The sequence below is a fragment of the Musca autumnalis genome, unplaced genomic scaffold, assembly GCF_047663935.1.
Source record: "Musca autumnalis isolate F117 unplaced genomic scaffold, ASM4766393v1 scaffold_4, whole genome shotgun sequence".
In the NCBI taxonomy this organism is placed as follows: domain Eukaryota; kingdom Metazoa; phylum Arthropoda; class Insecta; order Diptera; family Muscidae; genus Musca; species Musca autumnalis.
The window spans coordinates 222,459,173-222,523,416 of NW_027411977.1; the positions used below are offsets into that span (position 1 = coordinate 222,459,173).

A 64,244-nucleotide genomic window follows, 5' to 3' on the forward strand; every position below is an offset into this window, starting at 1 on the left:
ACATACATATTTAAAAAAAAGAATTTTTTCTATACGAAAAAAATTGTTGCGATTTTTTTTCTATACGTTGTTCCGAATTTTTTTCTATACCACAAAAAAAATTTTTCGAATTTTATTCTATACGAAAAAAATTGTACCGAAAAAAATTGTTCCGAATTTTTTTCTATACGAAAAAAATTGTTCCGAATTTTTTTCTATACGAAAAAAATTGTTCCGAATTTTTTTCTATACGAAAAAAATTGTTCCGAATTTTTTTCTATACGAAAAAAATTGTTCCGAATTTTTTTCTATACGAAAAAAATTGTTCCGAATTTTTTTCTATACGAAAAAAATTGTTCCGAATTTTTTTCTATACGAAAAAAATTGTTCCGAATTTTTTTCTATACGAAAAAAATTGTTCCGAATTTTTTTCTATACGAAAAAAATTGTTCAGAATTTTTTTCTATAAGAAAAAAATTGTTCCGAATTTTTTTTCTATACGAAAAAAATTGTTCAGAATTTTTTTCTATAAGAAAAAAATTGTTCCGAATTTTTTTCTATAAGAAAAAAATTGTTCCGAATTTTTTTCTATACGAAAAAAATTGTTCCGAATTTTTTTCTATACGAAAAAAAATTGTTCCGATTTTTTTTGTATACGAAAAATTTTGTCAGAAATTCGGAAATTCGGAACAAATTTTTTTCGTATAGAAAAAAATTCTCAACAATATTTTTCTTATAGAAAAAAATTCGCAACAATTTTTTTCGTATAGAAAAAAATTCGCAACAATTTTTTTCGTATAGAAAAAAATTCGCAACAATTTTTTTCGTATAGAAAAAAATTCGCAACAATTTTTTTCGTATAGAAAAAAATTCGCAACAATTTTTTCCGTTTAGAAAAACATTCGCAACAATTTTTTTCGTATAGAAAAACATTCGCAACAATTTTTTTCGTATAGAAAAACATTCGCAACCATTTTTTTGCGTATAGTAAAAAAATTCGCAAAAATTTTTTTGCGTATAGAAAAAAATTCGCAAAAATTGTTTTTGCGTATAGAAAAAAAATTCGCGACAATTTTTTTGCGTATAGAAAAAAAATTCGCTACAATTTTTTTGCGTATAGAAAAAAAATTTCGCGACAATTTTTTTGCGTATAGAAAATCAATTCGCGACAATTTTTTTGCGTATAGAAAAACAATTCGCGACCATTTTTTTGCGTATAGAAAAACAATTCGCGACCATTTTTTTGCGTATAGAAAAAAAATTCGCGACAATTTTTTTTGCGTATAGAAAAAAAAATCGCGACAATTTTTTTGCGTATAGAAAAAAAATTCGCGACAATTTTTTTGCGTATAGAAAAAAAATTCGCGACAATTTTTTTGCGTATAGAAAAAAAAAATTCGCGACAATTTTTTTGCGTATAGAAAAAAAATTCGCGACAATTTTTTTTGCGTATAGAAAAAAAAATTCGCGACAATTTTTTTGCGTATAGAAAAAAAATTCGCGACAATTTTTTTTGCGTATAGAAAAAAAATTCGCGACAATTTTTTTGCGTATAGAAAAAAAATTCGCGACAATTTTTTTGCGTATAGAAAAAAAATTCGCGACAATTTTTTTGCGTATAGAAAAAAAAATTCGCGACAATTTTTTTGCGTATAGAAAAAAATTCGCGACAATTTTTTTTGCGTATAGAAAAAAAAAATTCGCGACAATTTTTTTGCGTATAGAAAAAAAATTCGCGACAATTTTTTTGCGTATAGAAAAAAAATTCGCGACAATTTTTTTTGCGTATAGAAAGAAAATTCGAGACAATTTTTTTGCGTATAGAAAAAAAATTCGCGACAATTTTTTTGCGTATAGAAAGAAAATTCGCCAAGAAAAAAATTCGGTACACAATTTTTTTCGTATAGAAAAAAATTCGGTACACAATTTTTTTCGTATAGAAAAAAATTCGGTACTCAAATTTTTTCGTATAGAAAAAAATTCGGAACAATTTTTTTCGTATAGAAAAAATTTCGCAACAATTTTTTTGCGTATAGAAAAAAATTCGCAACAATTTTTTTGTATAGAAAAAAAATTCGCAACAATTTTTTTCGTATAGAAAAAAAATGGCAACAATTTTTTACGTATAGAAAAAAATTCGGAACAATTTATTTTCGTATAGAAAAAAATTTCGGAACAATTTATTTTCGTATAGAAAAAAATTTCGGAACAATTTATTTTCGTATAGAAAAAAATTTCGGAACAATTTATTTTCGTATAGAAAAAAATTCGCAACAATTTTTTTGCGTATAGAAAAAAGTTCGGAACAATTTTTTTCGTCTAGAAAAAAGTTAGGAACAATTTTTTTCGTCTAGAAAAAAGTTCGGAACAATTTTTTTCGTATAGAAAAAAATTCGGAACAATTTTCGAAACATTTTTTTTCCCAACCAAAAATTCTATACGAAAAAAATTGTTCCGAATTTTTTTCTATACGAAAAAATTTTTTTCCTATAAAAAAATATATATGTTTCTTTTGGAAAAAAGTACGTTTCTTCGATTTCTTTCCTCACATGCGTGAGGGAGAATGCCTGTCTACAGGGCTATGACCGGAGTGCTTTTGTCGGTAGCAGCCAATCATGTAGTGACTACATCCAGAACTTTTGATTGTTCCTGTGAAGATCTTACACACCTCATCATGGTAGAACAATATACGGTAACAGCAATACCCAGCTGACTGAACTGGGCTGTAACGTTAATGTCAAATTACATACGACATTTAATAGCTGTGTCTTTTTACGTGATAATTAGTAATAATTATTACTAATGTTGCAGATTTTGACAGTTGTATAAAGAAAAAGTTGCTGTAAAAAATTGTTTCAGCAACATTTAGTAAGTACGAGGACAAACCTATTTCTACTATGACACCTCATTAAGATTGTCCACACCACGACGAAGTCAGAGATACATCTCTACTCAATTACCTGGAGGCTCAATGGACAAAATTCAAACTTTATCAGTAGAAAGTCTACAGAATCATTATCATCATGACTAGCGCCGTTGGCGTTGACGGCCCGGACCCCTTCCGAAATGGTAATTTTTTAGACATTTTTGTCTACTTTACGGCCAAAAGTTCAAATTTTGCTCATTAGACCCCCACGTGCTGTGGACAACTGTTGCGGAAATGCGAAATAATTCCATATGACATTTTGGCTGTAGACATAGCAGCCGATATTTGGAATGGATAACTGTGCAAGAACAGCTATATAGTTGTATAACATTCCCATATATTGTTCACAATGAGGTTTTATGTGATGGGCTGGTCTCGTCTGTAATGAAAATGTTCAGAAAAATTTTATACAGAAATGACAATTTTTTACATTTTTTATATTTTACCGTCAAAAGTTCAAATTTTGTAATATGCATATATTACAACAAATTATAAATAAATCTTGTCAGCATTATGTTCACTTATTTCTTGGGTTCTCCCCTTTTAATATCTGCAAAGTAATCTAAAATATTTCATAGAAAAGGGTAGCAAAGGACCGGAAGGTCTGCGTACATAAGCTGCCTCCCCTGCTTACCTTGCTTGCTTCTGATAAAAGAATAAAAAAGGAAAGGGCAACCCAGTCCGAAATTTGTTCGGCCTTCTTTATTCTTTTATTTTTATTATGTCAGGAACGAAGTAGGAAAGCAAGGCAACCAGGCGAGGCAGCTTATGTACGCAGGCCAGGACTCACCCTTTACTTGTTATTAAAATGTGTAACAATTCGTCGGTGTTATGCTTAAGTGTTCCATACGCCATTTTTGACATTTTGAGATAAAGGTACCTTACAAGGTTTTGAACCGTGCTCTTTCAGATTGTTTGGTCAGTTTTTCTCTATCTCTTATAGTTTCTGAGATATTCAGATGCCAGTATGTTCCAAATCCGCTTTGTGACCCAAAAAATCTTGTCGTTTTGTTCCATATCCATAAAGCCTGGCGTATGGAACAAAACAACCTTGAACTTATTAGTTCCATATCCATGTCGTTTGGCGTATGGAACAAAAAGAGACAAAAACGAATTGTTCCGCACCAAAAATGATGGCGTTTGGAACAAAAAATTGCCCATTTTTTGCCAAGTTACGAAAAATGTGGCGTATGGAACAAATTGTTTTAAAGGACTTGGTTTAAAAACTGAAGGATAATAGTTTATAAATCCAAATATTTTTGAATATTGTATTCTTATATGAAAAAGAAAATTTATCAATCGTTTAAACAAAAAAATCCCTAGTTTAAAGACAAAATTTTGATGTAAGTCCACAAAAATATACGCAAAAACGTTCATTCGACTTGAAGCTAGTGTGGACACCGATTAAAAAAATGGTATTATAAGAAAAACGCGTTAAATATTTTATGTTACCTTTGAAATGCAAAATATCAATCCGTTTTGTCCGATTTTACCACAAAAAATAGTGATAAGTGGAGGCAATCCCTTAAATAAATGTTAAGGAAACCTATAATAATGGTCCTTATTGTATTTATATGAGAAAAATAAATGTTCCATTTAAAGTCCTGATTTTTTAACTCAACAGTAGCACTTCATATAAGGGAGGTGGAACACGATTGATAAAAAGTGTTTTGGTTGAAATGTGACAAAATGTGTTCCATGTGACACAAACTGCCAAAAACATGAAAAAAAGATTCCATGGAACAATTCAGCAATTTTTTGCAATTATAAAAATTGGTCATATCTTCTAGACTATCACAGATATCTGACTAAAATAAACTACTGTTATATTCTATGAGTTTATTTAAGTAGAACTGAACTTTTAAAGTATTGGATTATTGCAGCATTTTTGTCCTGTATGACCTTAAACATTAACTTGAGTTTTTCTCGAATCAGGCAAATGGCGTATGGAACACTTAAGCATGACACCGACGAATTGTTAACAACTGTTGCTCAATGTTGGTCTGTTAACCCAAGTTTTTCAAAATTCTTCATTAGGGGTTTCTTACATTTTTCCTCCTCAAACTTCATCTAAAAAACCTGCAAGTAAAAAGGACACAGCCATAAGTAAATTTCTTGAAAACTATTTAAAAACCCGTTTGGCAGTTGTCTTCAATAAAACTCGGAAAATTCACTAAAAAGAAAGTCCCAATTTACATTAGACAAGTTTACTTGCGGCAAGTCCCTGTTTGTAGAAGAGACATGTAAGGGGAAATTGCTCGTACCGGCAATTTTCAGTCATTTCCTTTTATATTTTTCTTATTTTCATTGTTTTGAAAACAAAACTTGTCGGAACAGGGGCTGGATTCTTATTCTATGAAAATTTTAAATGAAAAATATTTCCTTTATAACTTTTTTCATTTGACAGATTTTTTCTTTATAAAAGTTTTCATTTCACATTTTCATAGAAACAGAATTGAGCCCCTGAATTCATGGTATAAGTAAAGAGGTAGATTTAAATGAAAAAAATCTATAGAACCCTTGTTTTTCTTGAATACCTAAAACTTCAAAATAAAAGCAACAAGTGGGTTTGTTTACAATGCATTTTTTGAGCATTTTATAAAAAACGCGAAAAATGAATGAAGAGTTAAGTTTTCTCCACATAGTCGAGTTGTGAATATGATAAACTGATTGTTTCAATGCAAATCTCACCAATTTCTTCCATACAAATGGTCTAAAAACAATTTTAAAAATCATTGAATTCGATTGTTTTTAAAATTGTTTGGCATATTATATTGTTTGTTTATATTGTTTTGAAGTTTTAGGCATACTCGAATGAAAAAAATTTAAATTGACTTAAAGCTTTGGCTAACCTTTCTTATTAAACCATGCCTGAATTGCTTTTTATAATCGCAAGAGGCAAGTTTAAAAAGGAACAAGAAAAATTTTTCCAAGTAAACTAGCCTAATGTAAATCGGGACTAATTTATCGGTCTTTTAAAAGACAATATCTATAATTAAGCGTTAACAGCCTTTATTCCACACAATTTTCTAACAATTCATTGAGAAATATCTAAATTTGCACTTATTTCTTTTATTGTTTTAATTTTTCTGTTATTTTTTTAATTTTCTTTAGTCTAAATTGTGCTCACGTTACGACGTACGTACGTCATTGACTAACTGTTCTCATTTAGTGCTTACTGAACACAGCCGCTCTTGTCAAGACAAGTTTTCCACTAGAATTTCTACATTATTTCCTTGTTTCCTTTCACAAATACCAATTTCTATTGAAATATCCACAAAAATGATTCTACAAATCCTGGTAATTGCTATGGCTTTTATATTTCTTCACGCCTTTTTCATTGTTTGCCGCAAATATCATTAAAAACACCACAAAATACAACCCTGGCAATATCTCTTGGTAATTTCATTGTCCTCCTATTCCTCCATTCGTAATTTCATTGTTCCTCCTTTTCTCTTTCTTATTCTTCCATTATCAAGTAACCAATAACCATATTGGGGCGCAAAATTCAAAAATACAAGCACAGACAGCGATCACCACCATCCTCAATCAAATACAAGACGGCAAAGAGAGAACAACACATCCCAGTGTGAAGGAAAAGCTGAGAGCCTAAGCAAATTTCAAACAAAAAAAGAAAATGTTGCAATTTGTTTAAAGAAAAAGTTTATAAACATAAAAAAATAATAAACGTCAATTTGTTTAGGCTTTTTGGTGTGTCTGAATTAGTTTTTGGCAATCAACTAAGCTAACAAATTTCGTGAAATTTCTGTTAAGTGTTGTTTTAAATGTTTTATTGTTGAGCAAAAATACCCTAGCTAAAAAGGCGTAATAGTGTGTGTGCTGTGTACAAAACCAACAACAACAAACGACGAAAGTAAGCATTGCAAATTAAAACGACGAGGATAAGACACGAATTTTAACGAAAAAAAAGAAATAAACCATTTTAGAGCAAATAAAGGAAGTTGTTTGTGCAGAAGAAAAAAACGAACGGGAATTTTGGATATTAAAAAACAAAGTGATTTTTACAAAGAAATACAATAAAACACAAATTTCCAAAGTAGTTTTTGATTTTCCTTTTAAATTCCTCTTTTTTGAAGAACAACAAGTCCAAAAAATATTAATTATTAATTCTCTTAATTTTTATAGCAAAAAAATATTACCATCTAAACTTCCCCCTCTACCCTGTGTTTCGTGTGATTTGTGCCAATTTTTTGTGTTATTGTATTGTGCATTTTTTGTTGTACTGCTGTGCAATTGTGTGCGTGAGAGAATTAAAAAATATAACACAAAACTTACTTTTTGACAAAAAGAAAGAAGTAAAACAACCATGGCCGCTACAACAACCACAGCTGGTTTCCAAATTCTCCAGGATGCTGGCAAGGAAAATCCTCGCAATCTGATCAAAGAGAAGTCCATGGCTGGTGGCAAGTCCGTTTTACAGCCTCTGGGTGCCAGTACAATGGGTGTTGGTGGTGGCGTCTCTTTGAAACAAGGACGCGCCAATTTTGCCGTACTCAACTCAAATGCCAATGTACGTACGGCGGCTGCCGTCCACAATAACAACAACATACATGGTGTACATACAGGAGCCGGCACCAAAGTGGTAAGTTTTTGCAAAATGCTGCAACTGCGCAGTACTGGCTGGCAGGCAGCAGTCACCATAGATCAGATCTTGAAACATTTTGTTGGTTTTCTTTTGTTGTTGTTTTTTTTTTTTTTTTTTTTTTTTTTTTTTTTTTGAAAAAGGGATCATATAAACAATTTTATGCATATTGTGTGTGTAAATGTCACTACCCAGCAAACCAAATGTCTGATGTCCGACAAGTCTGAAGAATTTCGAAAGCAACATCGATCCGATGTCGCTCCGACATTTCGTTCCGAAATTATGTCAAGGCTTAAATGTCGTTTAGGGGCACCTCTCTGATCGGTCTGAAATATTTACAGTAGATAGCCCTTGGCATCATAAATACAACGATATATAACCATATCTCGGGAAGTATGAACTTCCCCCCGGAGAGCTATATATGGTTGTATTCAAGTACGAAATTTCCGAAATATCAACACCCATATCTCGGGAAATATGGACTTCCCCCCATTAAATTATATATCGTTGGGATCAGGGTCCCAAGGGCTACCTATGGTAAACATTTCGGACCGATCCATGAGTTGTCAGTAAACGACACTTGTTTCTTATGTCAACCACTTCATACAACTTTCCTTAAGATATCGTTAATATTTCTGATTCAACATCGGACGTAGCATCCGAATTTTGTTCCGATTTCGTTACGATTGGTTTGCTGGGTAGCTCGACGTTTCACTGCTGGTGGTGGTTTTTGAATTTTGCAGTGTGAGCCCCTTGCTCACAATATAAAGAAATTCCATATTTTTGTTGTTGTTTTGTGTTTGTATTTTTTCCGCCAACTGACGTCATTTTTTGTCATTCTTCGGCTGGGACACTTTTTTGTTGTCCTCTTCTTTGTTATTCGTGTTGTTTTTGAAAGGGAAATCATCAAGAAATCAAATCGCTGTGCACTTTTGCAAGGAGCAATTCGGCGATTGCTGTTAATAAATGCTTTTTGCCATTAAAATACCTATAATAGCAAGTAAATTTCTTATTATAATCATATTTTTCCAAGATATAATTTCACTTCTTACCAAAATCAATCTTCCATATGATCTTTTGCCCCAATTGCCTACAATGCTCTCTTTTTTCCTCTCTCTCATTTAACAAATACAGATGATTTGCAAATTTGATTAATGGAGGAAAGTCGGTTAAATAAAGTTTGTTTCCATTTAAATTGTTGTGTTTCCTTTCTCTATGGACTTTTGTAGCATGTTTTCGCTTTATTTTTCTTAATAAAATCCTTTGCGAAAGGAAAAATAGGAAATTCCGATTTGCCAAGTAATTTCCTCTCTCATTTGTCAACGACAGCTGTGAGTAGAGAAGATAAAAATAATAAATATTTATTAAATTAAAATACGTACGTGCAACAATTAAAAATTCCTGTTCCACATTCATTTTAACACGTTTGTTTGCTTTTGTTTACATTTTGTCGGTTTTTTGAAGGAAACACTGTTTAAATTTTATCATTTTATCTCCCTCTCTGTCTGTAACAATGTGCTGATTTGCAAATTTAAATTACCAAATTTTTGGCTACAAAATGTGAAATTGTTATAAAATTAACATGCTTCTTCTTCTAGACACAGGTTTTATATAATTTTCGACATTTATGCGTGTCCTTATTCATTTTGTCCAATAAAAAAGTAAAAAACCATATGATTGTCAAACACTTGCCTCATCTCCTCTCTCTACTTTTGTGTTATACAAAGAAAAACGATTTTCTCTGTTAAAAAAATAATATATTGATTAAAATATTATTTTAATGCAAAAAATATTAAATATTTTTCATTGTGTTTACTTTCTTTATATTTTTTCTTTCCTCCTATAATTTGTGTGTTGTTTTTGACGTTGATTGTCTACCTCTCACTCTCACTTTGCAATGGATGATTTGCCAAATTTAAAGTAACTAATTCAGGTTAAAAAGAAGTAATTCTGGGATTACTTTATTTGCTTTTTCTATTAAAAAGATATTTTGTTTTATTATGATCTTAATTTTGCATAAAAAGTATAAAAAAAAAACTATTAATAAATTGTCAAGTACTTCACCCTCTCCCTCTCTCTAATTGTGTTTAACAAGTGAGAATGTTTTTGTTGAATAATAAAAATAATTTTAATGTAGTAAATTATTCTTTAATACATTTTATTTATCTTTTGTTGCTTTAATCCCCTTTTGCTTCCTTTATTTTGCCTTTATCACATGTTTTCTTTGAACTGTTTACATTTTTTACGTGTCATTGAGAGAGCGCCAATTTGAAAGTGCCATATTTGCACAGATGTCTTTTTGGCATATTCCTTGTGTGAGAAAGGGTTGCCATGTTGATAAGATTTATATTTAATATAAGGAAATTGCCGAATGGGTAATTTTAACAAACAATTAAAAGAAAAACAATAAAAATGGTATGTAAAGTTAAGAATAAAGTAGATAACAATTATCCAAAATAATTTAGATACATTTTAATGGAAAATTGTTGAAAGTTTTCCGTGAAATGTGGGAAAATAGAAATGCATTTCTTTTGTTTTATGATAAAAGTGGGAAAATTAATGGTCTGTTCCTTTACATTAGAAAATGGTAAAACTGGCAAAAGTAGCAAAAGTTGTAATCTACTTCCATATGAATTGTATGGTGTCTGAAGTAAAGGAACGCTTTTCGAGTAAAAAGTTGCAAAACTTGAAGATTCTTGCACGTAAAGGAACAGAGCTTAATTTATTACGGTTTATTTAATGGAATTAAGTTAAATTAAAATGTATTAAAGCATTATATCATCTTTTTACTCTCATTCATTAAATTTTGATCGTATTATTTTCCTTCTTGGATAATCCCATGAGGTTTAGTCAGCATAAGTAGGTTTCCATTTACTAATGAAAACATCCAAATACCACAATAATAATTTAGATCTCTGGTTAATTAAAAACCAAACGTTATTTAAGAAAATAGTTTTTAAATGAACTTAAACTCTCTTTCCATTGCCAACATTTAAAATAAATTTTCCAAAAACAAAAAATAATTATCCAAATTACTTCTTTATTCCACATTCGGTACATTCGGTGTCTCAAATATTCCAAAGTATGTGATCTGCTCTTTTGTGTTGTTCCCAAGACACATATGGAAATTCCTAATCAAATTTTGTGTTTGCGTTTTGTTTTCTGTTTATCGAATAACATTGAGCTCTGCAACAAGTCAAGTTCCCCAAACCCTGCTCTCGTATTCTATCTCCCCCTGCAACTTAAAGCTCGCTCGACCCTTGGGTAATTGTTTATAATATTCTTATTCATATATTTATTATTTACAATTGGTTGCAAGACGTCTCTTTTTAGTTGTTTATTGCTTCTACTCTACCCCTCTATTCCTCGCTTCGCTTCACCACTTAATTTCTTTAGAGGAAGCACGCGACTTTTTTGTGTTTGTTGTTGTTGAAAATATTCTATCACATATAGAAACCCCAAACCCGCATGTGGTTGATCGTGTTTCTACTATGGTCATTTGGTTATGGTTTTTATGACAAAATATTGAAGGCAAATATATAGTAGGTATATGACTTGAAAATATGTTTTATGTTTGTAATTTCTTCTTATCAGAAGCCGCAACCAAATAGGCGACCTTTTTTTTTTTTTTGTTCTTTACATTCACACATTTATATTATCTTGGTGAAGGAGGAGAAGATGTGCTACATCGTGGTGGTTAGGCTTTTCTAGGTAACAATCAATTCCAATTGCTTTTTAAATATTCCATGATTTGTTTATATTTATTGTGACATCATGCTTTGTGTTGTGATCGTCCCGTCCCTATAAATGAACATTTAATTAACTTAAATTATTTATCATAACTTTCATTTAAATTAGTTTGGACACTTTTATGACAGCATAATTTTCTCTATAGCAATGAAAAAAGTGACATTTTGCTTTGATCACTTTTTTTGGAAATCAATGATGGGATATGATCATTATTTAATGTACCTAGATGGAGAACGGAAGTAGAGTTGCAATTTTCTAGTAAGAATAAAAATGGTCTCTTAATGTCAACGACCTTAAATTCAGACTTTCAACCTATCCGTGTGTTTTTATAACATATTCACCATTTGCCGTTGCTTTTAGCTGGGCAAAAGTTATGGCACTAAAGGTCTTCCTTTAGAAGATGAGCAAGTATTCCAATTTGAAAAGCAGAAGGTTTTTCTACAGAGAGCAGAAAATCTTTCTATTAAAAAGCAGAAAGTCTTCCTATTGAAAAGCAGAATGGCTTCCAATTGAAAAAGGCCTTACTATAAAAGATCAGAAAGTCTTCCAATTAAAGGCCTTACTATAGAAGAGCAGAAATTGTTCATATAGAACAGCGGAAGGTCATCCTATAAGCACTTGTATAGTACCTATAGTTAATGCATTTTTGTGGAGCATTTGATTTACTCGAGGCGTGGATTTTTTAATGAATTTTTGTGGAGCATTTGATTTACTCCAGGCGTTGATTTTTTAAAAAATGTTTGTAGAGCATTTAATGGCCTCCAGGCGTGGATTTTTAAAGAATTTTTGTAGAGCGTTTGACGACCTCTAGGAGTGAATTTGTAAAGAATTTTTCTCGAGCATTTGATGCCTCCAGGCGTGGATTTTTTTTTTTTTTGTGGAGCATTTGATGGCCGTCCGTCGTGGATTTTTTAAAGAATTTTTGTAGAGCATTTGATGGCCTCTAGGCGTGGTTTTTTCAAAGCATTTTTGTATGGCATTTGATGGCCTCTAGGCGTGGATTTTTTAAACTATAGGCACTACACAAGTGCTCCGTATTAGGACTTCCCTTATGGTGTTGTTGTTTTTTTTTTTATAACAAATTTTCTTCCAAATTCTTGTTACAGTGACCACCTGTAAAGTTACATTGTTATTTTCCATTAAATTAAAAATTCGATTTATAAATTTCACCTTTAACGTTACAATTTTTTCATTTTGTCCCTCTCGCGTTAATGTCACTGAGGTTATTTTGGCTATAAAATGTTCTTGTTTCCACACATTTGGTTATGATTTGGTTTGTTTATTCTATCTAAGGTAAGACTGGTGTTCGGTGACATTGACCTGTGGAAACGTAAATATTGTTACAACACAACTTTAAAGATTTAATTTCTTTAAAAGAGGTTTTTCTAAAATATAATGCCAAATAAACCTTCTCTATTATCATCTAATCAAACCTACTTTACTTACACCCTTCCCTTAAGATGTTTTTTTTTTTTTTTTTTTTGTCAATTATATAGATACTTTAGTTTGTTACATTTCCATTCCAGTTCCGGTTACAAAACGACATCCTGCAAATTCATTATTGTTATTTTCTCATTACTTTTTATAAATTTTGTCATTTTATTTACCAATTTCAACATTAAAACGAAAATTGCTTTCTCTTCTACTCGCAATAATTTCATTGTGGTTATGTTTGCAATTTTTTCCACCTCAAATTGTTTTATTTGCCACTCTATTCGCCTTTTTAATATCCCCTACTGTGTTCTTAATATTATTTTTGCATTTGTTCATCATTTCTTGCTCCTTTTAATCCATTTTCATTGAATTTTCCCTCTTCATTCACGACCACTCGTAATGATGCCATTGTGGTTATTTTCGTCATCTTTCCACTCAAATTCATTTATTTGCCGCTTTTTTTTTTCTTTTTAATAACCCCTATATATATAATTGTTCCACAAACATCCCAGGCGGGACAGGGGAGACTTCTCTCATATCAATGAGTGCACCCCGATTCATATTAGCTCAATGATATGGGACCTACTGTTTATCGCCGAGTCCGAACGGCGTGTCTAAGACACCACTTGTAGAGAAGTTGTACAAGGCTGAAATACTCAGAAAATGTCGCCAACATTACTGAGGGGTATTTTGCCACCGTTGAAAAGTGTTTGATGTTGACTGGCCGGGGAATCGAACCCACGACCTTTAGCGTGCAAGGCGGGTGTGCATACCATTGCACCCCTAGTGTGTTATTATTATCATCTTTACATTTTTCATCATTGTAATCCATTTTCATTTAATTTTCCCTCAAAAACTGCAAGATTCTTTGCTTTGATGCCTTATTTATTTATTTGCCGCTCTATTTTCCTTTTTATATCTCCTAGTGTGTTTCTTAATTATTATCTTTCATTTTGTCATCATTTTTATTCATTTTAATCCTTTAAATTTTTGCAAATTTCCTTGCTTTGATGCCTTACAACGGCTTGTTGTTTACATTCCTTGGCATTTTCCCGCCATTTTTCCGTTACAATTCAAAACAAAGCAATGTCATCTCTCACCTCTACTCTCAGCATAGAGAATAGACCAATACATTGGCATCTAATGAAATCAAAACAAAAACCACTGCAATGCAAGTTTTTCTTATTGCACTGAACAACAAAAACAACCACAGTATCAACTATGACAACTACAATGTTATTTAACAGCTTTACTAGACATTGCGCCACAAACATTTTACCCTAGAAAAGATGTAAACAACTTCCTTTCTCCCCTTTGTTATTTATAATTTACCCTCATTACATTTCAATAGCAAAGCAACTTTACTCTCCTTGCCTGGTAAGCAGAATACCCCAACCAACAACAACACCATTGTATTATCATTTTTATTTTCTATGAGAATATCGGTAGAGATAATGACGTTTGCTCTCACATGTAGAGTAATTGATGTGTAACAGGATTTTTCCCATTAAAACATGAGTGACTGGCCCAATAAAGAAACTTGCATACATTTCAAGGGTTATAAACAAATTTAATGGGGTTTGTTGCTGAAAATTTCATACTTTCCCACCCTTTACTCATATTACTGGCTGTAATACACTGATGGGCAAATTGCGAGAGACTCATGTATTTTTTACACTTTTGTGTGTGAGGCAGAGCATTTCTGCCCATCAGTGCTGTAATACTAGCCAAAATGATGTCTAACGTATTAAAATGAAGCTAATATTACACAAACCCTCATTTGACGACTTCTTGGGCCATTTCGACACTACAGAGAGAACATTAGGTTATGTCAAACGTTTGGAAATTGTGGTTTGTAGGAACTAAGGAGTTGCAAGTAATTCTTAATTGCTTATTTTTTTATAATAATAATCATTATCATTTTAGTTTAAAGTTCATAATGAAGTTGTACCACCTTTAAAAGAAAAACCAAATGCCACTGTAAAATACAACAGAAATCCAGAAATCCTCTTAGGAGTTGTAGTGTGACAAAAAACATGTTGAGGTAGAATTAAACCAGCGAAGCATTAAAAATATGTCACATGAAACATAAAGGAATTCGTTTAGAGATAGCAAAAACAACAAGTTACTTGTCAGGTGAATTCTTGACAGAAGCAGCAAAATAAGTGCCTGGTTTTGTGATATTTGGTACAATGGAAGAGTAATAAACTCTCGAGAAACAAAAACTAGCGAATATTGGGAAAGGTTATGATGAAGAAAGTAGTGTTGATTCACTTAAGGAAGTTATATTATTAACATGAGACCATAACAGGAGTCCTAGAACAGCTGAGCTTGGAAGTGGTTAGTAACTCTCATATGACCAATGAAGGACTGGAACTGACGAAGAATTTTTTGTATGCACCAGGTTCAAGCCAATCACTCTTCCCATTATTACATCATTTAAATATTAGGGTATAATATGGTCAAGAAAACAACAAAACCATAGAATTAAGTTCAAAATGTTTTCCAACTTTTATTTAAAAAACAAATGTTTTAAACAAGAATCTGATTTATGGTCTCTTTAATTCCCTTTTTCTCTTTCATTTTAAACAAATTTTAAATGTTTTCCTTTCTCTTTCTTCCTTTTTTTGTTATTCCCCACCTACAGGCCTTCCGTGATGTTGGCAATGTTAAGAATAGCAATAAAGACGACCAAACATTGGGTGGTAAAAAATCTACTGTGGTGCCGGTGGAACAATTTAAAACATTTTCCGTCTATGAGGATCATAATGAGAATTTTGAACAACAACAGTTGGTGGCCGGTAAACAAAATGATGCAACAACAGCAGCAGCAGCTAGTCAGGATGTTGTTGACAAAGAAAATCTGTTTCATGAAAAGCAACAACGTTTGCAACAGCAACAACATCATCATATTTTAAGCGAAAGAAGGTAAGAACCACAGAAACTTTAATTTTTTTATTTTATGCTAATTTATTTTTATTTTATTTTTTCACAGTGACCTTCATCACAAATTTGTCGATGATAATCATGATGAATATATCTTGGATACAACACCAATGTCTGTTTCGGATGTTTTGTCACCCATGTCAGTGGATCGCAGTGCATCAGCTGCGAAATTTTTCGACGATAGCAATGCCAAAGATATTGCTAAATCAACTGATCTGGATGACGAGGATGATAAATTAGCAGTGCCACGTAATGATCGTCAGCGTTTCTTTGAAGTTGTCGAATATCAACGCAATATTTTGGAATATTTCCGTGAAAGTGAGGTAGGTAGATGAGCAAACACAAAGAAAAAGAAAACATGGAACTTAGTTCACAAAAAAAGAAAACAAAAGTAGTGTTTTATTGATAATCCAACAAGAAAGAAGTGCAGACGAAGAAGTGACAAAAAGTAATTTACATGTTGTTGTTTTATTGCATAAAACGGCTCAATAGATGAAGATTATCCTCAAAAAGGTGGAGATGAAGAAGTGACAAGACGTTGCTTTGTTATAATATTGCATCGAACGGCTCAATAGATTGATGATTAACCCTAAATTACCAACTAACGTCACTTTTTCATATTGTCAAAATCCACTAAAAATAGCTCTGAAATAAACTCTAGGCTACAGTTCCAACCATTATTGAATTTCTAACCTTTAATATGTTTTTCATACATATCTTTAATGTCCCAAAAATTTTACCTAACCTCACTTTTTTCCATCAAAAACTTGAAAACATGAATTCGATAATTATCTCTTATGTTAATTACATTTATAACAAACTAATTGTTGTAATCATCTAATAACTTTCATTCGTTTCGATGAGTGTTATTTATAACTCGACATTCCAAGAAAGTCCATTAAGCCGAACATCTTTTTTACTTCCCCGGAAGTTATGGCAAATTAACACACGTACCAAAAAAACACCTTATAACAAAGAAATGTGTGTGCGGCAGGTGATGGCGGTGGTTGGTGTTGATAATGGTGATCCCAAACGCCTTCTCTTAAGAACCTACGGGAAAATAGAAAGACACAACACTTAAGAAAAATGTTTCCTTCAATTAACTTGGCAAATAATTCATTAACAAATAATACATTATGGCGCGTATGTGGCACATAAATACATGCACACATACACACACTCACTCGCACTTCCTTTGATAACTAACACATTTTTGTTACAAATAATTAGATGGTGGCGGTAAAAGAGGCTCAAATGGAAGTGGTTAGGTAGCAGCTAGGAAAAACATCTTTCTTTTTGTAAGGATGATGTAGAAGTAGAAGAAAAAGACAAACACCACCTCTCAAAATAATTGTATTAATGAAAAACCCTAAGATGAATTTGTTAGGCAACAGCGCGCACACACAACACCTGGAGCCAAATGAAGGAACCTTTCTTTGAATCAAGGTTTCTTCCCAATGGTGGCATTAAAGATATGTGCGTTGGGCCGCCATTGTTTGTATTATATTTCTGGGAAATCTAGGATACAAATGAAAATGTTTTCTTTTGTAGTTTATTTTCCTGCGTCTCCTTTTTCATGTGAAATTTGTTTAAATAAATCTACTTAAATAACGGCAGGTGTAGGCTGCTGTACCCTGGAATAACGTATTATGATATGGGTCAATGACATGATGTAGAATGGCATAATTAATTATAAAAATTTAAATAATTTCTTTAGGATTAGGAGAGAATTAAGAAAAAGAAGAATCAAGAAACAATAACTGGATCAAATGTTTTCTGGTGAGATACTGGAGGAAGAAATCCTTTATTAAAGGTAAAACAGATATTGGGAGAAATTAAAAAATATAAATAATTTTAGGAATAGAACTTGAAAATCAAGAAGAATTGTTGGTAATACTCAAACCAAATATTTTCAGTTGAGATACCACAGAGAAACTGGAAACAAAGACCATGATGTAGTCTTTGGTACCATCATACAAAAAGTATATGTAACTGTCACTGTCACCTTATAGGAAAGGAAATTAAAATAGACAGAAGGACAGAATAACCACTGCTGCCACCTTGTCTATTGTCTAGTAATAATTTGTCAAGTATTAAATATGACCATTAAATGTTATCCTTTACCCTTGACCCAACTGCAAATATTTTTACATTGTTGGAATTTTCTCAACCCCTTACTGTGTTTGTTCTGTGTTTTCCTTATAACAACATTGAACGCCAAAATAATCTCTTCCTAAATATACTCCAAAAGTAAACACTTGTTTGGTTCATCTTCATTAGATTTCCCACAATAACAACAAGACAAAACACAACAACAACAAAAACCCTTTCGGTTATTTTATTACTATTGTTTTGTTGTTGTTTCGTTTTGTTTTTATTTATTTAGTACTTTTAGAGTCTATCTATGAGTTTTGTTTAATTTACGTTTCTCTTTTTTACCTCTTCAAGTGAGCAGTGGATAACTTTGGCTTTCATTTGATTCCTTAGAAAGAAGCATCACTACATTGCCATTGTTGTTAAGATAAGGTTGTTGTATGATAAATAAATATAAACAGTAACAAAAACAACAATGTAGTAAATAGTAACCCCAGGAGGTAAAAAAAGAAACGAAACCAACCTTGCAACAGATAAACAAAAATTCCCAAAATAATAACAGGCACAATAACTTAAGGAGAGGTATCACCATTAAAATAATCAAAATCAAAAACCTTGATTATCCTAGCTTAAGAGCAGCAGAATCATTACAGTGTCTCAAGGAGACATCATTATTACTGTCTTGTCTATCTGTCTTCGTTGCATTGCATTGTGGGAGGTAAATGTTTATAGAATATTTTTGTAATTTATTGTGGGAAAGGTAACAAAAGGAATAGATTTTTAAATTGTATGCGTGATTAAGCAGAGTGGAAATTGAAGCATTTTCACAAATGTTTTAAAGTGCTTTAAATTATTTTTCCCAAGGAATATGGTTTATAAGGTTAGGTTAGTAAAGGTGTAACTTCTCCTTCTACTTTATGGATGATCACAATGGACCGAAAGGTCACCGAGTGGCGTAGTCAATGTATATATTGGCTACACATCCCCAAACCTAACCTAAAGGTGTAAACAAATTATTGGTGTTATTAAAATATAGAAGATTTTTATTCAAAAATAATCAATACTCGACCACCATGTCTTATACTTCCTAATTCCTATTTAACCTCACTTTTTCATTTATATTTGTATAAAATTCTTTTAAAAGGGACTCAAGATCAGCATCAAATTTAGAGAATAATATGTGAATTCCAAAGCAATTTAGGTTTTCAATCAATCTCAAACTAACCTCACTTTTTATTTTTTTTTTTTTTTTTAATTTTTTATTACCTAATTTCGAACCTGTTCTGTACCAGAATAAGAGAATAATATGCGAAGTCCCTCCGAATCTAATTAGGGTTTTTAAAAATCAAAAAGGTTTAATACATAACCTCAAACTTTAAATTAGCAACTAACCTCAATTTTTAAATGTATAAAATTCAAATTAGCACCGGAATAAGAGAATAGTATGCGAGCTCCCTTCAAATCTAGTAAGGTTTTCTAACTAACCTCACTTATATTTTCAATTTTTTAATAATTTTTTATTACCTAATTTCTAACCTATTCAGTATCAGAATAATATGCAAACTCCAATTCTTTTTAGGTTTTCTAAAAATCAAATAGTTTTAATGCATAACCTCAAAATTTAAATTCGCAACTAACCTCAATTTTTAATTTCATAAAATTCATTTAAAAAAGAACTCAAAATCGACACCAGAATAAGAGAATAATATGGCGATCTCCATTCAAATATAATTAGGTTTTCCAAAAATCAAATTGGTTTAATACACAAGCTCAAATTAACCTCACTTTTAGTTTCAATTTTTTAATAATTTTTTATTACCTAATTTCGAACCTATTCAATATCAGAACAATATGCGAACTCCAATTCTATTTATTTGATTTCCAAAAATCAAATAGGTTTTAAACATAACCTCAAACTTTAAATTCGCAAATAACCTCAATTTTTAATTTCATAAAATTCATTTAAAAAAGAACTCAAAATCGACACCAAAATAAGAGTATAATATGGCGATCTCCATTCAAATCTAATTAGGTTTTCCAGAAATCAAATTGGTTTAATATTAATACATAACCTCAAATTAACCTCACTTTTATTTTAAATTTTTTTAATAATTTTTTTTACCAAATTTCGAAGCTATTTAGTACCGGAATAAGATGATAATATGCGAACTTCATTTAAATCTAATTAAGTTTTCTAAGAATCGAGTGGGTTTTTAATGAATAACCTCAAACTTTAAATTAGCAACTAACCTAACCTCACTTTTTGTTTTAATTATTTTACCTATTTTTACTCTGTGTATGAGTTGTTAATTCCATTGCAATAGATAAAGATACAAAACATATCCCTTATGTCCTTATTATCACTTGTAAGTTTTACATAACCTCAAATTTTTCTTACATAACCTCACTTTTTTTAAAAAATTCGAAATGCAAACATTTGCATAACAAAGAATAATATACGAATTTTAACATTAAACACGTTTTTAGCAAATATGCCCAATATCCTATCCTCTATATAACCTCAAACAGAACTTTCTTTTAAACTCACTTTTATTCCCTGTTTTTATACCCTCAGCATTAATGCTAACGAGGGTATATACACTTTCATACGGGCAAAATGTGCCTCATCGAAATAATGGTTTTAGACCCCAAGTATGTTTGGACGAAATGTGTATCAGACAATTTGGAGTTGATTTAGCAATGTCCATCCGTCTGTCTGTCTGGCTGGCTGGTGCGCACGATAACTCTCGAACGGATGAACCGATTCGGTTCAAATTTTGGCTTTCGTAATATTTTATCCAAACTTAGTTTAAGTTCGAAGATGAGCTATATCGGTCCACTCCTTCCGGTACCTCCCCCACAAAAGTTCCAAAATGTTCGGAAAATTTGTGGGCACGATAACTCTTGAAGGGACTAACCGATTTGGTCCATAATGTGCAACTGGTGAAATGTCTACCAGACTTAGATGAGGTTCTAATATGGGCTCAATAGGTCCACTCCTTCGGGTACCTCCCACACAAAATTTCGGATAAGTTCAGTTTAGGATCTTCTCTCAAATCGCTTTGATTTTTGTTTTAGCAAATTGTATTCACTGCTCCCCATACGATGGTCCAAGTTTCATCAGGGGCAAGTCCATACTTCCTGAGAAAATATCCCGAAAGTTGCACAAATCCTCTATGACACTGTGTGAGGTGGTTGGAGCGCAAGATAAGTTTCGAACGGATCTGCCGATTGGGTCCAAAATTTGATCTTAGTAATATTTTGTCCAAACATAGTTTAAGTTCGAAGATAAGCCATATCGGACCACCCCTTCAGGTACCTCCCCCACAAAATTTCAAAAATGTTCCGAAAAATTGTTCGTACCGTAACTCTTGAAGGGAATGGCCGAATTGGTCTATACTTTATACATCCTAATATATCTACCAGATATAGACCAGGTTCATATATGGACTATATATGTCCACTCCATCCGGTACCTCCCACACAAAATTTCGGATAAGTTCACTTTAAGGCCTGATATCGAATCACTTTGATTTTTGTTGAAGCAACTTGCATTCGCTGCCCCAATTACGATACTGCAATTTTTTTCAGGGGCAAGTCCATACTTCTTGAGCAAACAGCCCGAAGGGTGTAAAAACCGCATATGCACCATATGTAGTGGCTGGAGATCCACTTCCATAATGGTCAATGTCGATCCATTTTTTTTAGTATCTCCTCCGCAAAACTTTTGATCTTTAATCATAATCAACATTTTTGTCGGTTCAAACACCCAACATTTTTAAAACCCCCTAATACATACGTTTTTTGGGAAATAATTGTTTCAATATACACAGGCTGAGGGTATAACTCTGTCGGCAAAGCCGACTGATAGGTACTTTTTTACTTATTTATTTTTTCTTTATTCATTTGCATCTAATTTTTTCTCTACAAATGTCTTCTATTTTTTTGGGGTTCAACTGTATCGGAATTGTAAAACATATTCCTCTTTCATTCATTTGCATCTAATTTTTTTCTCTACAACAAAGGACAAAACCAAACATGCCTTCTATTTTTGGGGGTTCAACGGTATTGAAATTGTAAAACACCTTGCTTTTTTATTGTTATCCTGAGGCTAACACTTTACAACCATGGCAGCTGACGCCAAAACTATCGTCGCATGTGTGTGTGTGTGCATGGATACGATCGTGACACATGACCTTTCCACTTTCCAACTGTTTAGAGCGGTTCTTTTTCTATGTTCGTGCAACACATTACATTGCCCTCTCTTGGACAAACAACCCCTAAAAACAACATTTCAACTGTACCCATCTTGAATGGCCATTTTAGAAAATTTCCAAAAAATTATTTATCAAGGGATGGATGATTTGGGATGGTATGGCTTGGCTAGTCAGCAAGCCACACCTTTATACCTTTAGAATAGTTAATGTTTTTTATTTCATAGATAAAAGAAGTAAAATCCAAATGTCGTCTTATCTCTGTTGCATTCCTTTTTTCCTGTTTACAGGACATACAAAGAAATCATATTTTCGATAATGCAAGAAAGAAAACCTGAGTTTAACCTTTAAACTCCTGCTGTGTCACCACAACCAAGACGGGTCCCTTTTACATAATTCTAGATAATTTATGTTTATTTACTTTAGAAGAAAACAGGCAGATAGACAGCAGGATCATAAAAAAAGCAAAACCGATCCTTCTCCTTATCAACCTTCACATAATATACAACAAAAACAAACAAATGCTGCCCTAAGTTGCATGATGCCGCTTGGTTTATATTATGTATGGGATTGTATAGAAATGTGTCTGTCTCGTTTATTTCCATTTTATATTTTCTTTTGTAAATAAAAGAAAAACTATACACACGCACACAACCAACAAACCCATTGCAATGCTTGCTTGTTGCTGTTGATTGCTTGCATGTCACATCAAAGTAAGAATACCAGTAAAAGGACCTTTTTTCTCTCACTATATCCCATTTAGTTTTAGTTTTTTCTTTCTTTTACATTTCTTCTATTGTCTGTTTTCTATCATTATTTTTCTTGTGTAGAAAATTGAAATAAACATCTGCCTGTGTTTAAGATGAAAAACCCCTTACAACTGCCTTTTTTCTAATAACAACAACAACAACGGCGAGGTCTTGGAAATGGAAACAAACCCAGCCAGTCAGCCATATGTTATACATCCTGATGAGGAGGAGCTCCATTTTTTCATAGAAATAAATTAAAATTAAAGAATGTGCCTGGGGGATCTTTTTTCTAGAAGGATGTGGAAAATGAAAGGAGATTTAAATAGTTTTAGAAAAAAATGGACATAATCGCCTTAACTGCTCACTTTCGGCACCCATGAATTGAAAACGTTTAATATTTAAAGGCCATTCTTGTAGAACTATTCGCTATTTATCACGCAATGGGGCTTGGAATTGTTAAGATTCTCTCTACCTTTTAAAATTTACCTGACGCTTAGGTTTCACTGATGTAGGCAGCCAAGAGAAGGCACGAAATGAAAGCCAATAGAGATTACTACTTTGTTGAGAACTGCTCTTGGCCCTATGGGCTATCTCATTTATAAATAAATTGAAATTGAATTGAAAATTGAAATGTTCAATGTTAAACTATCGACTAATTGTTATAATTTTTATACCTGCTTTCTAATTGTTTATTCCCATAGACCCTTCTTAAAAGAAAGATGCTTTTATAGAGGCTTTCTAAAAGAAACGGTGCTTCTATCGGCTCTTTCTGAATGAAAGGGTGCTTCTAATGACACTTTCTGAAAGAAAGCGTGCTTTTATATATCTTTTCTGAAAGAAATGGCGCTTCTACATATCCTTTCTGAAAGTATTGGTGCCTCTACAGACCCTTTCTGAAAGAATTAGTGCTTCTATTGACCTTTCTAAAAGAATTTGTGCTTCTATTGTCACTTTCTGAAAAAAACTGTGCTTCTATTGACCCTTTCTGAAAGAAATTTTGCTTCTATTGACCCTTTCTCAAACAAAGTGTGCTTCTGTAAACCCCTTCTGAACGATTTTTGTTATCTTGAAAAAGATATAGTTAATATTTCTATAGAAAATATTTGTTAAAATCAAATCTCAAATAAACTTACCGCAGAACCTATAATTTTTCAAAAATGTTCAAAGTTAAAACAACGTTTTCTTGAGTTAAGTATTTTTTGCTGCAATTCTTTTGTTCAAGTTGAAGAATCACCACAATTTGTCAATTAATTGTTATTCTATTCAATCTTTACGCCTTCGGTAATTTTTTCCCTCCAAAAATTACAACATAACCTCAAATTTCTCTCAAAGGTCTTTCAAGAGGAAATAATATTTGTATTTCTTTTATTATGAATCAATCTATAGACCCTTTCTGAAAGATTTTTGTTAGCTTGATAAAAAGATTTCGCTAACAATTCCATAGAAAATATTTTTTAAAATCAAATCTCAAATAAGCTTACCACAGAACCTAAAATTTTTCAAAATTTTCAGAGTTATAACAACGTCGTTAAGTACCATTTGCTGTTATTCCTTTGTCCGAGTTGAAGAATTACCACAATTTATTGTCAATTAATTGTTATTCTACTACTTCTTACCACCCTTTCTGAAAGATTTTGTAGTCTTGGAAAAGAATTAAAGAATATTTCTACAGAAAATATTTTTTTAAATCAAATCTTAAATAAACTTACCACAGAACTTAACATTTGTCAAAATATTCAGTGTTAAAATAGCGTCTTTCTTTGTTCAAGTTGAAGAATTACCACAATTTATTGTAAATTATTTGTTATTCTATTCATTCGATACGCCTTCTGTAATTTTTCCCTCCAAAAATTGTAACATAACCTTAAATATTTGCCATAGGTCTTTCAAAGGGAAGTAACATTTGTGTTCTTCTATTATATGAAGCAACATGGGAGCGTTAAGTACCATTTGCTGATAATCATTTGTTCAATATAATGATTTCCTATAATTAATTAAAAATTATTCTTTATTTTTTATAAATTTGCAATTTTATTCATTCTTTTACTTTCCTTTAATGTTTTGCGCTATAAGGTGCAACATAACCTCAAATGTCTCCCAAAGATCTTTCAAAGGGAAATATTTTTATTTTTCTCATTAGCTGCTAATAGTTTGGTAAATTCAATGATTTCCTATAATTAATTAAGAATTATTCAGTTTTTAATAAGTTTGCCATTTTAAATAACAAATTTCTTCATTGTTTTAGTTTCCTTTAATTTTTCACCCCAAAAGATGCAACATAACCTCAACCTTTCAAAAGAAAGTAATATTAGTGTTTCTCTCTTTATAAGAGGTTCCATGAGAGAGAACAACAACTTTGGTTGACAATGTATTGACAATTTGTGTCAATCATCAGTCCATCTGCTGTTTGCTTATATTCCTTGTTGTTTAAGATTTATCGCAGTTTATTACAAAATAATCATATTTGTCACTTTGGTTAGGAGAAAACTTCATTCTTCAATTTTAAGCGCTAAAAACTTCAACCCTTCTAAAAGAATGTCAATTGTTTGTCTCTTGTCATTATGACGATGCTCTATGATAGAGAAGACCAAATACGGTTATAAAAAGAATTTTGACATTTATGCCTACTTACTAATGGCGGCCCTTTCATCTGTTCATATTCCCTGATTAATTGTAAGATTTAATACATTTGTTGGAATATAGCAACCATTTCTTAAGTATTTATTGACACTTGTATGAAATTAGATCACTTAGTTGAGAAACAATCGCCGTTGCAATTGATGTTTGTGTCAGAGAGAAGCCCGCCAAAAGTTGTCAATAGAACGATTCACAATAACAGAGTTGTTAATGTTATAGCACATTTACATCACGTGTGGTATATAGCAAATGAAAAACATCAATGAAAACTAGATTATAGTCGACTAAAGCGCTATGACACGATCCAATGAAATGGAAACGGGTAGTTAATACAATTTTGACCCCATTTTCTGTTATAGCGCATTTACATCACACGCATTTTGTATCAAGTATAAGGTGTATTATCATTTAAAGTCAGATTTTACTAGACATTAAGTGTTGTGACACACATGGTTTAATGAGCTGGAAATTGAAAGGTTTACCGTGTAATAGCGCATTTACACCACCCGTGTTTTATTTCAAGTAAAAGACTTATTATCTTTGAAAACTAGCTTCTAGTCAATTTAAAGCGTTATGACATGATCCAATGAAGTGGAAACAGTAAATTAAAAGAATCTTGGACCAAAATGTCTGCTTTTCTGAAAGTGATCTATGACATGTAACTGGTAAATTTGTTCAATAGGGTTGCCAACGCTTGCAAAAACACCTCAAATAAAATTTAAAAAACAGTTTCTGTAGATGCTCGCATGGCACAATAATACAGGTACAACGGCAAAAACAGCTGTTTATCACATTAGCTGTCAAAATGCATTATTGTGAATAAAATGATATACAAAAGGTAAACGAACAATTTACATTAATGCGTTATTTTGACGTTTGGTGTGGTAAATGGACCGATTATTGTTATCATTTAAAATAAAATAAAAACATTTCTTCTTTAAATTTCCTCTTAAAAACAACAACATAAGGTTATGCCTTAAATGCCTAAAAAGGTTCTTTAAATAAAGCAAAACTCTTTACTTTAAGATTTACACCTATTTCTTGCAAAATATTAAATTTTTCTAAAATAAAATTATAAAAATAAATATTCTTTAAATTTCCTTACATTTGCCGCTCCAAAAAAAAGCAACATAACCTTAAAATGCCTTAAAGCCTTGCAAAAGAAAGTAAAAAATGGTGCCTTCTTCGTCTTTAATGAGAACAGAGAATGTATGGAAGAGGTTATAAAAAGTGCTTTGACTCTTTCTTCTCACTCTCAACCAGGCAGTGAGTGCCACTTTGACATCAAATGGTGGATAAAGGATGTTCACAACAAAGACAAAAGAAACATCATCATGTGTTATTATGTCTGTCAAACCGAATACCACCAGCCAGCCAGCAATTTTGTTGCAAAAAAAAAATAATAACCCATATCGTCGTATATAACAACACCACAATAGCAACACTGTATTCTCTATGTATAACATGTTGTAATGTGTGATGTACCCCAAGTATCATCACAATCAACAAACACATCCTTAAGCAATTAAAAAAAAGGCTTAAACAAAGGAAAACAAACAGCCAACAACACCCCCAACACACACCTACCACTCTAGGCAACAAGACAAGTGTCATGGTTGCCAAATGAAAGTGAAAGTAAAATACTACTCTCTCCGGCTCCGTCTCATGACATAGAGTCGTTGTTATGAGTGTATAATGATAACTTGGTAAATGATAAAATTGCATTATGAAAAAGAAACAGAGAGTGTGAGCAAATGTGGGGGAAATGGTGTCAACTAAAATGAGTTGGTTGGGAAAATCATTGCCATCAGCAGCTAAGTCGTCGAGAGTTGTGTAGGTCGCCGCCGTCTTTGTTGTTGTTTCTTGTTTGTAATTACAAAGGGAAATACCACGCATCCTTGCTACTACAAAAGCACAACAAAAAGGACAATAATATTGTGTTGTTATGTGTTTAACAAAAAGCACAAAATAATTAAAAAAATAACCCACTTGGATGACAGAACGTGGCACCATCCACTTTTATACAATGCGCTGCCAGCCAGCATCATATAAACATAATGTTAAAGTTGAAAAATAATTATAAACAAAAATTTCAAGGATCAAAGCAGAAGAAGAAGAAGAAAAAAGAAGACTTGCGTTGCATATTAGAGCAAAACAGTCTTCTAACATAACAACAAAGGGCTTTAGTCAAGCAGAAAATTGTTGCCTTAAAATGTCACCTCAAATAAAAGCAGTGGTGTTGCAATGCATGTTTCACTCTTTTTTATTTTTCTTCTATGCCAGAGTAATTAATGTGAAAAGAAAGGTTTAAGAGAGGTTGTGTTTTTTAGAGGAAAGGAAGTAATTTAATAACATTTAATTTTATAATGCGATCCTTGAAATCTGGTTACTACAATTGCTGGCCATTGTTATTAACTTTAAAATTAATAGAATTACTTCAACGGAATGCAACTGGTGGATTTTTAGGGTAATTAGGTAATTCTAATTGTCAAAATGTGTTATTATAAATGATGTCCCCAGAAAAAAGTTAATGGTAAAATGTAAACAAATTTTCACAATTTGCTTTATGATTTATCATATTTTTGCTGCCAAATAATCATATTTGTCACTTTGATTAGAAGAAAACTTCATTCTTTAATTTTACGCGCCAAAAACTTTAACCTTTCCAAACAATATGTGTGTTCGTTTACTCAAAATTTGTACAAATTGTTACTGGATGTTGTTCGTTTACTCTACAGTACAATGCAGAAGACCTTAGTCGATTGCAAGAAGTTACTGGACTTGTACAAATTTGTACAAATTGTTGAGTAAACGAACACACCTAATATGTCAATTTTTGCCTCTTTGCCATTGTGATGTTCTATAAAAGAGAACAGCAAATAGGGTTATAAAACGAATTTTGACATTTATGTTGTATATCTACTTACTAGGACGGCATTTTCATTTGTTGATATTCCCTCTATTTAAGATTTATCACATATCTTAAATTTCTTGACACTTGTTTGGAATTAGATCACATATTCTTCATAAACAATGAAAAATAATTGCTGTTGCAATTGTAATTAATGCTTATGCCAGAAGTCAGCCAAAAGTCAATAGAAGAATTCACAACACCAGAGTTGATAATGTTATAGCGCATTTATATCACGTGGGTGTTTTATATCAAATGACAGACTTATAATTGAGAAACAATTGCCGTTGCAATTGATGTTCGAATGAGTTGTCAATAGAAGTATTCACAATAATAGAGTTGATAAAATGTTATATGTTATAGCGCATTTACATCACGGTTTTATATCAACAAGACATGTTGTCATTGAAAACTAGATTCTAATCAATTTTAAGCGCTATGACACGATTCAAGGGAGTGGAAACGGCTAGTTTATGCAATCTTGACCGCTTTTTATACCCTCAGCATTTATGCTAAGTCCCTGTTTATACAGGGAAAGTTGATGGGAAAGAAAATTGAGTTTATGGGCGAGGGAGTAGAGAGGAATAAGAGGGGGTACACACACCTCTGTACTGGCAAATTCTGTTTTGTTTCGCTTTTCTTCGTATACAACCTGAAGTTGGCTGCAGATTTGTTTTTGCATTTTCTTTCATTTTATTTTCTCTGTCGAGAAACAAACAACAGCGGAGACAATTGAAAAAAAAAACCATTTGGAGGAAAAACTATTTTTTTAAGCAAAAACAATTCGAAATAAGTGAAATATCAAAATTAAAATGCAATTCAAGGGTTCCTTTAATAATTAATTGTTTATCAAACACGTCCATTTTTATACCCTCAGCCTTTAGGCTAAAGAGGGTATTTACACTTTGATACGACCAAAAATGTGCCTCATCGAAATAATGGTTTTAGACCCCATGTATGTTTGTACGATATCCGTTTCAGACAATTTTGAGTAGATCTAGCAATGTCCGTCCTTCTGTCTGTCCGTCTGTCTGTCTGGCTGGCTGGTGCGCACGATAACTCTCGAACGGATCAATCGATTCGGTTAAAATTTTGGGTATCGAAATATTTTGTCCAGATTCGATTTAAGTTCGAAGATGGGCCATATAGGTCCACTCCTTCAGGTACCTCCCCACAAAAGTTCGAAAATGTTCGGAAAATTTTTGCGAACGATAACTCTTGAAGGAAGTAACCGATTTGGTCCATACTTTGCACATTATGAAATTTATACCAGACTTAGATGAGGTTCCAATATGGACTGAATCAGTAAACTCCTTCGAGTACCTCCCACACAAAATTTCGGAAAAGTTCAGTTTAGGACCTGCTCTCGAATCGCCTTGGTTTTTGTTGTAACATCTTGTATTCACTGTCCCCTATACGAAGGTACAAGTTTCCTCAGGGGCAAGTCCATACTTCCTGAAAAAATAGCCTGAAAGTTGAAAAACAAACCCTATGACACCATGTTTATGGGTGGAAGCGCAAGATAATTCTCGAACGGAAATGCCGATTCCGGCCAAAATTTGGCCTTCGTAATATTGTTTCCAAACTTAGTTTAAGTTCGTACATAAGCCACATCGGTCCACTCCTTCAGGTACCTACCCCACAAAAGTTGAAAAATATTCGGAAAATTGTGCGCACGATAACTCTTGATGGGAGTGACCGATTTTACACTTTACACATTGTGGTGTATTTCAATAGTTATTTCAAACTCATGGCAACTCTGTTTCTATGTTATAAATTCTCTTTCTATCAATGTATCTTTTGTACTAATTAGTATTCGTTACATTTTTAGTTACTGCCATTTTACTTACTAGTTATGATTAGCTTGTTCACTTCGATTTCAACTATCAACCAGATCAAAACGTTCGACTCCATTTTCAATCTACATCGTTTTATCTTTGTTATTAGTTATTTAATAAATAAAGCATTATTAGTTAAACATTATTCAACGCGTGCATCATTTCAATATAAATACACAACAAAGAATTGGCGACGAGGATAAACTCAAGTGCAAAGAGTTCTAAATAAGATTTTGTGCAAAAAAATCATTTTTTCTAATTCGATAAACACATAACCTATAATGGATGCAAATCAATTGGCGCAACTATTGGATGCCATTACAACAATGGCAACCGAAAAGAAAAAGCAGCAACCACCAGCACCTTCAGCATCAAATCTAGTAATATTGCGAATAAAATAAACAAATCAAATTTAGCAGTGCCGTGTATGTGGAAAAAGTGGTCTACAACAAGTATGACGAAGATCAAACAAAAAGAAAATAAACAAATCAACAACACACACATACATGCGATCAGTGCAATCAGATGATTGACTGTAATGCAGTCACTCACTGAACATACCCCATCAACAAGGGTATTGGTAAAAACAAAATTATCAATACAATCAATCAACTTCGAACATCAACTCATCGATTCAAAATCATCAATCAATTCAAATTCAACAATTCATATCAAAATCAAGCAAACCTTCAAACTTCAATCAATTTCAAACATGTTCAAATGACAATTAAGCCCGGGAGAAATAGTGCATATTCCCGAGTGCAAAGGGAAATCTCCGGCTTTTTCAAAATGGGGTAAAAACTCCATACACACAAAACGTGCAAATTCCTGGAACTCACAACAACAACAACACAACCATTCCAAAATCATCAACATAACCAATAATCGAATTCATCAAATCAAAATCATCAATTCAAACATCAAAATCATCATCAACTAATCAAAATCATCAACATTTTTCAAAATGGAAGACAGCAAGTGCATGCTGCGCCAGATGACGATCAAGTCTAAGGAAACTACCTTCGGCTCTGCTGACGGACCAAGTCCTTATTAAGCCTGGGAGATTGTGGTGTATTTCAATAGTTATTTCAAACTCATGGCAACTCTGTTTCTATGTTATAAATTCTCTTTCTATCAATGTATCTTTTGTACTAATTAGTATTCGTTACATTTTTAGTTACTGCCATTTTACTTACTAGTTATGATTAGCTTGTTCACTTCGATTTCAACTATCAACCAGATCAAAACGTTCGACTCCATTTTCAATCTACATCGTTTTATCTTTGTTATTAGTTATTTAATAAATAAAGCATTATTAGTTAAACATTATTCAACGCGTGCATCATTTCAATATAAATACACAACACACATTCTCATAATATCTACCAGATATAGATAAGGTTCGAATATGGACTATATTTGTCCAATTGAATCTATTGAATCACTTTGATTTTTGTTGAAGCAACTTACATTCGGTGCCTCAATTACGATGGTAAAAGTTGTTTCAGGGGCAAGTCCATACTTCTTGAGAAAACAGCCCGAAGGGGGTAAAAACCCCCTATGGCACCCCCATGGTCTATGACGGTCCATTCCTTTAAGTACCTTTTCCGCAAATTTTTTGAACTTTAATCCTAATCAACATTTTTGTCGGTTCATACGACCAAAATTTTGAAACCCCCTAAATACATAAGTTTTTTGTGAAAAAAGTGTTTCAATTTGTACAGGCTGAGGGTATATCTCTGTCGGCAAAGCCGACTGATACTTTTTTACTTGTTACTTTTCATTTCAATTTTGCCTTGCCTTTGGAGAAAATGAGTGTGAAGAAGAATAAGAAAAATTATAAAATTGACACAAACATGATTTCCGTGTCTAAACAACATGGAAATTTTAAAAGAAATTGAGAAGAAAAATTTTCTTTCACGGTCTAACGAGGGTATATATACTTTCATACGGGCAAAATGTGCCTCATCGAAATAATGGTTTTAGACCCCAAGTATGCTTGGACGAAATGTGTTTCAGACAATTTGGAGTTGATTTAGCCATGTCCGTCCGTATGTCTGCCTGGCTGGTGCGCACGATATCTCTCGAACGGATGAACCGATTCGGTTCAAATTTTAGCCTTCGTAATATTTTGTCCAAACTTAGTTTAAGTTCGAAGATGAGCTATATCGGTCCACTCCTTCCGGTACCTCCCCCACAAAAGTTCGAAAATTTTCGGAAAATTTGTGCGCACAATAACTCTTGAAAGGAGTAACCGATTTGGTTCACATTTTGCACATCGTGAAATTTCTATCAGACTTAGATGAGGTTCCAATATGGACTCCATCGGACCACACCTTCGGGTACCTACCACACATAATTTCGGAAAAGTTCAGTTTAGGACCTGCTCTCGAGTCACTTTGATTTTTGTTGTAACAGCTTGTATTCACTGCCCCCCATACGACGGTACAAGTTTCATCAGGGGCAAGTCCATACTTCCTGAGAAAATAGCCTGATAGTTGCAAAAAAAACCCCCTATGACACCGTGTCTAGTGGTTGGAGCGCAAGATAACTCTTGAACGGATCTGCCGATTCGGTCCAAAATGTGGCATTCGTAATATTTTGTGCAAACGTAGTTTAAGTTCGAAGATAAGCGATATCGATCCACTCCTTCAGGTACCTCCCCCACAAAAGTTCAAAAATGTTCGGAAATATTGTACGCATGATAACTCTTGATGGGAGAGACCGATTTGGGCCATACTTTACACATCCTAATATATATACCAGATATAGGTCAGGTTCGAATATGGACTATATTTGTCCACTCCTTCGGGTACCTCCCACACAAATTTTTGGATAAATTCACTTTAAGACCTGCTCTCGAATCATTTTGATTTTTCCTGAAGCAACTTGTATTCGCTGCCTCAATTACGATAGTAAAAGTTTTTTCAGGGGCAAGTCCATACTTCTTGAGAAAACAGTCCGAACGGTGTAAAAACCCTCTATGGCACCACCTAGTGGCTGGAGAGCACGACAACTCTCGAACCAAATACTGAGTTGATATCATATTTTTCGTGACAAGTACATGCTTCCTGATATAATGGTCCAAAACCTGTGAATTATATGGTGACCGCCTAAAAAGACAGGTGGTCGCGATATCTTTCGAGGAGAATGACACCCAAAATAAGACCCACTTTCAAAATGGAATATGTCGGTCCATTCCTTTCGATACCTTCCCCGCAAAACTTTTTGAGATTCTATCCAAATCCATATTTTTGTCGTTTTATAGGCCCATAATTTTCAAAACCCTTTAAATATATAGGTTTTTTGGGGAAAATTTGTTTCAATTCACACAGGCTGAGGGTATATCTCTGTCGGCAAAGCCGACTGATCCTTTTTTACTTTTTTTTTAATAATGAAAGAAATTTAAAGTCAATACTTGAGGAGTCCTTCAAAGAAGCCAACCCACCTATAACAGCAGAAGTTTCTATTGTCTATTTTTGTCGTTATCCTGTTGCATTCAATTTATTCAGTTTATGTGTATATGTGTGTAGTAAAATATTCAGTAAATGCCGCCATTTTCTAGGAAGTAATATTTGTGTTCTTCTATTAAGAAGTGATATGGGAGTGTTAAATGCAATTTGCTACTAATAATTTGCTCTATTTAATGTGTTTTTATAAATAATTGAAAATTTCTCATTATTTTTTATTAATTTGCCATTTTGAGCAACAAATTTCTTTATTCTTTTGGTCCACTTTAATTTTTCGCGCCAAAAGATACAACCTAACCTCAAATGTCATAGAGGTCGACTTTCAAAAGAAAGTAATGTTTGTACTTATCTCATTATATGATACTCCATGAGAGAGAACATCAAATTTGGTTGACAACGCATTGACAATTTGTGTCACTCATCCATAACAACATGATTCTCGAGTTTTTTACTGTCTATTTTTGTCTTTGTCCTGTTGCATTCAATTCAGTTTATTTGTGTGTATGTGTAGTAGTGTCCAGCTAATTCCGCCATTTTGCAAACAATAATGAAGAAACCTCCATTTTGTGTTCTATTTTAGATTCTTTTTAGTAGAAAATATACCTTCTCTGTTTGGCGGGCCTTTTCTCCCTCAACTTTATTAGTACTTGACATTTGTTTGGCAATTTGAGAAGAGTAGATCATTTATTTTTCTCAAAGCAATGAGAAGCCATTACCGTTGCAATGAGAATCCATTATATGACATGTGAGAATTCAATAACAGAGTTGATAATGTAATGGCGCATTCACATCACGCAGTTTCCATATCAAATAAAATACGTATTGCCATTGTGAACTTTTTTCCTCAATTTTATTAGAACAATGAGAAACAACTACCGTTGCAGTGAGAATACATTGTATGACATGTGAGAAATCAACCAAATATTGCCAATAGATGGATTTGACGTGTTTATATCACAATTACAGAGTTAATGTTATAGCGCATTTACATTACGCGTTTTTTTATATCAAAAAATTAGCGTTGCAATGAGAATGCATTGTATGACATGTGGGAAGTCAACCTCCAAATAGTGTCAATATATCACAGAAACAGAGTTAATTTTATAGCGCATTTACATCAAGTAGGTTTTTATATCAAAAAATGCCGTTGCAATGAGAATACATTTTATGACATGTGGGAAGTCAACCAAATACTGTCAATATATCACAATAACAGAGTTATTGTTGTAGCGCATTTACATCAAGTCGGTTTTTGTATCAAAAAATTATCGTTGTAATGGGAATACCATGGTGAATACATTATATGAGTCAAGCCAAGTCAACCAAATGTTGCCAATTTATCGATTTTATTTCTTTATATCACAATAACAGAGTTAGCAATATTATAGCGCATTTACATTACGCAAATAATTACCGTTGCATTTGGTAGTCAACCAAATATTGTCAGTAGGTGGATTTGATACATTCATATAACAATAAAAGAGTTAAAAATATTATAGCGCATTTACATCACGCTGTTTTTTTTTTTTTATATAAAAAGTTACCGTAGCAATGAGAACATCTGGGATGATTCTTGGGCGACAGACGACATGATCCATAACCACCCATACCTCTAAAAGATCCATCGAAAAAAATAAATGTTGAAGCAGATTTTTTTATTTAGAAAATGAATTATGCATTTTAATTTTAATTATTTATTCCAGACCCCCTTCCAAATCCTCCCTCCTTCCTCCCCCCTTAACGTGTTGTTGTATTAAATTTATCATAAAATTCCTGGCTGACACGATTCACCTGCATAACCTTATCATTTAATTCCTTTTGCATTCTCTGCTCCCGTGCCAAACGATCATTTTCTACCAAAATTTGTTCATATTCCTTTTGTCTCTTCCTTTCCATTTCTCGCTCCTTCAATTGCAATTCACGATCCATATTTAGCGAATATTGTTCCCATTGTTTATCCATTAGTTGTTGTTCCGTCTCTTGCTTTTTACGTTCCAACATTTGTTGGTGTTGATCACGACGAAAGTCCTTAAGCTCCTCTGGCGTCATACCACGATACATAAAGGCAATTTTTTTATTTGGATGGGTGCGCGATTGGGCAACATCAGGATTTTCCGTTAACATATCACTGCTGAGCATATTATATATCTCCGCTAAATCATCTTCGGCCTTTTCCTTTTGTTTACGCAAACGTTCATCCCGCTTACGCCGTGCCAATTCATTGTTATATTGTTGTATAGAATCTAACATTTGATTGCGTATTTTCCTTTCAGATTTTGCCATTTCTTCCAGTCGATGGTCGCGAGATTGCAAAGATTCTTGGAGAACACGATCAGCTTGCAGGCGAGCATTTTCCGCCTGTTTACGTTCGGCAATTTGTTGATCCAACCAGGCACGCTGTTGTTCACGTTGCCTACGTTGCCTTTCACGATGACCCAAATCTTCACCCAAAAAGATTTGGGCGCTTGATATGCCCAACGTTATGTCATCATCAGCAGAACGGGCTGGCTTGGATTTTTTTATACTCTCCGGATCATTGAGATCAAATTCTCGCCTTTGTTCTTTGTTTTGAAAACGACAACGATAAAAATTCAAATCACTTTCCATCACCCGCTTACGTTTCTCCAATTCCAGCTCTTTGGCGTGGATGATTTTTTGCATCATTTCCGTTTGCTCTTCATAGCGACGCTCTTTCTCTGCCTCCAATTGGCGTTGTTTGTTTTTCTCGGCAATTTGCTGTTCAATGGTGGGAACATCGAGCTGCAATGACAAATATGAGTTATTTTTTAAATATTTTTGAGTCTTTTTGGCTCTGCTTCTTCTTCTTCTTACCCCATACAATCTTTGTTTGGCATTGAAAATCCTTTGCTTACGTTCCTCCTCAAATTGTTGACGTTTTTGTAATTTGGTGGCTTCATTGAGATCAGCTTGGGTCATAAAACTCTGGGCCATGTTATGGAGATATTAAAAATCACTTATCCTACAAAAAAGAAACAGACACGAATTGAAATAAAAACAAAACAAAAATGACAACTATATTTTTAAAAAAATATTTCCATTCATATTCACAAAAACCTTCCCTTCCTCCTCGTTCTTTTGTGTGGATTTCAAAGTGCTTTTTGTGTAAATTGTTGTTTTAAATTCCATTCATCCATTCATGGGCGTCCCCGTCTCTATTCTCATTTAAGCCATGTTATCCATTTTTAAGTACCTAAGATACCTGGGAGTAGTTGGTTACGTTTGTTTGCTTGTTGACAGGTCAATAAGTTTATTTTCTAATTATTTTTGTGTTTTTTTTTTTTCTGCCGGTTATTTTTTCTTAGATTTTGTCCATCTAACTCCTGCTTTGAATGGGATTTAAAGTGGTCTATCATGGCTCTTTGTTGTCTCTAGGGCTTAGCGTATGCCGCTTGATTGCCATGTTAACTTACCATAACTACATATTTGGGCTTATTTGTTGTTTGTTTGATGATTGGTTGTTAAGCATTGCTGGAACCACAAACCATCCCCCACTTCCCCCCACACCGCAACCAAAACAATGTTAACAATTTTTGGTACAAAATCTTTGGCTTTAGATTTCACAGAAAAACCACAAATCCAAACATTAATCATCACTTTTGTGGAATGGGATGGTTGAGAAATGGATGCAGCAGCATCTTCATTAAGATTTTGGGAGATTTTTCAGTATGTATTTTATGGCAAATTAAAAAAAAATCTATAGGGAAATTTTTGTTTACTTAAGAAAATTGATGTTATAATGTTATAGCGCATTTACATCACATGGGGTTTTACATTAAATAAAGCAATGTATTACCGTGGCAATGATAATACATTATATGACATGTGAAAAGTCAACTAAATATTGTCAATATTTGGTTTTGATGTCTTTATCATCAGAATAACAGAGTTAACAATGTTATAGCGCATTTACATCATGCTAGTTTTATATGAAAAAATACCGTTGCAATGAGAATAAAATATGTGACATGTGATATGTCAACCAAATATTGTCAATAGATGGTTTTGAGGTCCTTATCACAATAACAGAGTTAACAATGTTATAGCGCATTTACATCACGTGAGTTTTTATATCAATAATATATGACATGTGACAAGTCAATCAAATATTGCCAATAGATGGTTTTGAGGTCCCTATCATCACAATAACAGAGTTAACAATGTTATAGCGCATTTACATCACGTGGTTTTTATATCAATAATATATGACATGTGACAGGCCAATCAAATATTGTCAGTATATGGTTTTGAGGTCCTTATCATCACAATAACAGTTAACAATGTTATAGCGCATTTACATCGCCCGAGTTTTATATGAAAAAATTACCGTTGCAATGCGAATAAATTATGTGATAAGTCCATATTTACATTAGTCAATTTTCCTTGCAGCAAGTGTCAGTTTGTCGGTGAGAGCGAGTGTTGAGAAGCAAAGGGTTGCCATATGCCTCACCTCTCTCTCCATCAAACTGACAAATTGCCGCAAGGAAAATTGCCTAATGTAAATATGGACTAAGTCAACCAAATACTGTCAATAAATGAATTTGAAGAATTGTTTGGTCTGTTCCAGAACTGCAGGAATCTACTAATTTGTACTGTTTTTTCCGATAACATAAACGGAAAAATGTTATCGTAGTAAAACATAGTAGCTTTTTGCAGGTTCTGGAACAGACCATTTGTTTCACAACAATAGAGTTAACAATTTTATAGTGCTTTTACATCACCTGGATTTTATATACAAAAATTAACTGTAATGAGAATACATTATATGACATGTGAGAAGTCAAGCAAATATTGCCAATAGATGGATTTGGATGCAGGATATAGCATCTTCATTACGAGTTAGGGGGATATTAAGTGAATTTTCAGTATGAATATTAAAAATTAAAAAAATTAAATTCGAAAATCCGGCAGAAAAATGGAAGGGTAGAGTGTTGGTCCAATATCGAACTGGGTATTTTTTTATGTCGAAAAACGTTCCTTTAAAAATATAAGAAATTTCCCCCAAGAGTCCTTTGCTGTAATATTCAAAACATTTCAAAACCTTTTCCCAAGAAAAAAAAACACTTTTTTATGGCACAACACCAAAGCGTTTACATTTCCTCACAAAGAAATTTATTTGACAATCTATTGTTTTTGTTCTTTTTTTTCGGAATACAAAATGTGCATATTTAGTATTCAACACCTAGCAGCGGGACAACAACACACACATCTATACCCACTATCACCACCACTGTATCCATATTCATCAAAAATAACTTGAACATCACACCATTCCTTTTTTTCTGCAGAAAAAAGAAGAAACGTGGACATGATGATGATGGGAACTAACAAAAATGTTCAACGTTATGCATATTTCACTAGAACAACAAAAACATATTGACTCTGAAAAAAAACACTCGCACATATCCTGTTTGGCTGGCTGATATGATATGAGAAAACAACATTCTTCTGTATTTATCTTTACAAAAACACATTTCAAATCTATCAACACACTTGTCAACACAGAATTGTATTCAATTTATTTGCGCAAAAAGGAAAAAAACACCTACCCACCCACCCATACAATCTGATGCTGCACTTCAAGTGATGTAAAAAAAGAAACCAGCAAAAATTGCAATTCTACATTGAAATGGTTTTTTGAAATGCATATCTATCCTCCTGCTATTTCTTCCATGTTTGGTTGTTTGATGGTTGTCTATCATTAATGTTGCTAAAGGATAATATTGTTTGAAAAAGAGGCAAGGGAATAACTTTCATAGATCCATTCCTTCCTCCTTTGCTTTTGCTATTTTTGTGTTTTTATTTTGGCAAGATTTACATGTTGTGAAGAAGTCTTTTGGGGACTCAAACATAATACATACAGTTAGATTTCAGTGATATATGTGTGGCATGTTTGGAAATCTGTAGTTTTTCTCCATACTTCTTCTCTCTATATGTCTATCTATCCCATAGAAAGCTATGCTGCTTGTGTAAATATTTGCTGCAAAAGTTCAAATCTCTAAACTGTTGATATTGACATGAAGAAAATTGTTGGGAGGAAATAAATTAAAGTTGAAAATGATTGATCCCTTTATTTGTTGCTGCAACAACTATTATCAGCAGCAGCAGAAAAGTCAATAAAAAAATAAATGCAGACAATAAATATAAATTTTCAATATTCTTGTGGGGATTTTTTTTTTAGGAAATTAAGTATTTTTTTGTGAAAATTGAAATAAGAATTAGGACGTCACCTTGTAGTGCAATGGTTCGAGCCTAAGTACGTGTCGACCCCGGACCAGTCAATACACACTTCATCAATTTGGTCCAACCTTTACATTATCAGCCAAATAATGAATAAGAACTCCCCGTAAGTTTTCCCACTTTCTTCTTTAAGTTGAAACGGCAGAAAGACCAAACTCACGGGGAGTCTACATTCATAATCTCCTTGTATATGTTTCCATGGCATCGTCGAAGGGGACCAATTGAAACTTCTCTGTACCCACTTAATGAAGAAGATCCAAAAATAAAATCTTTCTTATCGTAAAATACTTCAAATAATCTCCGAAAAGAAACTTTGAATAAACATTAACCTTAAAATGAACCTTAACCTTCAAATGTATCGGGAATGTTCTGAGACACACTTTACCTCTCACTTCACGCCTCAAACATTTTGTTCACCCCAATTACGCTTATTTTTCGAGTATTTTATGAACAGATTCAACCGGTTCGGCTCAAAATTTGGCTTTCGTAATATGTTGTCCAAACTTAGTTTAAGTTCGAAGATGGATTATATCAGTCCACTCCTTCCGGTACCTCCGCCACAAAAGTTCGAAAATGTTCGGCAAATTTGTGCGCACGATAACTCCTGAAGGGAGTAACCGATTTGGTCCCTACTTTGCACATCGTGAAATTTCTACTAGACTTAGATGAGGTTCTAATATGGACCCAATCCGTCCACTTCGTCGGGTACCTCCCACACAAAATTTCGGAAAAGTTCAGTTTAGGGCCTGCTCTCGAATTGCCTTGGTTTTTGTTGTAACAATTTGTATTCACTGTCCCTCATACGAAGGTACAAGTTTCATCAGGCGCAAGTCCATACTTCCTGAGAAAAAAGCCTGACAGTTGTACCCCTGTGACACCGTGTGTAGTGGTTGGAGCGCAAGATAACTCTTGAATGGATCTGCCGATTCGGTGCAAAATTTGGTCTTCGTAATATTTTGTCCAAACTTAGTTTAAGTTGGAAGATAAGCCATATCGGTCCACTCCTTCAGGTACCTCCCCCACAAAAGGGAGTGACCGATTTGGTCCATACTTTACACGTCCCAATATATGTACCAAATATACATCAGGTTCGAATATGGACTACATTTGTCCACTCTTTCGGGTACCTCCCACACCATATTTTGGATAAGTTCACTTTAAGAACCGCTCTGGAATCACTTTGATTTTTGTTGAAGCAACTTTCATTCGCTGCCTCAATTACGACGGTAAAAGTTTTTTCAGGGGCAAGTCCCTACTTCTTGAGAAAACAACCCGAAAACTATAAAAACCCTCTATGGCACCATGTAGTGGCTGGAGAGGACGACAACTCTCGAACAAAATACTGAGTTGATTCACACTTTGCATATGGTAATATGTCTTCGAATATTAGATGAAATTCGAAGGTGGTGCTTGTAGGTCAACTCCTTCCGGTACCTCCCCCACAAAAATTCGAAAATATTAGCTAAAATAGTACGCGCGATATCTCATAAACAGAGCAACCCGGTTAAGGGTCTGTGGGAGGATCCCTTGAAAATGTTTACCTTGTGGTGGTCCTGTTTACAGCGATATCATGTTTTTCGCAGTCCAAAACCTCTGAATTATATGGCGACCAACTGAAACGACAGGTGGTCGCGATATCTATCGAGGGGAATGACACCCAAAATATGACCCACTTTCAAAATATGAACCACTTTAGATACCTTCCCCGCAAAACTTTTTGAGCTTCCGAATCCATATTTTTGTCGGTTCATACGCCCAAAATTTTCAAAACCCCTTATATATACGTTTTTCAATTCAAACAGGCTGAGGGTATATCTCTGTCGGCAAAGCCGATTGCTCCTTTTTTACTTGTTAAGTCCTCAATTTGTTTACTTTATCACTTTGACTCTATTTACTTAGTTTACTCAACCTTTACCTTTCTTTTCCAAATGTAAACATGCCAACTAAAGCCGTCTCATGTAAACGCGCCATAAGCCTGGCTCCATTTTAGCTTCGTTCCAGAACTAAAAAGTTTTTTTCACATTTAACACATTTTAAACATTTTCCCCCGAAATGCGTTCCCGTACACCAACAAAGTTGCAAAATGTTCACTTCCCTTTGAACAAAATTTTTAGAAATTTTTTACACGACAAATATGAGCGAGCAAAAATGTGCAAGATGTTTGCCGGCTTCCGATTCGCTGACACGCCGACTTTGACATTTGTTCCAGATTTTTTGACGTTTTTGCCATTTTTCCGTTCCCGTACATTTTGGAAAAATGTGTGCGTTGAACTCATTTTTGACAGTTTTCTCTTTAGAACATTTTACCATTAACAAAGTACTGGAACGAAGATTTTGTTAGTTTTCTCAGCAATGTTTTTCTTTTCAAATGTAAACAAACCAGCAAAATCCTCTCATTTAAGCGCGTTATTAGCCTGACTCTATTCTGTTAGTTTTCTCAATAAAATTCCTTTCTTTTAAAATGTAAACAAACCAATTAAAGGGTCTCATGTAAAGGCACTATAATTGACTCTATGTTTCCGTCAGATTTCTCAAACAAAGAAAAAAAGTTTGGCATATAATGTCCGTAAGGTTACACACACTTCCTTTCTGTTAACTCTCTGTAAATTTGATTCATTATTCTTCGGTGCTTTTAATTTTATCATCATACAACCTGTTAAGACTTGAAGTTCCTCCTCACTGCTGTCATATGTAATAACGCATTACTGTGAATTGCTTGTTTACCTTCTGTATGTGATTTTATTCACAATAATGCATTTTGACAACTAGTGTGATAATCAGCTGTTTTTTTGCGGTGTACCTGTATTATTGTGTCATGGTTTGACTATATTTTCTTAGTTTACTCAACCTTTAACTTTCTTTTCAAATGTAAACATACCAACAAAAGCCTCTCATATAAACGAGCCATTAGTTTTCTCAATAAAATCCCTTCTTTCTTTTAAAATGTAAACAAACCAACAAAAGGGTCTCATGTAAAGGCACTATAATTGACTCTATGTTTCCGTCAGATTTCTCAAACAAAGAAATAAAGTTTGGTTTATAATGTTCGTAAGGGTACACACACTTCCTTTCCGTTAACTTTCTGTAAATTTGATTCATTATTCTTCGTTGCTTTTAATTTTATCATCATACAACCTGTTAAGACTTGAAGTTCCTCCTCATTGCTGTCGCCTTTTCATTATATCATATCTAAAAGTAATGACAGCTGTATGGTCTTTGACATTTGCATTTCACTGACTTCAAATACGCCTTTCGGAACAAGTGTCGTTTAGGGGCACCTCTCGGATCGGTCCGAAATTTTTACCATAGGTAGACCTTGGGACCCTGATTCCAACGATATATAATTTTCCGGGGGAAGTCCATACTTCACGAGATGTGGGTCTTGACATTTCGGAAATTTCGTACTTTCACACCTTTAGGTTGTTTAGGGGCACCTCTCGGATCGGGAGAAATTTTTACAGTAGATAGCCCTTGGCATCCTGAATACAACGATATATAATTTTCCGGGGGGAAGTCCATACTTCCCGAGATATGAGTCTTGACATTTTACAATTCTAACGTGGGCAATATGGGCTATCTACTGTAAAATTATATATCGTTGTATTCAGGATGCCAAGGGCTGTCTACTGTAAAAATTTCAGCCCGATCCAAGAGGTGCCCCTAAACGACATTTCAATTCAATGATTGTTTTTGTTGTGCCGTTCATGGAGAAACTTGTTGTTTACATATTTTGTTTACATTCGGATTTTATTTAACATAAACAAGTATTGCATAGTGTTTAGTGTTGTTCCTCTTTTGTGTTGCATTTTCTTTTTAATAAAAACAGATTTCTTCCGTTAAAAAGTTTATATAATTTTTCGTACTTTAGAACCCTTGAATTAATTAGGCTTCTGTAAATTGATGTTCTTTAGTTGTCAACAAAACACCTTTCTTTCTCTTTACTCAAAGGAGTGAGAGTATAAATGATATTTATTGCTAATAACAGAGTTGATCTCTGTCTCTCCTCCCTCTTTTGTTAAAATTTTAATTTCTCATGGATATAATTTGTAAACATCTCTACTTTTAACATTTCTTGGGAAACAAATTCAGCAAATTCCCATGAAATATGATAAAAATCATGAAAAAATAATGTTAATGTGAAAAATTATTATTTAAAATATTAAACAAAATTAAGGTTTGGCCAACAAATAGACAAAGCAACAAATCAAACAACATTGTCAATGGTAGTTTACATTAACAAAAAGCTTGACTTAGACATTTGGAGTTTTTCGGCACTACTCTGTTAAGGTAGATGCTTCTTCTCCCCCCACCCACTATCCAATTAAAGAACAAGTCTTGCATTTTAAATACCATTTCCCAAAACGCCTACTTTAACAGCTCCATATTTTTGTTGTAAGTTGGCGGCGGGAGGAATAAATGGTGATACTTAATAGTAGACACGTTCAATAATCAGCTCATGTTTAAAATGTGTTATGAATTTTTAAGTTACAATTTTTCGGGAACCCTGTTTTTTCTTTTGTTGTGTTTCGATTTTTACATTTCGCCATTGTGGACATTACTTTATTTTGTTTAATTGTTGTTATTACCATTACTCGTACTGTGGAGTCGTGATGATGGTGGTATAATTTCACAAAGACAGCCCATAGTTGCTTGCTCTTCTTCTTGTTGTTGTTGCTTCTATTTTGTATGGTTTTTAATTTCAAACACCACCACCACTGCCTGCCTGTCGTCGGCCCCAATAATAATTTTTAAGTGGCTATTTAAAGGTATTGATGGCGATATGTAAACATGCTATTAAATAGTCATTTAATTTTATTTTATAGGTGGCTCTTCAACAATTACCACCACCCAAAGTAATATGTACTACTTTGGGGAAGGTGGGGGTGGGAATCGGGAACATCTTACAAAATAATGTAAACTCTGAATACGGTGGCATGTTTTGGGGAAATTTAGTACATTCAAGGTGTTAATTTAAATTAGTTTACAATTTATTACCTTGAATTTGTAAGGGGAATTTATAATCCAATGCAGTTTCATATTAGACAAAATGTGTGGGAATTTAAAAATGAAGACAGCCATTATAATTAACGTTCAGCAGTGGGATTCTCTAACGCATTTTTTTGGTTACCGACAAAAATCGGTTAATTTAATACTCAAAATTGTTAATTAAAATTACCAATAAATGATGGCAACACTGTTGCTGTCGGTAGTGCCTAGTCACAACTTCATTTTGGTCGCTGACTTACCGACAAATTTCGTTAATTACCGAAATTGTAAGCTTTTTAATTTTACCGATTTTCGTCGGTAACAAAAAAAAAAAATGCGTTAGAGATTCCCATTACAGAGGAGTATTATAATGTGCCTATACGAAGAAGTCTTGTTAACTTCCCAAAAATACTACTGTGACTAACTGGGACTCAGCTTTTCAAGATAAATACTAAGCACTACATGTATTATACCCTACACCACCCTGTGGTAAGGGTATTATGTGTTAGTGCATTTGTATGTAACATGCCTAAGGAAAAGAAATAGACCCATTGTTCCTTCTAGGGATGTGCACTTTCTGAGTCGATTTATGCATGTCCGTCCGTCTGTTCGCTACGTACAGGTCGCACTTATTGTTCGATTTGGCTGAAAATTGGGGAATATCATTTTTTTAGCCTAATGCAGAACGCTATTGCTTTTGGTGAAAATCGGTTCAGATTTAGATATAGCTCCCATATATATTTTCGGCCGATTTGAAGTATTTGATGCAGCAAACACGCTGTAGCAGTCCAATTTTGATGAAATTTGGAATGTGTGATGGAATTAGGTCTATAGATAAATGTGCCAAATTATGTCAAAATCGGTTCAGATTTGGATATAGCTCCCATATAAATTTTCGGCCGATTTTTGGTATTTGGTGCACGAGGGATGTTATATATGTCCGATCTCAATGAAATTCGGAATGTGTGACGGAATTTGGTCTAGAAATAGGTGTGCCAAATTATATCAAAATCGGTTCAGATTTGGATATAGCTCCCATATAAATTTTGGTCCGATTTTTGGTATTTGGTGCACCAAAGACGCTATGTATGTCTAATTTTGATGAAATTTGGAATGTGTGACGGTGTTTGGTCTAGAAATATATGTGCCAAATTATATCGTAATCTGTTCACATTTGGATTTAGCTCCCATGTATATTTTCGGCCGATTTGAGGTATTTGATGCACCAAGCACGCTGTATCTGTCCAATTTTGATGAAATTTGGAATGTGTTACGGAATTAGGTCCATAGATAAATGTGCCAAATTATATCGAAATCGGTTCAGATTTGGATATAGCTCCCATATAAATTTTCGGCCGATTTTTGGTATTTGGTGCACGAAACACGTTATATAGGTCCGATCTCAATGAAATATGGAATGTGTGACGGAATTTGGTCTAGAAATAAGAGTGCCAAATTTTATCGAAATCGGTTCAGATTTGGATATAGCTCCCATATAAATTTTCGGCCGATTTTTTGTATTTGGTGCACGAAAGACGTTATATATGTCCGATCTCAATGAAATTCGGAATGTGTGACGGTGTTTGGTCTAGAAATATATGTGCCAAATTATATCGTAATCTGTTCACATTTGGATTTAGCTCCCATATACATATATTTTACCAATTCACATTGGTGTAGGGTATCATACAGTCGGCCCCGCCCGAGTTTGATCCTTTCCTTACTGGTTTTTATTTTATTACTTGTAAAATCTCTTTTAATCTTTTGGGAAGAATTAATAAGTAAGCACTCCTAACCTCAAATTAATCCATCATTCCCATTACAAATTTCTGTAGCCAATTGACTTCCATCAACTCAAATAATATGTAGAAATGTTGATATTATCGATTTTAAGCAATCCAAACACGAAATTCAATAAAAAAGTGTTAAAATAAGTTTAGACATGTTTTGATGGTCATGGTATGTGACTTAATGGTCCCCTGGTAAATACTTCAAAATTACCATAACGTATGAAAGTAGACAACAAAAATTAAACGCACACTTCCAAATGTTATCTCTAACCAATCAAAACCCATCTAAACAAAAACAAAACAAACATCAAACTACAATACAAATATTAACTTTTTTCTTCAATGAAAGGCTTTAGATTTGGCTCCTACAAACATTGAAATCGATCTTTATTTCCCCGCATTTCATATTTATAATTTCTTTAAATTGTATGTTTGAAATTTTTATTAACATAACACCACCCACCCTCTAATATAACCAATATTTGTTTACCCAGATGTTTTTTCGTCTTCTTCTTCTTTTTGGTGATGACTGACTGACCATCATCATCACACAGTATCTCAACCAACCGTTCACATTTTTTTTTAAATATGGGCGCTTTAATTTAAATCTATTCTCATTAAATTGAAACCAGTTTCTTCTCTTCTTTCTCATCATCTCCTTAAGTCCAACTGACGTTATGTTGTTATTTTGTTTATTGTATGGGTGTCCATTTAGAAACAAAATATAGCAGCATCTTATCCATGACTGGATATCATCTACACATCATTTGCAGCTTGTTACATACTTTATAAACATATCACCCTTCGTCACAGCAGTCTCACTCAAATCACTCACTCACTCCTTCGCTATTGTTGCTTGTATGTAAATAAAATATATTGTCCATATATCCAAAAAAAAAAATGTTTTGTGTTTGAGTTGAGATTTGTCTGGCAAAACAAATAGAAGTCGGTTTGTTTGGTCTGTTGCTCCCCTTTATCTTTCTCCATATTATTTTTTTACTTTGCTGCGTATATCGGTAACATTCATTTGATGTTTTGTGATATTTTGTATTGGTTTCCAAAAAAGGGGTTTTTGTATGTCCATTCCTCCATACAGGCATTAAACAAACATTTGGAATAGTATTGTTTTTTGTTGTTGTTTTTGTATTTCTTATTCATATTTCTCACCTAAACCCCTAATTGTCTCAGCCAGACTCATTTAAAGATCATTTACCAGATGCTGCTGCTTAAACCATCGGCATCATATGCATATCTAAGGTTATGTTTTTTTTTTTCTAAGATTTTATTGCCCCTAATGTATTGTTGGATTGTTATCGGTATTCGGTGTCTGTCTTATGGTTATTTTTATTAAATCTTTGCTCTGGTTTGGTTTAATAGCCAGCTGCTGTTTTGTTATATTGCCAATGGTTGTTGGGAGTAGTTGGTGTTGGTGGGGGGTTATCATTTTAATTTAACAACAAATCTGTATAATTTTATCATAAATGTTCAGTTTGATCTCATTTTGATGAGATTGAAATAAAATGTTTGGGAATTTTTTGTTGTTGTTGTTGGAAAAGATTGAAATTGTAACTTTTCCCATACAAAAGTTCACCGGAGATGACTTTTCCAATACAAAAGTTCAGACGAACGATTGATTGAACCTAAACTAAAATATTTTAAGCCTGATTAGTCCATGTGGTGTTCTAGGTCCTCCTTTTTAATTATCTTTCTTTAGTATAGAACGCTTCTTAGGGCCTTCTATGCAGGAAAATCCTTCAAAACATAAATAATCGCCTATAGATCCTCACTAGACGAACGATTGGAGGTGGCCAAACTAAACTATTTTAAATCCAATTATTCCCTTTGTGCTTTTCTAGGTTTATATTTAAGTCTATTTCTAGTATTTTTTTTATTAAATCCCTCCTTTTTTCTTTTTTTTACAGAAAAAACATCGCCCAAAACCTCACTATATGCGCCGTCAAACAGACATCAACTATTCCATGCGTACAATTTTGGTTGATTGGTTGGTTGAAGTATCCGAGGAATATAATTTAGATACAGAAACTCTTTACCTTTCTGTATCGTATATTGATCGTTTCCTTAGTCACATGTCGGTGGTGCGCAACAAGTTACAATTGGTGGGAACAGCAGCTATGTATATTGCCTCGTAAGTATAAACAAAACAAAAATTAATGTAAAAAAATATATTAAAATCATGTATGGCACACTCTAGTTTAAATTACTCCCAATGCTATCATACTACTTCAGATTACAACTGCATACTCTAGTGTTAAGTTGCATAAAATAATCTTTGTTTTCTCATTAATGTATCGGCTTGGTGTAAAAGGCCTATCTAGGAAAGAATGTTGTTGTACTCTTACGTTTGAGTAAAAGATTTAGTTGTGCTTTTATGTTGTAAATAAAAGACTTATTGATAAATTAACAAACTTAAGCAAGATTTATTCTGTTTAATTCTGGAAACTGAAATACGTTACAATAGTTGATGTGCGTGTTAATACTTGTGGTGTAATACAATGACTGTGTTGTCTGAATGACTGAAAGAGACTGACTGAGTGAGAAAGAGTATAGCATGAGGGTAGCAAGTGTGTGTGTGTGTATGTATAATAACAATGATGCCTAGTTTCTGATTGTTTACAGTAGAACCCTAACATCTCCCTTTTTGAGACTTCTCGGGGGTCCGGGATACTGGCTGTACAGGGTTTCTTCGAGAAGTGATGCGTTGTGGGTGCATAACCGGTGATGATGGTGGAGTTGTGAAATCTTCTTCCATTGGTGGACTAATGTTGAAGTCTTCTAGTAGGATTTGAAGAGGAAGATTATCATTTTGCTCTGCAGGTACATTTTGATCGGTTTCTCTTGCTCGGAGTTGATCTGCGTGAGATCTCACAAGAAATTGTCTCTTATCCACTTGAATGAGAGTGTTGTAGGTAACATTTCCCACTTTGTTGATAATTTCACCTGGAACCCAGTAGCTATTATTACCTTTGAAGTGTTTAGCGTAGACAAGATCTCCAGTGATGAAATTTCGTTGTTTTGTACCATGTTTCCGGTTGTATTGTTTCTCCATTTGAATGTTTCTCTCTCTGCTCGCTGGTGGAGGCTTTGTTATTAAATCGAAAACTGTTCTCATTTTTCGACCTAGGAATGATTCCGCTGGAGAGAGTTCATTAGGTGAGTTTTTGTTCGGTGTTGAACGATACACTTCTAAGAATGTTTGTAGTGCATTAGATGCCGTCTCCTTTCCCTCTGATTTTTTTAAAGATCGTTTGAGAGTATCGACGAATCTTTCTGCTTGACCATTGGAACTTGGGTGATATCGAACTGTTCGTGTATGTTTGATTCCTCGTTGAGAACACCAATTTTCAAAATCCGCTGAGGAAAATTGTGTTCCATTGTCGGATACGATTTGTTCAGGATTTCCAAACTGTGAACAATAAGTTGTTAGTAACCTTAATGTTGCTGCGGTCGTGGTTGATGAAGTTTCATATATGACGGGATATTTGGAATATGAATCTACTATTACGAGGTAGTAAATGCTTTTTACAGGACCTGCGTAATCTATGTGAACACGTTCGAGAACGCGTGTTGTTGTGGGCCAAGGACAAAGGTTGGTTTTGATGGGACTTTTTGCTGCGAGTTGGCAATTGTTGCATTTCTTGACGTAAGTCTCTATGTCCTTGTCTATGTTTGGCCAATATACGTAGCTGCGTGCGATAGATTTGCTTCTTTCTGTTCCTATGTGTCCGCGATGCAGTTGTTTGAGAATTTGTTTTCTGTAGCATTCGGGTACTATTATGCGCGTATTGAACATAAGACAATCATCTGTTATTGATATTGAATCTTGCCTGTTGAAATATGGAAGAATTGAAGAATCTATGCTGTTTTTGTTTTCTGGCCAGCCGTTGTATACATAGTTTGAAACTGTTTGTAAGGTTGAATCCTTTTTGGTTGCATCCTGTATCATTTTGAAGCTAACAGGCAGTGTTGATACGGCGTCTGTGATGTCATATCTTATGTCGTTTTCTAGGTTGATTGAAGCTATGATGTACTCATCTGATGGTTTTTCATGTGCGCTTATCAATCTTGACAGAACGTCTGCATGTCCAAAATCCTTTGTATTGGTATACTTTATATCGAAATCGTAGGTGAGAAGGATGAGAGCCCAACGTTGTAACCTGTTCGCGGTGTAGACCGGAATACCTTTTTTGGAACCAAATATGGTGAGCAATGGCTTATGGTCGGTATGTAGGGTGAATTTTCTTCCGAAAATCATTTTGTGGAAACGTTGTACGGCGAAAACTAGTGCTAGTCCTTCTTTTTCGATTTGACTGTAATTTCGCTCCGTTGGAGTAAGTGATCTTGAGACGTGATGAATGGCTTTGACACTGTTGTCTGGGTAAGTATGGTATATTACCGCTCCGATGCCATGTGATGATGCGTCCGCTGCAATGTGAATTGGCAATGCTGGATTGTAATGAGTTAGTAGTAAATCCGATGTTAGAATGCGTTTGAATTCGTTGAGAGATTGTTGACATTCTTTGGTCCAAATGAATTTGTGATCTTTTTTTAAGAGATCATCTAGTGGTTTTCGGATGTTTCTCATGTTGTAGACATACTTTCCATAGTGGTTTATGGAGCCTAGTAAAGATCGTACTTCTGAAATGTTTTCAGGGACCTTCAGGTTCTGTATTGCAAGAATTTTATCTGGATCAGGTCGTATGCCATTTTTATCTATGATTTGACCTAGATACTTTATTGATGGTTTGAAAAATTGACATTTTTCGAATTTGAGTTTGAACCCGTAATCTTGAATTTTCTGTAATAACAAATTAAGATTAGTTTTGTGATCGTGAAGAGATCTACTTGCCAAGACTATGTCGTCTATGTACGCTCGTGCTCCTTGGATGCCTGTGCATAGCTCATCCATGATTCGCTGGAAGGATCCTGGTGCTGATTTTATACCTGGAGTGAGGCGATTAAATCTGTATAACCCTTTGTGAGTATTAATAGTTAGCAAGTCTTTGCTTTGATCGTCGACTTCTACTTGTAGATATGCGTCAGAGAGATCCAAATGACTAAATATCATACAATCGTGACAATCTGAGAGAATTTCTTCAGGAGTGGGCAGAGGATACTGATTTGGTTCAATTGAATTGTTGAGACCCGTGGAATAGTCTGCACAAATTCTAATTTTTCCGTTCCTTCTACTCACGACTATTGGCGCTGCAAATTTTGAAGAATTGACTGGTGTGATGATATTTGCTTTTTCAAGTCTATCTAGCTCTGTTTCTATTTCTGTTCTCACGGCATATGGTACTGGGCGTTTTGCAATGAATGTTTCTTTTGCGTCTGGAAGAAGTTTAATATGCACTTTGGTTTTTGTACAAAGGCCAAGACTGCTGTTGTCGAAAACAGGTTTGAACTTGCTTCTCAGGTTTGATATGTATTCATCGTTTGATATTTGGCGACACCAAGCTGAAATTGGTTTGTCCCAAAGGTTAAAACTTTGTATCCAGTCGATACCCATTATGTTTAAGTTATCGATTTCCGTGACGTAACATTGTAGAGTTAGCGTTTTGTCTGATACCGTTGTGTTGCATTGACACTTTCCGATTAGGCTGATGCTGTTGGAATTCACGTCTGTTGCAGTATCATTTGTTTTGTGTACGTGAGGCTTACCTATGTATTCCCATGTTGATCGTGATATGATTGAAATATCGGATGCTGTGTCGATTTGTAATTTGACTTGTTTCTTGTTTATTTCCACGGTGGTATATTTTCGCAATTGTTGAAATTGGAGTTGCTTTGAAGAGAATACAGCGTTGGCGTTGTATTTTGTTTTGTCCGACTTGACTGCAGTTTTGTCTGTAGTGGACTTGCCTCGTTTTGCGCTTTTGCAAAAGTTATCCTTGTGACCTGTCTGCTGACACTTTGAACATTTATGATTTTTAAATGGACAGTATTTTGAGTAATGCATGTCTCCGCATAACCAGCAGGGCGTTTTAGGAATTTTATGGGAATGCTTGTTGTTGTTCTTGGCGAATTTCTTGACTGCGCATATTGATTGCGATTGATGCTCGATCAATGTATTGTCTGTTTTCAAATCCATGAGTCGTTGAGTTTCATCTACAAGCGTGTCTAGAGTTGTGGAGTCCTTTGCTTCGTCTAGCAATTTGAGTAAACGTAAGCGAATGTCGTTGTCTTTGCTTGATTGTAAACCTAAGACATAGATTAGACACTTGAATTGATCCACTTGCATTTCATTTAGCTTGAAGAGTTCGCACTGTAAGTTAACTCTACCGGCGTATTCCTTATAGTCTTCTCCTTCAAGTTTTTTCATTTGCAAACACTTGTAGCGTTGAGACACTTGAGTTTCTACCTTACCAAATAATTTGTTAAGTTTCTCCAGGGTGTCTTTGAGACTCATTTCTGTTGGATTCTTTGGAAGAACGTAGTTCCTGAATCTTTCGTGAACACTGTTTGACATCTTTCTCCAGAGTAACGCAACTTTGTCATGATCGTCCAGAGATTGGGCTTCTTTTTCGAAGACATGTTGGTAGCGATTGTACCACGCTTGAAAAATTAATCCGCTTTCCGGTTCATAACCGAAGTCTGTCATGGAATGTGAAAGAGATTCCATCAATGCTGCTTTTGAAGTGCTGGGACTCGTAGCATCTTTGGTGTTTCCAGTACTCTGTGCTTGAAGTAGATTTGTTAATTGTTGCAGTAACTGCGTTTGAAGATTCATAGCCGCTTGCTGTTCAGCTAGTAATTTCACAATGTTCTCGCTTGACATTTTATGTGCAGTTGATTTTTGCGTAGATGAATTGAAATTAAAGAATTTATTTCCTTATTCACCGTCCTCGTCGCCAGTTGTTGTACTCTTACGTTTGAGTAAAAGATTTAGTTGTGCTTTTATGTTGTAAATAAAAGACTTATTGATAAATTAACAAACTTAAGCAAGATTTATTCTGTTTAATTCTGGAAACTGAAATACGTTACAATAGTTGATGTGCGTGTTAATACTTGTGGTGTAATACAATGACTGTGTTGTCTGAATGACTGAAAGAGACTGACTGAGTGAGAAAGAGTATAGCATGAGGGTAGCAAGTGTGTGTGTGTATGTATAATAACAATGATGCCTAGTTTCTGATTGTTTACAGTAGAACCCTAACAAATGTCAAAGTTACACTTTAATTATATTGCCTCTTTTTCTATTACATTTTACCAAGCCACGAACAATATTTACTGCCAGGATTTATGGGAGTTGTATTTTCTTTATTTTCAATAATTTTTGTATTTTTCCATTTTTTATTTATTTTTATTTTATATAAATTTTAATCATGTCAAGAAAACCCACCAAAAACGGTATATTTTGCTATTTGCATCATTTCTTACCAAATGTAATGCAAACGCCTTGAAGTATGCTTTAAATTTTTAACATATTGCCTTATTATTTCACTCAGAGAGGGGAGAGAGACAAATTAGATCAATGACAAATGGTTGTTTTATTTTTACATTATTTTTATCATTGTTTCTTCTTCAAACTACAAACAAAGATGTTTACCACAAACATTCCAAAAGAACTAGGAAGGAATAATGTCATTGTTTCTTTATAGTTATTTCCCACAACTATCCCAAAGGGAATATGTTGGAATATCTTGAGTTTGAAAAACGATGCTGCTAGTTTTTAAAGAAACTCTTCCCCCTTTTTTTGTTTTTTTTTTTTTTTTTCTTTATTAAATAAAATGAATGTTTAGCTTTTATACTTCTTCTTATTCACAGCATATAAAACATGCAACTATTGCAGCTTCTCCTATTTATCCTACGGCCATCATTTTTGTCTCACAAGAAAGTCATTTCTTTACTTCGAGATTGTGTTTTCTTCCTTTTTTGTGATATCTTTTTATTGGTGATAATATTGCTTCTGGTGGTGGTGGTGATGGTGATACTCTGCTCTTAGTACTGTCATCCTTTTGTACTTGATGATGGTCATGATTGCAATAAGAAGCTTTTCCACTATGCTCGCTCATCTTCTTATAGAGTGTTCATAGTTGTTGTTGTTTGGATACTCCCTTTTGTTCGTTTTCATCAGTGATAGGTTTCTTCTCCAGTGTCATTGTTATATTTTCTATGCTAGCGATTTGCCATTACTTGTTATTCTTCTTAGATAAGATATTGTCATCAATTTCTTTCCTGCTTTTGGTTACTACTCATGATGCTGCTGTTGTAAAATTCATTGCACTAGCTAGCTACAAGTCATTTTTTCGTTGACCACCACCAACCAACCACTACAAGTAGTTTATTTTATTAAGTTGGCAACGAGGGTGTCGAATTTGAAATTTGTTAAAGGGAGAATAAATAATTTATTTTAAAGTTTATTTGCCATTAGAGGAGAGCTTAAAAATCTTTTTTGGTATTTTGTTGGGATTTTTAGTGTGTTTTTATTTATAACAGTGGGCAATAAGAGGACAAAACAGTTGTTTTGTTATCAGATTTAAGATAAATTAATTTCGTTGATAGATAAGAAGGTTGAAGAAAACTCAAAAATTAAATTATTTACACAGAAGACTCGAATTTTTTGCATTGGTTTCCGTTTTTTTTCTTATAGACTGTTTATATTATAGCTTTATGCAGGGTTAACCTTCTTTATGAGGATTAATTTGACGTATACGCAATGGAATTGGCATTTGAAACCAGTGGGTTTATTAAATAATTGTTCTACAAACATTCCAGAAGGGACAAGGGAGACTTCTCTCATATCAATGAGTGCACCCCGATTCATATTAGCTCAATGATATTGGACCTACTGTTTATCGCCAAGCCCGAACGGCGTGTCTTAAGACACCACTTGTAGAGAAGTTTTACATGGCTGAAATACTCAGGAAATGTCGCCAACATTACTGAGGGGTATTTTGCCACCGTCGAGAAATTGTTGATGTTGCCTGGCCGGGGAATCGAACCCACGACCTTTGCACCACGGTAGCAAACGGTTTATTAAATCCCTTTATATTCAAACCTAAACGTAATATTACCATTGCCATTTGGATTTGGCAGCATTAACGCAACTAAAAATAAAGCATAATTTTAGGCGTTTATTTTGTTTAATATGTAAAAGGTTAATTTACTTTTTTGTGTTCTTTAAAGTGTTGGCTAAAGTGTCTTTTTTAGCTAACAGACCCATTTAAGTCGTCTGCTGTAGGCAAAAGACCCACCTATGTTGTCTTCTATAGCTAGAAAACATACTTAAGTGGTCATTTATACGTAGAAGACTCACTTAAGTTGCCGCCTTCTGACTGCGCAGAGTGCCTTTTCAGTGTCCTAATCAAACTAAATTGAACAGTTTTGACTACAAATCTACTCATTTTTTGTCAACACTACCTTCCTTTAACCTCACTTTTAAAGATGGTGTCTGCTTTGTGGTTTTCCTCCCCAACTCACATTTTACAAGCCATCACATCGTATTTTTCTCGAACCACCACAATCATTTCAATTTAATTTTGATTTCACTTTAAATAAAACACGAAAATGATTTTCAATCCAATTTAATCCTTATTAAAGCCAACAGCAGCAGCAGACAACCAACATAACGATTGTTTGCAATTTTTACGAGCAATACGCTTTCCTTTCTTTCTCTCAACACAGAAAAGAAAAAGAACCAACCACTAAGGAGATTCCTAACTGGGTTTTACAACAGATTCCATTCTATTGATACTTTGTGGTGCGTGTGCATCACTGATTCGCTTTTGTTTGCAAGTGAAAGAATGGTAGTAAGGTGGAGATGATGGCAATGATGATGATGATGCTGTTAGTTGGTTGGAGATGGCTGCAATGATGCGTTCCCTTGTAACATTGTTGTGTGGTTCTTGCAATGTTTCTTTTGAACTTCTTTTTAACAATAAACTGCAACAAGCAAGTTGTTGAAAGTTTTTGCTTTCCTTTCTCCTAGTCAAGGGAATGTAAATTATTAATAAACTACTCTTCTTCTTCTTCTATTTCTTTTATACATATTTATTAAATTTTTGTCTTAAATTCCTTTTTTGTTTTTCTTCCAGCAAATACGAAGAAATCTATCCCCCAGATGTATCTGAATTTGTTTTCATCACCGATGACACCTACAGCAAGGCCCAAGTTTTACGCATGGAACAAATTATTTTGAAAATTTTAGCTTTTGATTTGTGCACACCCACCGCCTATGTTTTCATTAATACCTATGCTGTACTTACAGATATCCCCGACAAAGTTAAATTCTTGACTTTGGTAAGTTTCCATCAAAAATTTTTTTGGTAATCTTTTAATATTGTTTTAATTTTTATTGTTCTTCCTTTTTCCCTTCTTTCAGTACATTGCGGAATTATCTCTATTGGAAGCTGATCCCTACCTGCGTTTCCATCCCTCATTGATTTCGGCCGCAGCTTTGGCCTTGGCCCGTTATCTCTGCAAATTGCCTGTGTGGTCATCGGAATTGGAGGAAATCACCACATATCGTTTGGAGGATTTAAGAGAAGTTTTCTTGTGCCTATGCAAGTCACATGTTGCTGCTGCCACATTGCCACAACAGGCCATACAAGAGAAATACAAGGCAGAAAAGTAAGTGGAAACGAAGAGGAAAGAGAAGAAAATTGCTTAAAAGATATTTCTAAAATTAAACTTAAATAAGTCAAGCCTTTAGAAGCATCCTCTCCTTTGAAAAGGACCTTTAGAAGAACCCTTTCCTTTGAAAGGGTCTTTGGAAGCACCTTTTCCTTTGGAAAGGGCCTTTAGAAGCATCCTCTCCTTTGAAAAGGACCTTTAGAAGCACCCTTTCCTTGGAAAGTGTCTTTGGAAGCTCCTTTTCCTTTGGAAAGAGTCTTTGGAAGCACCTTCTCCTTTGAAAAGGGTCTTTGGAAGCACCTTTTCCTTTGGAATGGGTCTTTGGAAGCACCTTTTCCTTTGAAAAGGGTCTTTGGAAGCGCCTTTTTGGTTTGGAAAGGGTCTTTGGAAGCACCTTTTCCTTTGGAAAGGGTCTGTGGAAGCATCCTCTCCTTTGGAAAGGATCTTTAAAAGCCCCTTTCCTTTTGGAAAGGATCTTTAGAAGTACCCTTTCGTTTGGAAAGGGTCTTTGGAAGCACCCTTTCGTTTGGAAAGGGTCTTTGGAAGCACCCTTTCGTTTGGAAAGGGTCTTTAGAAGTACCCTTTCGTTTGGATAGGGTCTTTGGAAGCACCCTTTCGTTTGGAAAGGGTCTTTGGAAGCACCCTTTCGTTTGGAAATGGTCTTTGGAAGCACCCTTTCGTTTGGAAATGGTCTTTGGAAGCACCCTTTCGTTTGGAAAGGGTCTTTGGAAGCACCCTTTCGTTTGGAAATGGTCTTTGGAAGCACCCTTTCGTTTGAAAAGGGTCTTTGGAAGCACCCTTTCGTTTGGAAAGGGTCTTTGGAAGCACCCTTTCGTTTGTAAAGGGTCTTTGGAAGCACCCTTTCCTTTGGAAAGTGTTTCCAAAAGCACCCTTTCCTTTGAAAAGGGTCTTTAGAAGCACCCTTTCCTTTAGAAAAGGTCTTTTAGAAGCATTCTTTCATTTAGAAAAGGTCTTTTATAGAAGCACATTTTCCTTTTAAAAGAGTCTTTGGGAGCAACCTTTCCCTTGGAAGGGGTCTGTGGAAGCACCCTTTCCTTTGGATATGGTCTTTGGAAGCACCTTTTCCTTCTGAAAGGGTCTTTGGTAGCACCCTTTCCTATGGGAAGTGTTTTCAAAAGCACCCTTTCATTTGGAAATGGTCTTTGGAAGCAACCTTTCCTTTGGAAAGTGTTTTCAAAAGCACCCTTTCCTTAGAAAAGGTCTTTTAGAAGCACCTTTTCCTTTGGAAAGGGTATTTTAAGAAAAACCCTTTCCTTAGGGATCTTTGGAAGCAAGCTTTCTCTTGGAAAAGGTCTGTGGAAGCACCCTTTCCTTTGGAAATGGTCTTTGGAAGCACCTTTACCTTTGGAAAGGGTCTTTAGAAGCACCATTTCCTTTAGAAAAGGTCTTCTACCTTTACAAAAAAGTCTTTTAGAAGCATTCTTTCCTTTAGAAAAGGTCGTTTAGAAGCACCTTTTCCTTTGGTAAGGGTCTTTTAAGAAGAACCCCTTTGGAAAGGGTCTTTAAAAGCAGTCTTTCTCTTTAACGGGGCCTTTAGAAAAGCACATTTTCCTTTGGAAAGGGTCTTTAAAAACATCCTTTGTATGACATACATATATAAATCTCAAGGCCGGGACTGTTCGACCGATGGTTTTCCAGGGGCTTTATCGCCATCAGATTTCGTTTTAATAAAGTTTTTTCATTCATTTCCCAGGTTTTCTTATTCCAATTAGATTAGGCCACATTAACGCAATTAATCTACACAATATTAAAGCATACTTTTAGGCGTTAACTTTTCTTCCGTTGTAAACTAACCTTGAATTTCTTTTTTTGTTTTCTTTGAATTTTTCCCCCTTTCAGATTCCGTTCAGTCTCCACAATAGAAGCCATAAACATTGATGACGAACAATTTATTGAAATTGTTAACAATTACAATGAAAATCAAAAACAGGAACAAAACACAGCAGCGGCAACAAATAGTGGTGGTGCCACAACGTCAACGCCTTCATCAAAAGTGAATTTGTTTTTTAAGTTTTGATTAAATTAAACCAACTCTCCTTGTAAATTTAAGATTTTTTTTGTTTGTTTTATGTATTTTTTCGTTTTTTATTGTAAGATTTTTTTATACATATAACATGCAACACAGGAAGAAGAAAAAGAAACCACCACAAAAAAACAACAACAATTAAGTATAGATTTGTTTTTAAGAAATGTAATTTACCTTATAATTATATAGAAGAGAAAAGAAAAAAAAATAGGACACACACATGCACAACAAACAAACCAACTAACTATCCCCCATTCACCTCCCCACTTTATTTAGACTAAAAAATTAACAACCACCTACCCAACCATTTTCCCCACAATCGATATATATGACTGTCTTTTAAATGTAATTTAAAACATATTTATTAATATCCTCCCCCCAAACAAAACAAAAAATACATAAAAAGAAAAAATCGTAACAAATGGCAAATAAAACCACATGCCTCTTAACTGCTAGCACCACTCGAAAAAATTATATTTTTCAAAGAAATTTTCTTAAAGAAAATTTGTTTTATTTTTTATTTTCCATTTTATTTTTTTTTTAGTTTATCTCTTTTTTTAACTAGACAAAATTCAAAAGAATGATTTTCTTAAACTTACACATTGGAAAAGTCTACAAGAAAACAAAACCAAATTATCCTATCACCTATCATTAGCCCTGGGGCTGTATTTATTTGCCATATTATTTCCCAAAAAAAACCAAGTATATATTTTTTCTTTTTTTTAATAATTAAACAAAACATAATTATATATTTTGCTAAGTTAAGAAGAAGACATACATCCCAACACAAAAACTCATAATTTTAAACATTAAGTATTTTTTAACATAACCAACAAAACAAACAAAAAGCCATATAAAAACAAACACAAACCGCTAATTATAAATTGATTTTAATAATAATTATAACTATACAAATTTATAAATACATATATTTTGATTTTATGTAAGCACACAAACAACAAGTAATGAAAGAAGAAATTTGAATGTCAATGGCTTTCAAGAAAAAAGAAGAACAAAAACAAAGGATTTACAATTATTTATATTATTTTTTATACATTGTCTATATAGTTTATATATTTTTTTGTTTTCCCCTGTTTCCCTCTTCTTTCTCTCTCTCCCTCCCTCCAAAAAAACGAAACATATAAGTTCTGTGAACACCATTATTTTTTAAATGAAAACAAAAATATAAAAAAAACGCTTAAAACAAATTGGATATAATTTTATATTTTTTTCAAAAAAAAAAAAAACCTTTTTATGTACATAGCAGTATATTGGAGAATTAACATAATATGAGGAGGAAATTGGTCCAATCTTTTTCACAGGTTCTTGTTTAGAAAATGTTCAGTTTTTTGTACCATAGTAATCAATTTCTAGGCGTAGAATTTCCATTGTTATCTCTAAAGTGGTTATCTAAATATGTTGGAAAGGCTTATTTCATGTTATTTATTATTCACTATCTTCCAAAGCTTGTGATACCACCATATCCAGGACCATTGGGTACTATTTGAAACCTTGCCTTGAGATTTTCTGAAATTACTTAACCTTACAAAGATGTCCTCACTGCCGCTCTAATCTTGTTCACGATCTTTGAATCAATATTCGCATATTTAAGCTCTTATCAGGCTATTAAGTATCTCTTGAGGAAATCTGTCGCAACTTTTTCAAGGGTTCCTGTTAAAAAAATTATCATTTGGTAAGGATTTTTAAACGTCGAATCTCTGTCATCACAAAATTGGCCATATAAATATGTTGGACATTTTATAAGGTTTTTAATTATTTATTGCCGGTCGGATTTTCTTCATTGTTACACAGATGCAGTATTCTGCGGGAAAAATTTCCGCCTTCGAAATCTTGGGTAAAAATCATAATAGGTAATCATTGGCTGATTACCACTAGGTCTGCTGTTTATATCCTTCTACCAATCACATGTTGTCTGCGTAGGAGCGGGTTATGGTATTTGGCATATTGCCATTTGATCTGGAGAATTATTTTTTGTTTACTTTTCTTGATTTTAATTTGGAAATTGTATTTCAATAATGATAATTTCTTTGCAAATATCCAGGGCAATCTTGAATAAAAATTCCGTGCAGAATTTGTTTTCTTTCGCCAATTTCACATTTTTTTATTTCCACATTTATGTCCAAAAAGGAAATATTTTTGTCGATTCGGCGAGAATCGTATTTTAAAAAAGAAGTAGATTTAGATATTTATTGTATACCTTCGAATTCTGGACAAATTCTTCCAAATAGGCTTTTTCTTGAACTGCCTTAAAAATGATTTTTTTGGCAATGGAATATCTCAAACTTTTAGCCTAACAAAGTGTATTCACCCACCAATTTCCTGAGTATCTTAGCCATGTAAAACTTCTCTACAAGTGGTGACGATGGACACGACCTTCCGACCCATCCACGGTGCTCTTGAAACAATTTTAAATGGAAGGTGCTTGCACCTCGGAATTTTTTGCGGATTCTGAAACAACAATGTTCATGAAAATTCTCTACAAGATCGACCTTTATGATATTCTCGTAGGTTTTACCATTTTTGAGATATAGAAGTTCAAATTGGGACAATGCATTGACTGTATCGCCCCCTCATAAAACAATGTCATGAAGGGTGCTCCTTAACTAACTTTTGATGAAAACTGCTTACACAGGGGAAGTTTTTGTGAATTCTGAAACAGCAATGTTCATTGATGAGAAAAATCCAAAAACAAGAAAAAATCGCAGTAGGGATTTTTAAATAAATCGAGGTAAAATTTCACATTTTTAGGTGTTTTTTAGGTTTTCACGATTTTGCTTGGAAACCGCAAGTCCAATCGAAATTGAGCTAAAGAAAATGTTGTAGCTGTGAAAATTCTCTACAGGATTGACGTGTATGATTTGTTCACAGGCTGTACCATTTTTGAGATAAAGAAGCTCAGTTTAGATTTTTAGGTTTTTTTTTTTTTTTGTTAGGGTTTCGCGATTTTGCTTAAATACGGCAAGTCTTATCGGCATGGGACCTGAGAAAATCTTATAGCTGTGAAAATTCTCTACAAGACTGACTTATGTAATTTTTCCTAGGTTGTACCATTTTTTTAGATATATAAGTTCAAGTTGGGAAATTGCAGTCATGACATTGTTTTATAAGGAGACGATACAGAATTGAATTTGAATTGTCCCAATTTCCACTTATATATCTCAAAAGTTGTAAAACCTACGTAAATATCATTATGGTCAATCTTGTAGAGAATTTTGATAGCTACAACGTTTTCTTTATTCCCATTTTGATAGGAGTTGTGGTTTCCAATCAAAATCGCAAAAACCTAAACAAACTCAACTTGAATCGCGATTTATTTAAAAAGCGCTCCGGCGATTTTTTTTTTATTTTTTTCATCTATGAACATTGTAGTTTCAGAATCCGCAAAAACTTCCCAGGTGTAAGCACCTTCCATTTAAATTTGATTCAAGAGCACCGTGGGGAGGGATTCTTTATAGCGATGGGGAATCTTTGTAGTCGGATGAAAGGAAAGGTTTATAGGCAAACGAAAGGAAATCTTTATAAACGACCGAAAGTAAGATGAATTGACGGGAGTTTTCCATAGACGACCTGAAGTGAGTCTTTATGGACAATATCAGCTGAAAGGAAGACTTTATAGAAGAGCGAAAAGGGAGTCTTTATAGACGACCTGAAGGGAGTCTTTATAGACGACCTGAAGGTAGTCTTTATAGACGACCTGAAGGGAGTCTTTATAGACAACCTGAAGGGAGTCTTTACAGGCGAGCTGAAGGGAGTCTTTATAGACGAGCTGAAAGGAAGACTTTATAGACGAGCGAAAGGGAGTCTTTGTAGTCGGACGAAAGGAAAGGTTTATAGGCAAACGAAAGGAAATCTTTATAGACGACCGAAAGTGAGATGAATTGACGAGAGTTTTCCATAGACGAGCTGTAAGGGCGTCTTTATAGACGAACTGAAAGGAAAGCTTTATAAAGAAGCGAAAGGGAGTCTTTATGGACGACCTGAAGGGAGTCTTTATAGACGACCTGAAGGGAGTCTTTATAGACGAGCTGAAGGGAGTCTTTATAGACGACCGGAAGGGAGTCTTTATAGACGACCTGAAGGGAGTCTTTATAGACGAGCTGAAAGGAAGACTTTATAGACGAGCTGAAGGGAAGACTTTATAAACGAGCGAAAGGGTGTCTTTGTAGTCGGACGAAAGGAAAGGTTTATAGACAAACAAAAGGAAATCTTTATAGACGACCGAAAGTAAGATGAATTGACGAGAGTTTTCCATAGACGACCTGAAGGGTGTCTTTATAGACAGCTGAAAGGGGGTCTTTATAGACGAGCTGAAAGGAAGACTTTATAGACGAGCGAAAGGGAGCCTTTACAGACGAGCTGAAGGGAGTCTTTATAGACGACCTGAAGGCAGTCTTTATGGACGACCTGAAGCAGTCCTTGTAGACGACCTGAAGGGAGTCTTTACAGACGAGCTGAAGGGAGTCTTTATAGACGACCTGAAGAGAGTCTTTATGGACGACCTGAAGGGAGTCTTTATGGACGACCTGAAGGAAGTCTTTGTAGACGACCTGAAGGGAGTCTTTATAGACGAGCGAAAGGAAGTCTTTGTAGTAGGACGAAAGGAAAGGTGGTTAATAGACGAACGAATCTTTATAGACGACCGAAAGTAAGATGAATTGACGAGAGTTTTCCATAGACGACCTGAAGCTGAAGGGAGTCTTTACAGACGAGCTGAAGGGAGTCTTTATAGACGACATGAAGGGAGTCTTTATGGACGACCTGAAGGGAGTCTTTGTAGACGACCTGAAGGGAGTCTTTATAGACGAGCTGAAGGGAGTCTTTATAGACGAGCTGAAGGGAGTCTTTATAGACGAGCTGAAGGGAGTCTTTATAGACGAGCTGAAGGGAGTCTTTATGGACGACCTGAAGGGAGTCTTTATAGACGAGCTGAAGCGAGTCTTTATAGACGAGCTGAAGGGAGTCTTTATAGACGAGCTGAAGGGAGTCTTTATAGACGAG

At 34.0% G+C, this 64,244-nt stretch overlaps 2 protein-coding genes across 4 annotated transcripts; one reads left to right on the forward strand and one right to left on the reverse strand.

The window, feature by feature from the left end:
• Nucleotides 1-6,481: 6,481 nt before the first annotated feature.
• LOC141401105 (G2/mitotic-specific cyclin-A-like) lies at nucleotides 6,482-60,433 on the forward strand. The gene is made up of 8 exons (XM_073980951.1): nucleotides 6,482-6,779; nucleotides 7,052-7,508; nucleotides 15,340-15,620; nucleotides 15,688-15,961; nucleotides 48,508-48,731; nucleotides 56,641-56,845; nucleotides 56,928-57,175; nucleotides 59,039-60,433. The coding sequence occupies exons 2-8, from the start codon at nucleotides 7,233-7,235 to the stop codon at nucleotides 59,214-59,216; spliced, it is 1,686 nt and encodes a 561-aa protein (XP_073837052.1). The 5' UTR covers nucleotides 6,482-6,779; nucleotides 7,052-7,232; the 3' UTR covers nucleotides 59,217-60,433.
• Nucleotides 35,275-36,823, reverse strand: LOC141401106 (RIB43A-like with coiled-coils protein 2). Of its 3 annotated transcripts, none has more exons than XM_073980953.1 (3): nucleotides 36,772-36,823; nucleotides 36,384-36,531; nucleotides 35,275-36,311 (listed from the first exon to the last, which is right to left on the reverse strand). In XM_073980953.1, the coding sequence occupies exons 2-3, from the start codon at nucleotides 36,501-36,503 to the stop codon at nucleotides 35,289-35,291; spliced, it is 1,143 nt and encodes a 380-aa protein (XP_073837054.1). In that variant the 5' UTR covers nucleotides 36,504-36,531; nucleotides 36,772-36,823; the 3' UTR covers nucleotides 35,275-35,288. The 3 variants fall into 3 exon arrangements, with proteins under 3 accessions (XP_073837054.1, XP_073837055.1, XP_073837053.1); XM_073980954.1 differs by having other exon boundaries at nucleotides 36,763-36,793; XM_073980952.1 differs by lacking the exon at nucleotides 36,772-36,823 and having other exon boundaries at nucleotides 36,384-36,550.
• Nucleotides 60,434-64,244: the final 3,811 nt, after the last annotated feature.

Bases quoted from the DNA above. Each gene is read 5' to 3' on its own strand.
- LOC141401105 (XM_073980951.1), top strand. From the start codon at position 7,233: ATGGCCGCTACAACAACCACAGCTGGTTTCCAAATTCTCCAGGATGCT. The intron at 48,732-56,640 runs GTAAGTATAAAC...TTTTTCTTCCAG, and splicing joins GCAGCTATGTATATTGCCTC to CAAATACGAAGAAATCTATC. The intron at 56,846-56,927 runs GTAAGTTTCCAT...CCCTTCTTTCAG, and splicing joins AAGTTAAATTCTTGACTTTG to TACATTGCGGAATTATCTCT.
- LOC141401106 (XM_073980953.1), bottom strand. From the start codon at position 36,503: ATGGCCCAGAGTTTTATGACCCAAGCTGATCTCAATGAAGCCACCAAA. The intron at 36,312-36,383 runs GTAAGAAGAAGA...TTGTCATTGCAG, and splicing joins CCAAACAAAGATTGTATGGG to CTCGATGTTCCCACCATTGA.